This window comes from Chiloscyllium plagiosum, unplaced genomic scaffold (assembly GCF_037043375.1).
Source record: "Chiloscyllium plagiosum isolate Xiang-an unplaced genomic scaffold, Cpla_swu_hap1 HiC_scaffold_2, whole genome shotgun sequence".
Taxonomy (NCBI): domain Eukaryota; kingdom Metazoa; phylum Chordata; class Chondrichthyes; order Orectolobiformes; family Hemiscylliidae; genus Chiloscyllium; species Chiloscyllium plagiosum.
Window position 1 is genome coordinate 151809406 of NW_028270140.1, and position 72089 is coordinate 151881494.

At 44.8% G+C, this 72089-nt stretch overlaps 1 protein-coding gene and 1 long non-coding RNA gene across 2 annotated transcripts in view; both read right to left on the reverse strand.

Moving 5' to 3' along the window:
• The window catches only part of LOC122545126 (uncharacterized), a 17661-nt gene extending 10307 nt beyond the window's left edge, over nt 1–7354 (reverse strand). Inside the window, exons 1-2 of the long non-coding RNA XR_015751513.1 lie at nt 7299–7354; nt 7170–7205 (exon numbers count right to left, since the gene is read on the reverse strand). This is a non-coding gene — a long non-coding RNA (uncharacterized LOC122545126). The remainder of the gene's footprint in view (nt 1–7169; nt 7206–7298) is intronic.
• An 11230-nt stretch (nt 7355–18584) lies between these two features.
• Nucleotides 18585–54466, reverse strand: LOC122547977 (uncharacterized). The gene is made up of 5 exons (XM_087974853.1): nt 54343–54466; nt 38323–38709; nt 32344–32691; nt 21103–21219; nt 18585–18628 (listed from the first exon to the last, which is right to left on the reverse strand). The coding sequence occupies exons 1-5, from the start codon at nt 54404–54406 to the stop codon at nt 18585–18587; spliced, it is 960 nt and encodes a 319-aa protein (XP_087830979.1). The 5' UTR covers nt 54407–54466.
• Nucleotides 54467–72089: the final 17623 nt, after the last annotated feature.

The window sequence follows — 72089 nt, forward strand, 5'->3', positions numbered from 1 at the left end:
ATAAAGAGAGTGAGTGGCTTGGAAGGGAATTTGCAGGTGGTGGTGATCCCATGTAACTGCAGTAACGAACAGGAATGCAGTGACTGCATCCTCACGGTCAGGAACCTGAACAGTGTTTGGACACATTCCCTGTTCTTCCAAAGACACAAACTTCAAAAGCTTTTGCCTCTGTATTTTTGAAATATTTCATTGTTTGTGTGTGTTTGGGACTTCTTCAATTCATTAACCAACTACTGCAGCTTGTGAACATTTGGCCATCGTGCAGGATGTTTTATAATATTTCAATTCACAAATACCTTGTTAGATAAATATGGTTCTGAGACTCAGAACTCATTAATTAACTGTTCCAGTCTCTGACAGGTATGATCACAGTTAACTCTCTCATATCACACATGTCTGTTGTGGAATGTCACTCCAGAGTGGCAGCAAAATAGGAAATATTAGCTTCCTGTTGTATCGTATCATATATAAGAGGAGGAGACCACTCAGCCCCCTGTGTCTGAGCTGGCCCTTTGAAAAAGCTATTGAAATTAGTCACACACCCCATGTCCTTTCCTGGGTCTGGATTTAATCTGTCATGTGACCTCTGGTTCTTTCATCAACACCTTTACCTGGATCCATTTACTAACTGACTGTCCTGCCTTTGGAAACAGTTTCTCAGACTTACTTTCGAAAGACTGGTCTTGAATTGGCACAGCCCAATCAAATCTCCCCTGAATCTTCTCTGTTGTAAAGACAACACCAGTTCCTCCAAACAACTGAAGTCTCTCTTCTCTGGAACCATTCAAATCATCTGCTTTGTACAAAAACATCTTTCTTCAAGGATAGTGCACAGAATTGGTCATGTGTCTGCAGCTGGGCTCAAGCTGATGTTTTGGAAATGTCCATCCTTGCTTTTCTACTTCATGTGCCATTCAATAAAAACAAACATTTCTTTTGCATTTTTAATCCATTTCAACTAAACCTCCAAGCTTCAAAGACTTCTCAATGTGCATTTCTGCTATCTTTCTGTTCCTGTAACCGTTGTAAAATTGCACCATTTATCGCACCTCTCTTTGTTCTTCCTATCATGATGTGTCACTTCACTCTTCCGAGTGTTAACTTTCATTTGGCTGGCCATTTCACCAGCCTATATGCCCCAGAGCCTGTGAGCACTTTCCTTACTCTTCACTGTGTTTTTCAATTTTGTATCATCTGCAAACGTTGGAGTTTGTCCTGTATCCCTGAGTGCAGATCATTCACAAAGATCAAGAAGAGAATTATATCACCAGCGCTGCACACTTCCCTCCCGTCTGAAATAAAACCACAGACCACAGCGCTCTGCTTCCTGGCCCAAAGCCAATTTCCAAACCACACAGCCAGTAACTTTGAACCCCATCTGCTTCAATTTAAAGAAGATATGTACATCGTACTTCACAGCAGGGGTAAGCCCTATGGCCCATTGAGTTTTCTCCACAATTCATTAAGACCATAACTGATCTGGTTCTTGCTCAGCTCCACTCTCCTACCTTGTCCCCACTACTCTCGATAAGGCCAAAGGCGGGTAGTCAGACAGCATGTGTTAGCACCGAGGCTATATGGATGAGAGGGATTGATGGGACGGGATGGGGTCATTAGTTGATACAAACAGTGAATGAGTTTCATCCTTTGTGTTTTGAATCCACCCAGGATCACAGCTGTCTCCATGATGTCCATCACTCCTCAGATAGCTGCTCTCACCACATCCTGAAACCCACACTCAGTGCTATGTGCCATCATATACACACTCTTGACCTCTCTCTCCATCAGCACCCCTTCACATTGTCTCGAAGCTGTCCTGAGCCCCAGTTCGACTTAATTCTCCGGCTGATTCACCCGATACCATTTACCCCCACCCCTCTGGAACCTTCCTCCACCCACTGTCCCACTTGTCTCTCCCCATTCTCCTCCCTCCACCTCTTGTTGGACATTCACTATCCCTTCTCCGATGCTGAACGTTCTGTACTCAGCAAAGGTCTCTGTTTTAATCACTTTGCACTCCGTCGTCACCGAAGTTCAGACACGACATGATGTTGATCTCTTCTTCTGTTGCCTTTGCCTCTGTGCCCATTTCTTTGGACAGGAGTCCTCTGTCCATCCCACGGGCCCCTTCACCCACCTCCAACTCTCTTCCTCCACCTGGACCCCTCCCTCTGGCCTTTAAGCCACACTTGACCTGTTCATTGAGAACTGACACTGGTCTTTGTATTTCTCTGCCCTCCTCCATTCATTCCTATCTCCCACTGAACTGAATACTCTCAGGCTGTTCTGTCCACAACAGTCACTCATCTCATCTCAGATCTAGACAAAAGCTCAAAACCATCAAGGTGCAGCCATTTCCCTGTTCTGTTGCTATCAATCTTGGCACAGAAGCTGGAACTGTCCTGATCTGTAACACAAACAGGAATGATAAGGGGATATTTATTGGTTGGTGTGTTGTCAGGTATCAGCAACAGCTCAGTGGAAACCACATACCCCTCGGAGTTAGAAGGCTGTGGGTTCAATTCTCCATTCCAGTGGCTACAACGTAAGATCAATGCTGAGACTTCGGAGCAGTTCGAGTGGAGTGCTGCAATGTCTAAAGTGTTATCTTGTGGCTGAGATGTTAACGGTTGCACTGGCCTGCTCTCTCAGGTGGGTGTGAACAATTCCACATGCATTACTTCAATGAAGAACAGAGGAGCTCTCTACTGTGTCCTTGTCACTCATCCCTCAACCCAGATCATTGTGTCCTCACCATCACTCATCCCTCAGTCTGCATCATGAAAATACACAGGCTAACTGATTGAACACAGTGCTGTTTGTGGGACATTACTCTTCACAAATTGGTTGTTGCATTTCTCATTACAAGAATGAAAATAAATGCATTTATGCCTAACTTTTCATGATCTCAGGGCACTGAATAACCCCTTACAGCAGATGAAGCTCTATTTTTATATTTGCAGTCAACTAATTTCTTACTGCAAGCTGCCCCAAACCCCAATGTGATCATGATGTCATAATCTGGTTAAAGCACTTAACAGGAGAGTTGGATTAGCTTGTATTGATCACAGAGTACAGACATTGGGCAGGGCAGAAACACTAATCACAGGGACAAAGTAGAGAAACATGTGAATGGAGAACCACTGCAGTATTCTAACATGCGTTGGGAAACGGGTCACAAAGGTAGGTATACTCTTACACCATGGAATCAGGAAGGTTAATAAAATGCTATCCTTGAATAAAAGAGAAATTGGATCTAAATGTAAACATGTTATTTTAGATATATACAAGGCAGTTCTGAGATCACATCTCAAATGCTGTACATAATGAAGGATATTGGTGCTGGCTCAAAGGAGGTTTCTGAGATTGAGAAGCAGGTTGTCTCATGAGGAGAGGGAGGACAGGCTGGGTTTGTTCCCCTGGAGTTTAGAACAATGACTTTTTTCTTAAATATAGTGTTACTGAGATGAAAGGGACAAGGAGAAACTGTTATCAAAGAATTAAAAGCAACATGTTAATTAGCCATCCCTGAGAAGAAGGAGTCAACGCAACATCAAGGATCTGTTCCTGGGAGACAGGAGAGAGTTAACACTGAGTGTAACAAGGAACAAGGGAGCTACTCCTGATAAGACGGCAAACTACAGCCTTAATGACTCAAGAAGAGTAATCAATGTTGTGGTTGAACGGATTGAAATGATCATCAATAATCTCACACCAGAGATTTTACCTGTCCATCAAGAACTGCTAACATTACATGGGTCATTTTAATTTCTCTGCCCTCCTCCATTCACCCCTATGTCCCCCAAACTGACTGCTCTCAGGCTGCTGTGTCCACAACAGTCACAAAGTTCATCTGATCCAGGCTCTCCCCACCACCCCCACAGCCTCCAAGCTCACATTCCCACAATCCTGACTTGCCCACTTCCACCTTCTTCCCAAAATCTATAGCTGGATTCCCGGGCAGACCCAGTGTTCCTGCTTCTTCCTGCCTGAGGGAACTTATCTCTGCTGACCTTGGCTGAATTTTTCCTCCCCTTGTCCATCCCTTCCCAACTACATCTGTGATTCCTTTGCCACTTTAAGTCAGTGTCAGAATTACTGGTTAGTGAGCTCCAGCCACCTCCTCTTCACTGGTGTGGCCACCAGTACCCACCTGGGCCCCAGTTATGCCTCTCTCATTGTGGGGCAAGTGGAACATTCCTCATTCCAGGCCTCCTCAGGCCACTCCACAACACTTTCTCCTGTATGTCAATGACATCATCAGTGCTGCTTCCCTCTCTCGTCCAGAATTGGAAAAATTGATCAATCTCCTGTATGTCAATGACATCATCAGTGCTGCTTCCCTCTCTCGTCCAGAATTGGAAAAATTGATCAATTTCAGTTCAATATCCACCCTGTTCCCACCTTCACCTGATCTCTGACTCCTCCCTTCCCTTCCTTGACATCTCTGTTTCTATTTCTGGGGATAGGCTGGCCACCAATATTCATTCCAAACTCACTGACTCCCACAGTTACCTTGACTCCCCATCCTCACACCCTGCTTCCTGTAAAGACTCTGTTCCATTCTCCCAGTTTCTCCAAGCACACCACATCTGTCTGATGGGGCCACATTCTGCACAGGGGACCTCCGAAATGTCATGCTTTATCCTCAACCAGGGATTCTCCATCACCACGGTTGACAAGGTCCTCAGCCATGTCCCACCCATCTCCTGCATTTCTGCCCTCATCACTTCTCTTCCCTTGCCTTGCCCTCATCTATCATCGCACCAGCATCCACATCCAGAGCATCATTAACCACCATTTCCACAGCACTCCAGTGGTGCTCAGTGGAAGTTGGAAGAACAGCATCTCATTCTCCACATGGGCACCCTGCAGCTTCCTGGCCTCAGTATTGATTAGATTAGATTAGATTCCTTACAGTGTGGAAACAGGCCCTTCGGCCTAACAAGTCCACACCGCCCCGCCGAAGCGCAACCCACCCATACCCCTACATTTACGCCTTACCTAACACTACGGACAATTTAGCATGACCAATTCACCTGGTCTGCACATCTTTGGACTGTGGGAGGAAACCGGAGCACCCGGAGGAAACCCACGCAAACACGGGGAGAATGTGCAAACTCCACACAGTCAGTCGCCTGAGGCAGGAATTGAACCTGGGTATCTGGTGCTGTGAGGCAGCAGTGCTAACCACTGTGCCACCGTGCCTTTTACAGCCAGGACACACCATTCCATGTGCTTTATCCATCCTCACACCTCAGACCCTGTCATGACATGAGTTGTTTTCAGCACAGCCAAACCATTTTCACCAACTTATTATCCCTGCTATTAGCATTTCATTCTCCCTGGTATCCTTTTGATGATCTGACTTCCATTCACTCTCTCTGGGCTCCATCTCAGCCTATCTGCTCACCCCTTTTCCCCTCCCCCACCACCTGTCTTTACCATAGATACCACTTTTCCCCAGCTACAGACAGTTCTGAACAAGGATCACTGGATTTGAAATTTTAACTCTGGTTTCTCTCCACAGATGCTGCCAGACCTGCTGAGTTTCTCCAGCAATTTCTATTGATTTATATTGGAAGATTTCCCGAACAAGAGGAGGAGGCTATTCAGCCCATTGTATATGTGTTGATTGATAAAGAGCTCTCTAGAACATCCCACTGCCCAGCTCCTGGTCCATAGCCCTGGAGACTCATGTTCTTCAAATCCTTATCCAAATGAGTTTTAAATGTCGGAGTCAAAATGGGTGGTGCTGGAAAAGCACAGCCGGTCAGGCAGCATCCAAGGAGCAGAAGAGTCATTCCTGATGAAGGGTTTATATGTGAAATATCAACTGTCCTGCCTCTCAGATGCTGCCGAAGTGGCTGTGCTTTTCCAGCACCACATATTTTGACTCTGATTTCCAGCATCTGCAGTCCACACTTTCTCCTGGGTTTTAGATGTGTTGATGGTTCCTGTCTCTCTAAACATAGAATACAGACCATGGAACAGTACAGTGCAGGAACATGGCCTTTGGTCCACTCTGTCAGTGCAAACTATGATGCCATTCTAAACTAATCCCATTTCCCAGCACATGGTCCATCCCTCTCTGTTCCTGTTGTTCATGGGCCTGTCTAAATGGCTCTTAAATGTTGCTAACATATCTGCTTCTATCACCTCCCCTGGTTGCCTGTTCCAGACGTCTACCATTCTCTTTGTTAAAAGCTATCCTCACAAATCACCCTCAAATTTTTCCTCATTCACCTTAAATTTATGCCGCTTGTATATGACATCTCCACTCTTTGAAAAAAAACTGACTGTCCCCCATATCCCTGCCTCTCATAAATTGATGTATTTCTGTCAGGTCTCCCCTCACCCTCCAATACACTCGCAAAAATAAATCCAGGTTTGACCAAGTTCTCCTGATAGTTAACGCACACCAAATCAGGGAACATCCTGCTAAATCTCTTCTGCACCTTTGTTTTGTGCACATGTACCCCTAAGTCCTTTCATGTTGTAGCTTTCTTCCATTTCTTTTCTCCAGACCTGCTGAGTTTGTCTGTTTGTTTCTCAATCATGACACCTACATACATGCCCAAACCTTGATAGAACCTGAACACTGAGGGAACTAGTTCTGAGTGGCACTCGGAACAGCATCGCAGTCACAAAACTACCCACTCACAATAACTCAATGTCTCCTGCTTTGGATCAATCTGGACACTTTCCCCTGGATCCCATGAACCTGTGATTTTGTGACCAGTCTGCCTTGTGGAACTTCACCAAACACCTTGCTAACATCCGCATTGATGGTCAATATCAAACACCCAATCAACCATCCTTCAATACTCCTTAAAAATTCAATCACGTTTATCAGACCCGACCACCCTTCAACAATCGTCTTCTGAGGGAATGGTACTGGGTCAGATTGGCATCATGAAGACCTCATCAGGGGAGAATTCAAGGTCAGTTAAAACTGAACTGGGATTCTCATTTGGGATGATTCTCTGACGGTGGCCAGGCACGAATTCTATGACTTGACCAGTTTCCCAGTGCAGCTTCAAACATCAACACTGCAACTCCTCCTCAGGAAACCAGACCCACAGTGAAATCAGCTCTTAAAGATATGGGGGAGTGGGAGTGATCTCAAACGATATATTTTCTCAATATAGAAACAAACGTTGACTCACGGCCTTCTGACAGACTGTTTGTGAATCTCTTGCCACCTTTAACAAAGACAAAATGTTCTCTTAGTTTGATTATAGAATCTGAATATCAATGAGACAATTGCTCAAAACCTTTAAGGTGCAGCCATTTACCTGTTCTGTTGCTGTCAATCTCGGCATAGAGGATGAAACTGTCCTGATCTGGAACACAAACAGGAATGATAAGGGGCCATGCATCGACAGGCTTGTCCTTAAATATCAGCAACAGCTTAGTGGACACCACATAATTCTCTGAATTAGACATGTGATTGGTGCAGGTGAAATATTGGACTTGCAGCATTGGTTGGTACCTGGGACTTCAATGTTTTAGCCATTTTGGAGATATAGGTAGAATAGGGACAGGGATGGTTGTTGCAGTTCCATGATTTAGATGCTTCAGTAAGAACAGGGAAGATGGTAAGGTGGAGGGAGGGGGTGTGCGGTGGCATTGTTAGTCAAGGACAGTATTATGATTGCTGAGAGGGCATTTTAGGATTCTCTACTGAGGTAGTAGGGGCTGAGGTTAGAAACAGGAAAGGAGATGTCACCCTGTCGGGAGTTGTCTATAGGCCTCCAAGTAGTTCCAGAGATGTAGAGGAAAGGATCGCAAAGATGATTCTGGACAGGAGCAAGAGTGACAAAGTAGTTGTTATGGGAGTCTTTAACTTTCCAAATATTGACTAGGAATACTATAGTTCAACTACTTTAGATGGGTCAGTTGTTGTCCAATGTGTGCAGGAGGGTTTCCTGACACAGTACACAGACAGGCCAACAAGGGACGAGGCCACGTCAGATTTGGTACTGGATAATGAACCTGACCAGGTGTACAATTTGGAGGTAGGTGAGCACTTTCGTGATAGTGACCACAAATTGGTTAAGTTTATTTTAGCAATGGAAAGGGATGGGTATACATTACAGGACAAGAGTTATGAGCTGGAGGAAAGGCAACTACGATGTGATTAGGCAAGATTTAGGATGCATGAGATGGGCAAGGAAACTGGACGGGATGGGCACAATTGAAATGTGCAGCTTATACAAGGAACAGTTACTGTGGGTCCTTGATACATCTGTACCTGTCAGACAGGGAGGAGGTTGCTGAGTGCGGGAGCCGTGGTTTACTCAGGCAGTTGAATTTCTTGTCAAGAGGAAGAAGAAGGCTTATGTTAGGATGAGATGTGAAGGCTCAGTTAGGGCGCTTGAGAGTGACAAGTTAGCCAGGAAAGACCTAAAGAGAGAGCTAAGAAGAGCCAGGAGGGGACATAAGACATCATTGTCAGATAGGATCAAGGAAACCCTCAGGCTTTCCATAGGGATATCAGGAATAAAAGAATGACAAGAGTAAGACGAGGGCCAATCAAGGATAGTAGTGGGAAGTTGTACATCGAGTCAGAGGAGATAGGGGAAGCGGTAAATGAATATTTTTCCTCAGTATTCACACAAGATAAAGGTAATGTTGTCGAGGGTAATACTGAGATACAGGTCACTAGATGAGATGGGATTGATGGTCACAAGGAGGAGATGTTAGCAATTTGGGAAAGTGTGAAAATAGATAAATCGGATGGGATTTACCATGGGTTCTCTGGAAAGCCAGGGAGGAGATTGATGAGCCTTTCCCTTTGATCTTTACGTTGTCATTGTCGACAGGAATGGTGCCAGAAGACTGGAGGAGGGAAAATGTTGTTCCTTTGTTCAAGAAGGGGAGTAGAGACAACCCTGGTAATTATAGACCAGTGAGTAATGAGGGTAACGTGTTGCAAAAGGTAAGAGGTAAGATTTATAATCATCTGGAAAGGAATAAGTTGATTAGGGATAGTCAACACGGTTTTGTGAAGGGTAGGTCGTGCCTCACAACTTATTGAGTTCTTTGAGAAGGTGAACAAACAGGTGGATGGGGGGGGGAAGCTGTTGATTTGGTGTATATGGATTTCAATAAGGCATTTGATAAGGTTGCCCATGGTAGACTACTGCACAAAATACGAAGGCATGGGATTGAGGGTGATTTAGTTGTTTGGATCAGAAATTGGCTATCTGAAAGGAGACAGAGAGTGGTAGTTGCTGGGAGATGTTTATCCAGGAGTTCAATTACTAATGGCGTATGCAAGGATCTGTTTTGGGTCATGTTTGTGGATGACCAGGGTGAGGGTGTTGATGGATGGGTTAGTAAATTTGCAGATGACACTAAGGTTGGTGGAGTTGTGGATCATGTTGAAGGATGTTGTAGGTTAAAGAGAGACATAGATAAACTGCAGAGCTGGGCTGAGAGGTGGCAAATGGAGATAAATGTGGAAAAGTGTGAGGCGATTCACTTTGGAAGGAGTAACAGGAGTACAGAGTACTGGGCTAATGGTAAGATTCTTGGTAGTGTAGATGAGCAGAGAGTTCTCGGTATCCATGCACATAGATCTCTGAAAGTTGCTATCCAGATTGATAGAGTTGCTAAGAAGGCATACGATGTGTTAGCTTGTATTAGTGAAGGCATTGAGTTTTGGAACCATGAGATCATGCTGCAGCTGTACAAAACTCTGGTGTGGCTGCAATTGGAGTATTGAATGCAGATCTGGTCACCGTATTACAGGAAGGATGTGGAAGCTTTGGAAAGGGTGCAGAGGAGATTTACGAGGATGTTGCCTGGTATGGAGGGAAGGTCTTACAAGGAAAGGCTGAGGGACGTGAGGCTGTTTTCATCAGAGAGAAGAAGGGTGGGAGCTGACTTAATTGAAACATATAAAACAATCAGAGGGTTAAATAGGGTGGACAGTGAGAGCCTTATTCCTCAGATGGTGATGGCTAGCATGAAGGGGCATAGCTTTAAATTGAGGGGGGATCAATATCGGACAGATGTCAGAGGTAGCTTATTTACTTAGAGAGTCGTATAAGCGTGGAACACTGCCTGCAACAGCAGTCGACTCGCCAACTTGAAGGGCATTTAATGGTCATTGGATAAACATATGGATGAAAATGTAATAGTGTTTGATGGGCTTCAGATTGGTTTCACAGGTCGGCACAACATTGAGGGCCAAAGGGCCTGTGCTGCACTGGAATGTTCTATGTTCAATGTTGGACACTGGTGGAGAGTTGAGGTGAGGCAGGGGGGAATATTGGAGGATGCAGGGATTGAGAAGAGAGTGAGAACAGATTTGGTTGGTTTCATATCCTTGCAAGACACGTGGGTCTCACTGGCAAGGCCAGCGTTTGTTGCCCATCCCTGAAAACCCTTGAAGTGAGTGGCTTGCTTGGCCATTTCAGAGGGCAGCAGGTCAGAGTCAGGCACATTGCATTCAATCGCTCCTAAAAAGACACACTGAGGTTTGAAATGGGGATCTGAAGTCACCTGTCGGGCAGATTGGGTAAAGATGGTACGTTTGCTTCCCTGAAGGAGACTGGTGAACCAGAACTTTTTTTAAGACAACAACTAATGTTAATTCAGAGGGCCACCATCACAGAGTTGAGTTTACAATTCCAGATTTAATAATTAAATGTAAATTCTACAAGTTGCCATGGTGAAAATTGAACCTCTCTCCCCAGAGCATGAACCTGATCCTCAGGTTCCCCAGAGCAGCCCAGCTACTGGGAGTCATTTGAGATGTGTGACACCCAACTTGACTGTTTTCCTTGACCCATACCGAAGCAGCAGACAGACTGGCCGTGAACAGCTCGAGGCAGCAAGGACCGGGCCGAGCCAGTTACTCAGCCAGATGATTCAGGGAATCGGAAATGGTTATTGTCCAAGAATCCATCCAGGGTCAGTGACTGAGGAGAAGATTTCCATCTCCATTGCCCGGACAATAATCCAGAGTCTGGTCAGCTCCCTTAATGGAAACCCATAGCTTTTCACTCATTTACATTGAATGGTCTGAAAGTTAAAAGGTTCATCTATCAAAGACATCAATCTGTGCAATAAGTGTGAAGGGTTAAGGAGGGGGGTAGGGATAGTTTTCAACTGATGCAGACTCAATGGGCCGAAGGGCTTTATTCTGTGCTGGAGAACTGTTTAACTCAATGTAACAGTCTGCCCCTGAATATCTTTCCAGGATTCGCACTCTCTCCATTTGAGTCTCTGAAATGGACAATGATCGGTTAGTTAGAGTACAGACAGTACCTGGAGCAGTGAGCTGCTGAGCCTGACCAGTCCCGGGAATGCTGGATGAACCTGGATCATTCCTGAAAAATACACAAGGAAGATGAATATTCCGAGGAATCTAAATGCATTCTGCCAGGTCACAGAAAGGAGCATTCTGACTGTACATCAATCTCTTGCTTTGGTTACACAGAGAACAGATTCCAAAGAGTGATAAACACAGTTAATAGAATGAACTTTGCTCGAAATCACAGATACTCAGATGCAGACACAATCAGAAAAGCCACCCTTGAATAAATTGTCATGAGAAACAGTTTTGCCTTGGCATCAGAATATGGCTGGTACCCAGGGAACCCAAGGTGTAGTCAGCAGCTGTAACACAGGGAGGGCTGTGCAGACACTGTCAGGAATCACAGTGACAGTCCATTCCAGGCAGCTTTGGCTCAGCTTGGAGCAACTAGTCACAGGGCAGGGAGTGAGGGTGTTGGAGATGAGGGGACAGTGCTTGCAGGGGCTTCCCATCTGCTGTAACTTTGGAGGATATTACAGGGCATGGAAGTCTTGGAAAGTGGGGAATGATCAGGAAATCACATTCCCATCCAATGGAAATTCAGCTGCTTGGAGAGCAAGGGAGAAAATAGTAGGATTCACAAAAACATCCTTTTTATCCTCAGCACTCACTGCAAGTGATAACAGTTTGATCTTTCCCTCCATAAAACATTCGTTACAACTCAAAGTATCCACTGTGATAAAAATAAGCAACATTTCAGTTTTGCATAAGGATAAATTGCAGGTTAATTTGGGGACGGTGAATCTGGAGCTTGAGATTTACAAACAGCTGGAAATTGACAAATCCTGCTCAGAAATTATTAACTTGTCATTTACCTCAGTCTATTGATTACTTTCCAACTCTGAGTGTTCGAGCAGCTTCTTAATATTAGAAATGATAGTAAAAGTTTCTTTCAATACATAAGAAACAAACAACAGGCAAAAGTAGACATTGGGCCACTTCAAATGGATGCTGGAAACCTAGTGATGGGAGATAAGGAAATAGCTGGAGAACTTAATAAGTACTTTGCGTCAGTCTTCACAGTAGAAGACTTGAGGAATATCCCAACAATTAAAAGGAGTCAGGGTGCTGAGTTGAGTATGGTTGCCATTACAAAAGAGAAAGTGCTAGAAAAGCTAAAAGGTCTTAAAATTGATAAATCTCCTGGCCCCGATGGGCGACATCCTAGAGTTCTCAGGAAGGTGGCTGAGGAAATAGCAGAGGTGTTGGTTGAGATCTTTCAAAAGTCACTGGAGTCAGGGAAAGTCCCGGATGATTGGAAGATCGCTGTTGTAACCCCCTTGTTCAAGAAAGGATCAAGACAAAAGATGGAAAATTATAGGCCAATTAGCCTAACCTCGGTTGTTGGTAAAATTCTAGAATCCATCATTAAGGATGAGGTTTCTAAATTCTTGGAAGAGCAGGGTTGGATTAGAACAAGTCAACATGGATTTAGTCAGGGGAGGTCGTGCCTGACAAACCTGTTGGAATTCTTTGAAGAGGTGACAAGTAGGTTAGACCAGGGAAACCCAGTGGATGTGGTCTATCTCGACTTCCAAAAGGCCTTTGATAAGGTGCCACACAGGAGGCTGCTGAGCAAGGTGAGGGCCTATGGTGTTCGAGGTGAGTTACTGGTATGGATTGAGGATTGGCTGTCTGACAGAAGGCAGAGAGTTGGGATAAAAGGTTCTTTTTCGGAATGGCAGCTGGTGACAAGTGGTGTCCTGCAAGGTTCAATGTTGGGGCAGCAGCTGTTCACTTTATATATTAATGATCTGGATGAAGGGACTGGGGGCATTCTAGCGAAGTTTGCCGATGATACGAAGTTAGGTGGACAGGCAGATAGTACTGAGGAGGTGAGGAGGCCGCAGAAGGATCTAGACAGTTTGAAAGAGTGGTCCAGGAAATGGCTGATGGAATTCACCGTGAGCAAATGTGAGGTCTTGCACTTTGGAAAAAAGAATACCAGCATGGACTACTTTCTAAACGGTGAGAAAATTCATAAAGCCAAAGTACAAAGGGATCTGGGAGTGCCAGTCGAGGATTCTCTAAAGGTAAACATGCAGGTTGAATCCGTGATTTAGAAAGTAAATGCAATGTTGTCAGTTATCTCAAGAGTGTTGGAATATAAAAGCACCGTTGTGCTACTGAGACTTTATAAAGCTCTGCTTAGGTCCTATTTGGAGTACTGTGTCCAGTTTTGGTCCCCACACCTCAGGAAGGACATACTGGCACTGGAGCGTGTCCAGCAGAGATTCACACGGATGATCCCTGGAATGGTAGGTCTAACATACGAGGAACGGCTGAGGATCCTGGGATTGTATTCATTGGAGTTTAGAAGATTAAGGGGAGATCTAATAGAAACTTACAAGATAATACATGGCTTGGAAAGGGTGGATGCTAGGAAACTGTTTCCGTTAGGCGAGGAGACTAGGACCTGTGGACGCAGCCTTAGAATTAGAGGGGGTAAATTCAGAACAGAAATACGGAGACATTTCTTCAGCTAGAGAGTGGTGGGCCTGTGGAATTCATTGCCGCAGAGTGCAGTGGAGGCCGGGACGCTAATTGTCTTCAAGGCAGAGATTGATAAATTCTTGATGTCACAAGGAATTAAGGGCTATGTGGAGTTGAAATGCCCATCAGCCATGATTGAATGGCAGAGTGGACTCAATGGGCCGAATGGCCTTACTTCCACTCCGATGTCTTATGGTCTTATGGTCTTAAAAGGACAAACCACATTAGCAGCTCATCAGCAGGGACCTGCATTCTGTCTGTGAGCAAGAGATATTCAGGATTCTGGGTAATCCAAGATGGAGGAAGGGAATAATTTCTGGCTGTAAGAGCTGCTCCTTTTTTGAGGTATTTTAGGTGTTGGAGGTGATTTCCTCAAATTCCAAGAGCAGCAATTACTGTTTTATATGCTGTTGCATTGTTTTGGAACTTTGGGAAAAAAAGTCAAAAAAGTCAAAGGGAGAAGAACAGACAAAGGAAGATCATGGTGAGGACAGTGCAGGAGAGAGAGAGAGAGAGAGAGAGAGAGAAAACCTGCACAGTTACTGCCTTTGCTGCTTTTGAATTCATGTGTCGCTGGACATTGGAGTGCATTTGGGAAGATTAACAAACCGTGAATTTCACAACTAATCTTGGAGGAACCAGTTTGGGCGAAGTTCACAGCAGAGAATCAGATAAGTTAATTGTTGTTTTATGTCTGTCCAAGAGAAAGGCTGTATTAGTGAGTACAATAGGTTCTTTCTTGATTGTATGTTTTTGGAGATAAGTCTCTTGATTAAACTTAAAATATAAGCCGTAGCTATTAATTTAACCTGGGGCAGTGTTTTGTAGAGGAATAAGAAGGTGTTATTTTCTGGGTCTGTAGATTGTGAAGGAGCAAAAATGGCCTTTGCAGTGATATGTACTTCTTGTCAGATGTGGGAGTTTAAAGAGAATTTTAGGGTTACTGCGGATGATATCTGCCATAAATGCTGTTGGACGCGAATCTTATCAGATCGAATGGATCAGTTGGAGAGACAGATAGAAGCGATGAGGAATTTGCAACAGCAACACTATGTGATGGATGGCAGTTATCGGAAAGGGGGAAAGTCTCAGATACAGTCACATAGATGAGTTAACTCCAGGAAGGGTAAGAAAGATAGGCACCTAGGGCTGGAGTCTTTTGTGGATATACCCATTTCAAACAGGTATGCTGTTTTGGAAAATGTAGGGGTGTGATGGATTCTCAGGGGAACGTAGCACGAACAGCCAAGTTTCTGGTATTGAGACTGGCTCTAATGCAACGGGGGTGGGGGGTATGTCAGCTTCCAAGAGATCAATTGTGTTTGGGGATTCTGTAGTCCAAGGTACAGACAGACGTTTCTGTGGCCAGCAGAGAAAAAGCAGAATGGTTTGTTGTTTCCCTGGTGCCAGGATCAAGGATGTCTCTGAGGGGGTGCAGAATGTTCTCACGGGGGAGAGGGGCCAGCAGGAAGTCATTGTCCACATTGGAACCAACGATATAGGAAGGGAAAAGGTTGAGATTCTGAAGGGAGATTCCAGAGAGTTAGGCAGAAATTTAAAAAGGAGATCCTCAAGGTAGTAATATCTGGATTACTCCCAGTGCTACGAGCTAGAGAGGGCAGGAATAGGAGGATAGAGCAGATGAATGCATGGCTGAGGAGTTGGTGTATGGGAGAAGGATACACATTTTTGGATCATTGGAATCTCTTTTGGGGTAGAAGTGACCTGTACAAGATGGATGGATTGCACCTAAAGTGGAAGGGGACTAATATACTGGCAGGGAAATTTGCTAGAACTGCTTGGGAGGATTAAACTAGTAAGGTGGGGGGGTGGAACCCAGGGAGATAGTGAGGAAAGAGATCAATCTGAGACTGGTACAGTTGAGAACAGAAGTGAGTCAAACAGTCAGGACAGGCAGGGACACGGTAGGACTAATAAATTAAACTGCATTTATTTCATTGCAAGTAGCCTAACAGGGAAGGCAGATGAAATCAGAACATGGTACTGGAATATCATAGCAATTACAGAAACATGACTCAGGGATGGGCAGGACTGGCAGCTTAATGTTCCAGGATACAAATGCTACAGGAAGGATAGAAAGGGAGGCAGAGGAGGGGAGTGGCATTTTTGATAAGGGATAGCATTACAGCTGTGCTGAGGGAGGATATTCCTGGAAATACATCCAGGGAAGTTGTTTGAGTGGAACTGAGAAATAAGAAAGGGATGATCCTTATTGGGATTGAGGGAAATTGAGAAACATACTTGTAAGGAGATCTCAGCTATCTGTAAGAATAATAAGGTAGTTATGGGAGGGGATTTTAACTTTTCAAACATCGACTGGGACTGCCATAGTGTTAAAGGTTTCGATGGAGAGGAATTTCTTAAGTGTGTACAAGATAATTTTCTGATTCAGTATGTGGATGTACCTGCTCGATAAGGTGCAAAACTTGACCTACTCTTGGGAAATAAGGCAGGGCAGGTGTCTGAGGTGTCAGTGGGGGAGCACTTTGGGGCCAGCGACCATAATTCTATTCATTTTAAAATAGTGACGGAAAAGGATAGACCAGATCTAAAAGTTGAAGTTATAAATTGGAGAAAGGCCAATTTTGACGGTATTAGGCAAGAACTTTCAAAAGCTGATTGGAGGCAAATGTTCGCAGGTAAAGGGACAGCTGGAAAATGGGAAGCCATCAGAAATGAGATAACAAGAATTCAGGGAAGGAAGATTCCTGTCAGGGTGAAAGGGAAGGCTAGTAGGTATAGAGAATGCTGGATGACTCAAGACATTGAGGGTTTGGTTAAGAAAAAGAAGGAAGCATATGTCAGGTACAGACAGGATAGTTCGAGTGAATCCCAAGAGTGAAATCAGGAGGGCAAAAAGGGGACATGAGATAGCTTTGGCAAATAGAATTAAGGAGAATCCAAAGGGCTTTTTCAAATATATTAAGGACAAAAGGGTAACTAGGGAGAGAATCGGGCCCCTCAAAGATCAGCAGGGCGGCCTTTGTGTAGGGCCACAGAAAATGGGGGAGATACTAAATGAATATTTTGCATCAGTATTTACTGTGGAAAAGGATATGGAAGATATCGACTGTCGGGAAATAAATGGTGACATCTTGCAAAATGTCCAGATTACAGAGGAGGAATTGCTGAATGTCTTGAAACAGTTATAGGTGGATAAATTCCCAGGACCTGATCAGGTATACCCAAGAACTGTGTGGGAAGCTGGAGAAGTGATTGCTGGGCCTCTTGCTGAGATATTTGTATCTTCGATAGTCACAGGTGAGGTGCCGGAAGACTGGAGGTTGTCAAACGTAGTGCCACTATTTAAGAAAGGCAGTAAGGACAAGCCAGGAAACTATAGACCAGTGAGCTTGACCTCAGTGGTGGGCAAGTTGTTGGAGGGAATCCTGAGGGACAGGATGTACATGTATTTGGAAAGGCAAGGACTGATTAGGGATAGTCGACATGGCTTTATGCGTGGGAAACCATGTCTCACAAACTTGATTGAGTTTTTTGAAGAAGTAACAAAGAAAATTGATGAGGGCAGAGCAGTAGATATGATCTATATGGACTTCAGTAAGGCGGTCGACAAGGTTCCCCATGGGAGCCTGGTTAGCAAGGTTAGATCTCATGGAATACAGGGAGAACTAGCCATTTGGATGCAAAACTAGCTCAAAGGTAGAAGACAGAGGGTGCTGGAGGACCGTTGTTTTTCAGACTGGAGGCCTGTGACCAGTGGAGAGCCACAGGGATCGGTGCTGGGTCCTCTACTTTTTGTCATTTATACAAATGAAATGATGTGAGCATAAGAGGTACAGTTATCAAGTTTGCAGATGACATCAAAATTGGAGGTGTAGTAAACAGCTAAGAGAGTTACCTCAGATTACAACATGATCTGGACCAGATGGCACAATGGGCTGAGAAGTGGCAGATGGAATTTAATTCAGATTAATGCGAGGTGCTGCATTTTGGGAAAGTAAATCTTAGCAGGACTTATACACTTAATGGAAAGGTCCTAGGGCGTATTGCTGATCAAAAGACCTTGGAGTGCAGGTTCATTGCTCCTTGAAAGTGGAGTCGCAGGTAGATAGGATAGTGAAGAAGGCGTTTGGTATGCTTTCCTTTATTGGTCAGAGTATTGAGTACAAGATTTGGGAGGTCATGTTGTGGCTGTCCAGGACATTGGTTAGGCCAATGTTGGAATATTGCGTGCAATTCTGATCTCCTTCCTATCGGAAAGATGTTGTGAAACTTGAAAGGATTCAGAAAAGATATACAAGGATGTTGCCAGGGTTGGAGGATTTGAGCTATAGGGAGAGGCTGAATAGGTTGGGGCTGTTTTCCCTGGAGCGTCGGAGGATTATAGAGGTTTACAAAATTATGAGGGGCATGGATAGGATAAATAGACGAAGTCTTTTCCCTGGGGTCGGGGAGTCCAGAACTAGAGGGCATAGGTTTAGGGTGAGAGGGGAAAGGTATAAAAGACAACGTTTTCACACAGAGGGTGGTAAATGTATGGAATGAGCTGCCAGAGGATGTGGTGGAGGATGGTACAATTGCAACATTTAAGAGGCATTTGGATGGGCATATGAATAGGAAGTGTTTGGAGGGATATGGGCCAGGTGCTGGCAGGTGGGACTAGATTGGGTTGGGATATCTGGTTGGCATGGACAGGTTGGACCGGAGGGTCTGTTTCCATGCTGTACATCTCTATGATCCTATGACCCAACCACGTTTATATCAGTCACTGATGACCTTACCTTTTCAAAGCTGTGGTCGGATCCATTTGCTGTGAACCCCCTAAAGAGATAAAAATGATTCGTAAATATTTTGTAAAATTATGAACAAATTTGCCACATTGTCTCCACAGTTGGATGAGTCTCAAGCAAAACCATCCCTGACCAATAATATATACATTTTGCACGGTTAGATACAGTGATCTCTCGAATCTTATCTGATTGCGAAAGCTTTACTCAGGAGTGTCCTCCTTAGCCCAGTCCAATATCAATAATGGAACAACAACAAAAACAGAAGTTGCTGGAAAAGCTCAGCAGGTCTGGCAGCATCTCTGAAGAGAAATCAGAGTTAATGTTTCAGTCAGGTCCGGTGACCTTTCCTCAGAACTGTATGGTGGCTCGGAAAATATTGGCTTAAATGCAGAAGATACAATGAGGGGATGTGTTAAGATGTAAATGATAGTTGACCAAGTCAGATGAGAGTGTTTTACAATAATCAGTGGGAACAAGGGATCAGATGCAGGAAGATGTGTTCAGTCAAAGAGCAGGAACAAGAGAGAAAGGTATTAATATTTTTCTGATCCCAGTTGATGTTATTACTGGACAAGTCAGGTCCCAGACTGAAACAGGTTTGCTCGAGCATATTTTGAGTTGTTTTTGTGTTTGATGAAATGGTCTCTCTCTGAAAGATAAGCGCACTATCCTGCAGAGTTTGCGGCATACTATAGCAGAAGCTCATTCCCAAAAAAATTTAAGACAAAACATGTGTCTACTTAAGACATAAGTTCAAAAAAGTTTAAAAATAGAGCCAAACTTTACCATATTAATGCCAAAATACTGCTTTATAAATCAAAAATAATAAAAGTTCTGTATCAACCCCAGCACTCATCCCTAGTACAGTACTCAAAAACACATCTTGTTTTATACCCAGAAAGACTACTTGGGCAAGACTAACCCCAGGGTCCCTGTTTCTAACACACTGGGAGATTTAATTTTGATCATAAGGGGTCAATCAGCTAAAGTTCACTTATAAATTATGTGAAGGGAATGGTGAAGAGATACAGTTACAGATATCTCACGAGGAGTAATAGTTAACTGTAAAAAAATTAATGGCATTGTCAAACTGAAAGAAAACACAAATATTTACACAAAATAAAGGAACAAGTGAGACGATTGGACAGGATATAAAAATCATCAAACAAAGGCAACAAAATTAATAAGGAGGGAAAACTTACTGTACAGAGAAAGTTAGCCAGTCATGTAAGAATGGATAGTTAGAGTTTCGTGAGACATTTTGCAGGTATGTTGGTGAGACAGCTGGATTGTAATGTAAAGCATGGATTCAATTACCACATTAGCTGATCTTACCGCAAAGGTCCCACTTTTTCAACTTCACCTCTTACTTGAGATAAGATGATTATCAGGTTAAGCACACCACCAGTCATCTGTCTCTCTCTCTCTCTCTCTGATCAGAGAACACCACTGTCATCCTCTGGGAATATGGCAACGTTACATTTAGATGGTTTAAAAACAACAGGAGTTTATAGAATTAGTCATGGAAATGGCTGATGAATTAAACAGGTATTTTGCATTAGTCTTCAGGATAAGGGATACAAAAAACATTCCAGAACATTATAAATCCGGAAATGAAAAGGAACGAGGAACTCAAGAAAATTCCAAACACCAGAGAAGTGGTCCTGAGTAAATCATTGATGCTGTGGACTGACAGTTCCCTGAGTCCCTGATGGACTTCATCCCAGGGTCTTTAAAGAGGAGCTGCTGGGAAAATTGAACAATTGCTTTACATTTCCCACAATTCCCAAGGTTCTGGGCTGGTCCCACTGCCTTCAACAATAGCGAATCTAACTCCTGTATTCAAAAAGAGACTATGTTTTTAATTTGATCAACCAGTGCAAAGGTAGGTCACGAGGTCAGCCCCAAAACAGATCAGTGCCTGAACATTACCCCCACTGCACAGGCCCAAACAGGAGCCCATGTTACCATTCCACCCCGAGATGTCTGTTACTCAGACTATCTGAGGCATCATGTTGTCCTTTTGCAGCAAATCAATTTTAACAATAAAACACAAAAAGGAATTGTTTCAAATTGCAGCTTCCGTTATGTTCTATCGAGATTCTGTTCTGAGTGGGAATGAATGGAAAAGGTGTGGTCTGTTGGGATTGTGTCAAATGGAAGTGAATGAGAAGACATTTTGGTGCATTGAGAGTTGACAGTAATGGGGAGAAGAATGGGGATTAATCCATCAGAGTTTAATAGAATGGATTGGAATGGCCTTGGTTGTGAAACAGCCTCAATCTTCAATCACCCATGAGTCAGACATCAGACAGTGGGCGATGCTATTGAACACGCCACCTTCACCCACTCTCCACCACCCACCAAAGACAAAGCCAGTGTTTTCAGAGAATGTACTGAAGAGGAGAGAGTCGGTGAGGGAAAATTAATCCAGGGTCATTGTTTATTGCTGTTTCAAAAACAGGACCATCTTGTTTTATTAACCTCATTCTCTACAGAACCCACCTCCTTTCTTCCTGAAGGTGATGAAGATGATGACAATGATGATGATGAGGAGGAGGAGGATGAGCAGTGGAATGGCCAGCGAATATACTGAGACATATTGAGCAGGCTGAGTCTTCACTGTAAAACAGCAAGAACAACATTGGTTAGTAATATCTCAATGTTGCTGCAGTGAAACCTGTAGCAGGGTTATAGAGTGTGAGATTAAATGTACACACTGGGCATTCTTTGACAGAGCAATCCAGTTCATCCCCCTCCCTCGTCCATCCCTATAACCCTGTAAAGTGCTCCTTTCCGAATACTTATCCCTTGTTTCTGAAAGATGCCCCTGTTGAATCTGTTTCCATCGCCCTGTCAGGCAGTGCTTTCCAGATCAGGAAAATTCTTGAAGGAGGCAGCTGCTTAATTCTGTGACACAGAATAGAAGTTTAGATGGATATTTTACATCGTTCCACAGGGCAGTTGTTGGATCCGGTGCTGACTTGCCCGGTCTCAGCTGGATAATGGGAAGGACAGATTTAGCTCCAGATCCCCCGGACTGAGGGAGAGAAGAATTGGTAATAGTGACTGTCCTCGGAATTCCGGCACACCAGATGTTGTCATGAAGGAATCAATAACAAATATTGCTGGAGAGGAATGTTTTCTGTAAGAGGGTAGTGAACCTCTGGACTACTTTACCACAGACAGCAGTTAATGTTGGGTCATTAAGTATAGCCAAGGCTGAGATAGACAAATGTTTAATCATTCACGGAATCGAGGATTGTGAAGATAAAGCAAGAATGGGGTATTGACATTTATCATCTCAGTCATGATCTCATTGAATGTGGAACAGACTCAATGGGCTGAATGGCCTTCTTCTGTTCCTATGTCTTATGGGCTCCCTGCCTCAGTTCTCAACACTTCCATTTCTGAAATCTGTAAATCCCATTTGCTTTTCCATCCACATTCTTAATATGTCCTGACATCTTCAAAAACCGATGCACTCTGACCACCGACTTCCTTTACCCAGATCCATCCTTGAGATCCCTGTCATTGAATCCATATTGCCCATAGGGAACATGGAACCAGGTGGATCTTGGAGCTTGCATCCTTGGTGATGTTTTCTCTGGTCCCTACCTCAGAACACTGAAGCCAGTTTGAGCACAACAAATTAGGGAGTTGATGGGAGACTGTGGGAAGTTTCAGACACAGTGATGGAATGGTCCATAAATCCCAGCCTCATCTCTCTCTTTCCTTCTCACTGTCTCCTGCCTGAGACCAATTGAAAGAGCCCAAGAGAAGGAGCCAACCCGAGAGCTCCCAGTCGAGGAGCCTGTTCTCATTGAGCTACCGGGGCAGTGACACCATCCAAACATTGTTCCTTACCTTCAACTTCCAGCTTTGTTGAGACTTTGTTTGAAAACTATCAATATTGAGCTCCACACGATAGGGACCAGCATCCTCCCGGCTCAGTCCCCCCATCATTATTGAGACATCGTTGTTTGTGAGGTTCCCCATGAATCTGAAGTGATTCCCACCATCCCGTTGTATCACATTCTCACAAAGCTCACCCTGGGAATGGTCTGGATCAGAATATGTACACTTAAAGATAGCACCTGTGCCAGATTTAATCCATATCACGGAGCCGGTGAGTGTGGGGTGAGTGTCAGGGTGGGTGAAGCTGCAGGATAAGACAGTGGAGCCCACTTCCTCAGCCCTCACTCCATCCGCGACTGTCATTGACCAACCATTAAGAGAAACCACTGTGAGGGGGGAGAGAGCGAGGGAGATAGAGTATGAACACAGCCCGGGGACAGATATCAGTGTGTGAAACTGAAACTTGGAGAGTCTATTCTGAGTGTATTATTTAGTGAGAACAGGGTTTCGCAGCTATAATGAGAGGTAGTGAACAAATAGTAATGTAAATTCATGAGCAAACCAATACACTGGGGACAGAGTTTCAGTTCCCACCATGACAGCTGCTGGAAATTCAATTCAGTTATTACATCAGGAATTATACATCAGTCTAATGGGAACCATGAAACCATGATCAATTGTTGGAAAAAATCCATCTGGTTCACTGATGTTCTTTAGAAAAAGGAAATACCATCCTTACCCAGTTTGACCTGCATGTGACTCTAGTCCCATAGCAACAGATTTGACTCTAAAACTCCCACATCAATGGCAAAGGGAGACACTGAGTTGGACAAAACCCAGTACAAAATGTACAAAGAAAGTTACAGAGATGTACAGCATAGAAACAGACCCTTCAGTCCAACCTGCCCATGCCCATCAGATTTCCTGAATAAAATCTTGTCCCATTTGCCATATTTGCCAATGCCCCTCAGATCCCTTCCTATTAGTATACCATTCAGATGCCTTTTAAATGTTATAATTATATCAGCCTCTACCACATCACCTGGCGGTTCATTCCATTCGCACACCACACTCTGTATGAAAACGTTTTCCCTCAGGTCCCTTTTAAATCTTGCCCCTTCCACCTTAAACCTGTGGCCTCTAGTTTTGGACGCCCGTACCCTGGAGAAAAGACCTTGACTATTTATCCTGTCTGAATCCATGATTGTATAAACATCTATAAGGTCACCCATCAGCCACCAACACTCCACGGAATCTTGCCCCAGCTTATTCAGCTTCGCCCACAACTCAAGCCCTCCAGCCCTGGTATCACTCTCCTCAATCTTTTCTGAACCCTTTTGAGTTTCTCAGCATCTTTCCTACAGCAGGGAGGCCAGAAATGAATGCAATATTCCAAAAGTGGTCTAACCAGCATCCTGTGCAGCCATGACAAGACCTCCTAACTCCTGTACTCAATGCATTGATCAATAAAGGTGAGTTTACCAAATGCTCCCTTCATTAACCAGTCTACCCTTTGACTCCACTTTCAAAGAACAATGAACCTGCACATCAAGTTCTCTTGGTTTGGCAACACTCCCCAGTACCTTACCAGTCAGTGTATAAGTCCTGCCCTGATTTGCGTTAACAAAATGTAACAGCTCAAATTTATCTAAGTTAAACTCCATCTGCCACTCCTCAGCCCATTGGCCAATCTGATCAAAGTCCCGTTGTCCTCTGTGATAACCTTCTTTGCTGTCAACTACACCTCCAATTTTGGTGTCATCTGGAAACTTACTGACCATTTCTCTGATATTCACATCCAAGCCATTTATATAAATGACAATAAGCAGTGGATCTAGCACCGATCCTTGCAGCACACTGCTGGGTAGAGGCCTCCAGTCTAAAAAGCAATCCTGCGCCACCACACTCTGTGTCCTATCTTCAAGCCAGTTATGTATCTAAATGGCTAGTTCCCCCTGTATTCCATGTGATCTAACCTTGTTAACGAGTCTATCATGCAGAACCTTGTCAAATACCTTGCTGAAGTCCATTTAGGCCATGTCCACCACTCTCCATTCATCAATCATCTTCATCACTCCTTCATAAAACTCAATGAGTCATGCTCTGTCTGAACATGTCCTACTGATCCACACATTGTCAGGAGCTATACAAATGTACAAGAATCCCAATAGGATGACCCCGACACCCAAAGTGCCTGACAGACTGCTACTCAGGACAGAAGTGAGCAACACCAGGATTCTTCAGTAACAGTTAAATAATTCCATTAATGAATAATTCCACTAATAAGAGCAGTGAAAGAAATGGATACCTAATTAATGCTCCTAAACAGCATCCCTTCAAAGCCACATATGCACACACACGCACAGACACATACACATACACACACACACATGCATACAAACGCACAGATACATACACATACATGCACATACATGCACACACACGCACACAAACGCACAGACACATACACACACACAATCACAGTTAAGACAGAGAAAAGATAGATGACTTATATTTCTACCATGAGTGACAAAAGAATGTAGACAGGGTAACAGAGTAAACAAGACTCTGAAAATAAAAGTCCTGACCACAAGATGGAAGGATCGCTCTCTCTCACAGTCCTTGTGTTGTTTCGCAGCAATGAGATGCTGTGTTCTGGACAGTGATGGGCATACTTCAAATCCAACGGCCAATCAGGTGAACTCAGAACTTTTCACATGTGACTCCAGATTACTTGTGTTTTCTCTGCTTTTCTCTACAGTGATGGGGGAGAGGCAGAGCTGACTGCTTTCTCTCTGTAGACTCTAGATACTTTACACTTTCAGACACTCCAGGAACGTCCAGCTTTGTAACAGCACAGTTCAACCAATCAGACAGCAGTTGCTAAGCAGAACTTTCTTAACTCAAAACATTATCATGAAGTCCGATGGCATCAGGTCAAACATGAGCAAGGAAATCTCTGGATGACTATCCCCTGCCACAATCCCCCCACTCCCAGGCTTCTGATCATGTTTATCACCACTTGGAGGAAGCACTGAGGTCAACACTGGCACAGAATGTACTCTGGGTGGGAGACATCACTGTCCAACACCAAGACAGACTCAGCAGCTTCACGACTGCCTGAGCTGGTGGAATCTGAAATGACATAGCTCTTGGACTGGGTCTGTGGCGGGTGGTGAGGGAACCAACAAGAGAAAAAAGCTTGACCTTGTCCTCAGCCGTCTATCTGTCTATTATAGGATTGGGAGGAGTAACTACCACACAGTCCTGTGGAGACAAAGTCCCATCATCACATTGAGGTATATCCCCATCATGTATCGCACTAGCCCTGTGTTAAATGGGATAGTCTTTGAACAGATCGAGCAAGTCAACACTGGGATCCCTGAGACACTGTGGGCCATCAGTACAGCAGAATTGGGCTGTAACACAATCGGTAAATGCATGGCCTGTAAATGAACAATGCAGGAGGTGATGCCAGGAACAGCACCAGCAAACCTGAAAATGAGATGTCAGCTATAAAACCACTTCTGTGTCAAACAGCATAAACCACAATTGATGCTCTGGGGTAAGTGTCAGTGCATCAGATATAAGCTCAACAGACCTGTCACATGCAGTTATGAATGGTTGAGGACAATTAAGCAACTAACAGGAATATGAGTCTCCACAAATATCCCCATCCTCAATGAGGGGGAGCCCTGCTCATCAGTGCAAATAATAGGGCTGAAGCATTCCCAAATAACTTGACCCATAAGACGTCCCCAGCATCATAGATGATTCCTTACCCAGCCGGCAAATACAATTCAGTGGGTTAGCATTGACGTGTAGGTAGGGCTAGGGACAGAAATCATGGGACCTAGTGCTGTTCCTCACACAGCCCCTGACCCAACCTCCAGGACCCACACTCGCTTCCACTGACCTGACACAGTGAACACCCTTCTTCAATCCTGATGTACTGTCAACCCCTGTCCTGGAGACCTGACCAAGTAAGGATGGCAGAGACAAAAACAGAAATTGCGGGAAAAACTCAGCTGGTATGGTGGCATCTGTGGAGAGAAAGTAGAGTTAATGTTTTGGGTCCAGTGACACTTCTTCAGAAATAAAATGATCAAAAACAGTGGGCTGAGAGGAGTGTGGATCTCGCAGCTGCTCCTGAGATTCAGATTTATTTCCAGATTTACTTCTAGCTTTCTTACATTTATTAAATTTCAGTCAGAAAACCTTTTTGTTTGATTCACTTTTAGTTATTTTATATTCAAAAACACAAAAAAATTCCCAAAACAGACAGGCCCAATTTTTTTTATCAAACAGAGTCCTATGCATGGCCTTTTTGGATCTGCACACACGTGGACTGTGGGAAGTTTTGCTGACGGAAAATAATTGCTGAGGGATGTTTTGTTTCAAACCAAGTTGTGTTTACAGAGCTCTTGGACAGGCTGACACCTGGTTGGCTCTGGAGTGGGATTTTATTTTTAATCAGAACATTGAAAGCAGTCTGCTGGACCACTTGTGCTTAATATTAACTCTTTGGATAAAGAAATGTAGTTTACTTTAGAGTTAAGATGTTAGTGTAAGTTGCTTCTTTTTCGACTTAATGACATTGAGGACATACAAGAGACACAGAGTTAGATGGCCAGTAGATCGAGAGGTGATATCACAGCAGGATCAGTCAGATAGAAGGATGACTGTCAGGAAAGGTAAGAAGGTAGTTCAGAAATCTCTCATACGGTTGAAAGGATAATCTCTCAGAGGAAATTAGAAGGGACAGTCAGATCTTGGGCGCTAAAAATGAACCTTATGTTTGGAGGGGTTTGACAAAATTTAAAAGAATAATTGTTGCAGTTGATTCTCCTGTCAAGGGCACAGACAGGAGGTTCTGCAGCAGTGAGCATGAATCTAGGATATTATACTGTTTTCTTGGTGCTAGGATTAAGGATATTGCAAAATGTTTGACACATACTGTTAAAGGGAACAATGAGAAACCAGAAGATTTTGTACACAGTGATGGGAATGACATAGTTGGGGAAAGGATTAAGGCTTTACAAAATAATATCAAACGTTAGGTCGAAGATTAAAAAACAGACCCTCAAAAGTAGTAATCTCTGGTTTAATCCCAAAGCCAAGCTCAGATGAGGGAACAAAAGGATAAAGGAGGCAAATCAATGGCTGAAGAGGTGGTGTAATGTTCAGGGATTCAGATTCTTGGATCACTGCGATCTCTTCTGAGACAGAAAAGACCGTTCACAAAGGATGGTTTTAACTGTACTGCTTTCAGGAACAATGGGTGATTAAAGAGATGGAGGTTCCAGTCAGGGATAGGAGAGAATCATATACTAAATATAAACAACTGGATCCAAATGGATCTCTTGCACTGTATAATGAGTGTCAGGCCATTCATAAGAGGGAGATCAGGAAGTCAAAGAAAGGATATGGGATAGCCTCGGCAAATAAGGTTAAAGGTAATCCAAAGGGATTCTATAAGTACATTAAGACCAAGACAGCAACAAGAAATAGAGTATAGGGCAAAGAGATTGCCTTTGTGTTCAACCTCAGGAGATGGGAAAGATCTTAAGTGAGTATTTTGTGTCAGTTTTTACTGTGGAGAGAGAAGTGGAGGTGAGAGAACGCTGAGAAATAAATATTGATGTTTTGAAAAACGTTTGCATTACAGAAGAGGAAGGGCTAGAGGTCTTTGAAAATATAAATCTCTGGGACCTGATCTCGTGAATCCCAGGACTTTGTCAGAAGTTAAGAGGAAATCGCTGGCATTTGTATCATCTATAAATACGAGTGAGGTGCTGAATGACTGGAAAGTGGCTAATGTTCAAGAATGGATGTCAGGAGAAGCCTGGGAACTTCAGACCTGTGAGTCTGACTTCGGTGGTGGGTAAGTTGTTGAAAATAATTCTGAAATTTGGGATTTATGTGCATTTGGAGAGGCAAGGAATGATTAGGGATAGTCAACATGGGAGACTGATCAGCAAGATTAGATCTCATGGAATACAGGGAGAACTAGCCATTTGGATACAGAAATGGCTCAAAGGTAGAAGACAGTGGGTGGTGATGGAGGGTTGTTTTTCAGACTGGAGGCCTGTGACCAGTGGAGTGCCACAAGGATCGGTGCTGGGTCCTCTACGTTTTGTCATTTACATAAATGATCTGGATGCGAGCATAAGAGGTACAGTTAGTAAGTTTGCAGATGTCACCAAAGTCAAAGGTGTAGTGGACAGCGAAGAAGGTTACCTCAGATTACAAACGGATCTGGATCAAATGGGGCAATGGGCTGAGAAGTGGCAGATGGAGTTTAATTCAGATAAATGCGAGGTGCTGCATTTTGGGAAAGCAAATCTTAACAGGACTTATACACTTATTGGTAAGGTCCTAGGGAGTGTTGCTGAACAAAGAGACCTTGGAGTGCAGGTTCATAGCTCCTTGAAAGTGGAGTCGCAGTTAGATAGGATAGTGAGGTAGGCGTTTGGTATGCTTTCCTTTATTGGTCAGAGTATTGAGTACAGGAGCCGGGGGGGGGGGGGGGGGGGGGTCATGTTGCAACTGTACAGGACATTGGTCAGACCACTGTTGGAATATTGCATGCAATTCTGGTCTCCTTCCTATCGGAAAGATGTTGTGAAACTTGAAAGGGTTCAGAAAAGACTTACAAGAATGTTGCCAGGGTTGGAGGATTTGAGCTATAAGGAGAGGCTGAACAGGCTGGGGCTGTTGTCCCTGGAGCATCAGAGGCTGAGGGGTGACCTTATAGAAGTTTACAAAATTATGAGGGATATGGATTGGGTAAATATGCAAAGTCTTTTCCTTGGGGTCGGGGAGTCCAGAACGAGAGGGCATAGGTTTAGGGTTAGGGGGAAAGATATAAAAAAGACCTAAGGGGCAACGTTTTCACGCAGAGGGTGGTACGTGTATGGAATGAGCTGCCAGAGGAAGTGGTGGAGGCTGGTACAATTGCAACATTTAAGAGGCATTTGGATGGGTATATGAATAGGAAGGGTTTGGAGGGATATGGGCCGGGTGCTGGCAGGTGGGACTAGATTGGGTTGGGATATCTGGTCGGCATGGATAGGTTGGACCGAAGGATCTGTTTCCATGCTGTACATCTCCATGGCTCTATGACTCTAGTGATAGTCAGCATGGTTTTGTGCGAGGGATATTGTATCTCACAAACTTGATGGAGTTTTTTGAAGAAGTAAACAAGAAAATTGATGAGGGCAGAGGGGTTAACATTGTTTACTTAGACTTTGATAAATCCTTTGACAAGGTTCCGCATGGTAGACTAATTAGTGAAGTTAGATCCCATGGGATTCAGGGTGAGCTTGGCAAGTGGATGCACAATTGGCTGAAAGGCAGAAGACAGAGAGTGACGGTGGAGGGAGGGTTTTGTTCTGGAGGCCTGTGACCAGCAGGATCCCACGGGGATCAGGGCTGGGCCCACTTTTGTCATCATTTATTTTCAAAATTTAGATAAGAACTCAGAAAGAATGTTTTGCAAGTTTGCGGTTGATACCAACATTGATGGTACATTGAATAATGAAAGAAGGTTATCTTAGAATACAAAGAGATCATAATCAAATGGGTCAATGGGCTGAAGAGTGACAGATGGAGTTTAAGTGTGAGGTATTGCACTTCGGGAAAACAATCAAAGGGAAGACTTACACAATTAAAAGTAGGGCTTTGGGTAATGCTGTAGAACAGAGACCTAGGGATTCAGGTACATAATTCTTCCAAATTAGCATCATCTATATATACGGTGGTTCAGCACACTTGCCTTCATTGCTCAGACCTTTGATAATCGGAGTTGGGATGTTATGTTCAGGTTAGACAGGATGCTGGTGAGGCCTCTATTGTGTCCAGTTCTGGTCACCCTGTTATTGCAAGGATATCATTTAGCTGGAGAGTGTTCAGAAGAGATTTACCAGGATGTTGCCGAGAAAGTAGGCCTTGAGTTACTGGAAGAGGCTGGAGCGACTAGGACATTTCTCACTGGATGCACAAAGTTGAGAGGTGACCTTATCAAGATCGATAAAAGCATGAGGAAGAAAGATAAAGTGAATGGCAGGTGTCAAGTCTGGGGACATATCTTCAAGGTGAGAGGAGAAAGATTTTAAAAAGACATAAGGGGCAGTTTTTATTTTACACAGAGAGTGGTTCATGTGGAATGAGCTTCCAGAGGAAATGGTGGATGTGGGTACAGTTACAATGCTTAAAAGACATTTAGATAATGTCATGAATAAGAAATGTTTGGAGGGATATGGGCCAAGCGCAGGCAAGTGTGATTGTGATCAGTGTGGACTCATTGAACTGAAGGGTCTGCTCCTGTGCTGTATGATTCTATAACTGATTATAGCTGGGGAAAGGTTGGTATAGATGCTGAAGATGGGGAGGGGGGTGAGGGGGCAGGAGTAAACACTCAGTGGAAACAGACCCCAGACAGAGAGAAAAACAATTGGACAGACAAACGAAAGGGGAAAGGTCAGCCTGGGAGAATGAACAGCTGCTGATGGGGACCATTGATGGGGACTGACAATGGATTGTTTTGGTAGTAGCCCATGTGATGACAAAGCCTGGTGTGTGGGGGTTGTGGGAAGGAGATAGGAGAAGGTGCTGAGGCCCTAAAATTATTGACCCAAATATTGAGTCCAGAAGGTCACTGGGTCCCCAAAAGCTGGTGTGTCGATCTGGCAGGCAACTGGATGCTCAGCATCATTTTTGTGGACGAACATTTCTGTTCTGCAAAGTGGTCACCCAGTCTGCGTTTTGTTTTCCCAATACAGAGTTAGAAGTGGACTGTGCAGAGTTGGTGAATTATGAGCAGCCCTGAGCCTATGTGAGGTGGTGCTGATGGAGAGAGAGGGCTCAAGATTGTGCATATGGCAACACATGACACTGAGTGTGAATGGCAGATTTCATTCTCTAAATCAAGTCACCATATTCCTACCAGACCATGGGCTGCTTTCTCTTGAGAGAGAGAGAGAGAGAGAACTGGTGGTGGTTTAACCTGAGGGCCACCACACCTCAGTGAGGAGAGAGTTGAGAAGGAGGGTTCTTCATGGTCACCTGAGCCAATGTGAGGATTGAACCCACACTGTTGGCATCACACTGCTTTGCAAACCAACCGTCCAGCTAACTGAACCAAACTCCAGATTCCCTGAAGTGTTCAACTGAATCAGATCAGAATTTCCAAATCTCAGCCATTAGGTTAGCTTTTCTTTCAAATTCCAGATTTTAAAAACATTTATTCACATTTCACCTTCTGCTGTGATGGGATTTGAACCCATAGCCACAGACTTGCGTGTTTGGATTGGTCGCCCAGTGACAGTAACAGTATACCACCACCCTCCTTTATAACCCATGTGTGAATGCAGGGTGAGGATAAGTCCCACATGGCTGTGATGCCTCACACAGTCAGATGGACACTGTGGGAATGTAGTTGCACTAATGGAACTATTCCTGATGAAGATTGTAACCAAGAGGGACACATCAGACTGTTGCACCTTCCTGTTCGAGGAGATGATCTCAATGTCAGTGTAACTTTGGGGCATTTAGAGATAGAACTGAATGTTCTGAGTGTGTCAATGTCTTTCAATATTGACATCAGAATGCACCTAAAAATATCAGCACATCATCGTACATTAAATATGGACTAAAATTAAATTTGAAACTCAAAGCTAAAACTCTGCAGATGGTGGAAATTTTAAATAAACATCAAAATGCTGCAAATACTCAGCAGGGCAGACAATACCAATGGAGAGAAACAGGGTTAATGTTTTAGTTCCATGTCCTTTCACCAGAAAATTAAATCACAAAACATTCACAGAATCTGTTCCACACTCATTGTGCACCTTCTACAGGCTGAAGAATGTGTGAACGGTTTCTTACCATGTACCTGCAACCGAGTCTCTTTCTGGATCAGATACTGAGAATCAGGTTCTGACATGTATTCCAACAGACACAGGTAAGTGTGATTGTCCCTCACACTCAGCTGGTTTATCCTGATCGAGGCATTTCTCTCCTTTGGGTTCCCGATGAGCTCGTACCGATTTCCATTGTGTACAGTTGTCCAAGTTCCCTGTGATTGGGCTGTAAATGTAACGATGTGTTGGTAGGGCTCCTTCCTCATCCAGGTAACAGTGGTCAGGGTGTGGGAGTCCCAGCCCCTGAAGATACAGGGTAAAGTAACTGAATCTCCCTCTGTCCCACTCACCACTGAGACATTTCCCTGAGCAGCTGAGGAAAGGACAAACATCAGAATGGATGAGGTCAGTGTGCAGAAGTTCTTATTTCAATATGTTATATTCCTTTCAATTTCACAATAAAATGAACAATTAAAGACTCCACTCACATCTCTAACAGGTCTGCCCTAGACATTCCCCAACAAGAGTCACCCTGATCAAAATGTTTCCTCACCACTCAATTTGAAAACCTTGATTACAAGATATTTCCATGATGTGGAGTTGCCAGTGTTGCACTGAGGTGGACAAAGTCAGAAGTCACACTACACCAGGACTTCACCTGATTCAGGAGCAGTGCTCTGAACCTTGTTATTTCAAATAAACCAGTTGGACGATAACATGGTGCTGTGTGACCACTGAAGATACTTACAGATCGGATCCATTGAACCCTCCTGAATTCATTCATGCAGAACCCTCCACCCGTTGCTCAATATTAATATTCTTTAAACAAGATCAAGGATTTTACAGCCTCCCCCCTCACTCTGTTGCTCAAATACATTGAGGAGAAAGTGAGGTCTGCAGATGCTGGAGATCAGAGCTGAAAATGTGTTGCTGGAAAAGCGCAGTAGGTCAGGCAGCATCCAGGGAACAGGAGAATCGACGTTTCGGGCATAAGCCCTTCTTCATTCCCGAAACGTCGATTCTCCTGTTCCCTGGATGCTGCCTGACCTGCTGCGCTTTTCCAGCAACACATTTTCTGCTCAAACATATTCAAATTATTGACCACACTCTGTGTGAAGGAGAACCCCCTGGTGTCATTCCTAATGTAACCATTCACCAGCTCCAACCTGTGACTTTTGAAATGAGCACAGGTTAATTTAAACTCAGAATCCAGATTACATTTTCCTACACTGAGTAAATTATTTGGGTGCAGGAGGAGGGGGATAACCAGCCATGTGCCTCTTTGCTGCATGAACTTAAAAGAGGAGCTATGAGATTAAATGTTCCCTCATTCTTATTTAAATCGGTAATCTGTTATTTTGCAATTGTTCCCCTGTTTGACTTCTGTTGACAAGAGCAAATATCCTCTCAGAATCTGCATTGTCAAGCTCCTCAGGATCTTGATGAAGGGTCACTCTGCCTGAAACATTAACTCTGATTTCTCTCCACAGGTGCTGACAGACATGCTGAGCTTTTCCAACAGTTTCCATTTTTGTTTCTGATTTGCAGCATCTGCAGTTTTTTGTTTGTTTTTTCCTCAGGATGTTCGCTGTTTCATTAATTTCTACTTTTGTTTTATTTGGTCATGGGTGTCACTGGCTCAGATCATGTGCATTTATTGTCCATCCTGATCGCCCAGGAGAAGCTGCCTTCTTCAACTGCTGCAGCCCTGAGGTGTCAGGGTTATCCAGAGTAATTTAAGGGATTGAGTTTCAGGACTTTGACCCAGCAACAGTGAAGGAATGCCAAAAGAGTACAATTAGACTCAGACTACTCTGCATTGACCAAGGCCCCAATAACAGTGAGTGCAGTTCCAGCCCTGTCAACCCTGCAAAGTCCTCCTCAGTAACATCTAGGAGCTAGTGCACAGACGGGTCGACTAACAACCTCACATGGTCGAACTCACAGAACCATAACTTACAATATCACAGACACCACGATCATTGTCCCTGGACACAGCCTGACCCACCACCAGGACAGAGCCAGCAGAGGTGGAGGCACAGTGGTGTACAGTCAGGAGGGAGTTGCCCAGGGACTCCCCAGTATGAAGTCACCAAGTTAAAGACTACATTGTAAGCCCATTGAACTACAATCTGTAACCTCACAATCCACATTAACACCCCCCGCACCAACATTCCCATCAGGCTGGGAGATCAATGAAGAGACATGTGATTTTGCTGCATGCAACCAGGCAAAAGTGAGGATTGCAGATGCTGGAGATCAGAGTCAAGATTAGAGCGGTGCTGGAAAAGCATAGGAGGTCAGGCAGCATCCGAGGAGCAGGAAAATCATCTTTTCGGGCAGGAGACCTTCATCAGCCACATTCCTGATGAAGGGCTCCTGCCCGAAACGTTGATTTTCCGGCTCCTCAGATCCTGCCTGACCTGCTGTGCTTTTCCAGCACCACTCCAAACTTGACTGTGTGCAACACCAGGCAAACTGAAATGTGTGAGGCCAACACACTGAACCTACAACATCCCCAGGACTACTTGCTCATCAAACAGTAGAAACAGCACACAACAGAGCCACCCCATAACCAATGGATCAGATGGCTCTGCAGTCCTGCTACAGACAGTCCTGAATGGTGGGGGACAATTGCTGCACCAGATGTTCCAGTACAGAAAGCGGTTGATGTTGTCTACATGGACTTCGGTCAAGCCTTTGACAAGTTCCCTCACTGCAGACTGGTAAAAATGCGAAGTCACATGGTATCATGGGTGAGCTGGCAAGGTGGGTACCGAACTCACTTAGTCATAGGAGACAGAGGGTAACAATGGAATGGAGGGTTGTAACAAGTGATGTTCCACAGGGATCAGTGCTGGGATGTCTGCTGTTCATGGTCTATCCAATGATTTGGAGGAAAACGTGTCTGGTCTAATTTGTAATTTTGCAGGCGATGCAAAGATTGGTGGAGTTAAGGATAGTGAGAAGGATTGTCAGAAGATTCAGCAGGATACAGATCAGTTCGATAGCGGATGGCGTTTCATCCAGACAAATGTGAACGATGTATTTTGGAATGGCAAGTGCAGGTGGAAATTAAACACTGAATGGCAGAACCCTGAGGAGGATTAATATGCAGAGGGATCTGGATGTGCAGGTCTACAGCTCACTGGAGGTGGCAGCGCAGACAGATAAGGGAGTGAAAAAGGCTCACAGCATCATTGCCTTCATTGGAAGGAGCATTGAGTATAACGACAGACAAAGGTATGCTGCAGCTTTAAAGAACTTTAGTTCGGCCACACTTGGAATATTAGGTGCACTTTTAGTCACCACATTCCCAGAAGAATATGGATGCTTTGGAGCGAGTACAGAAATGGTTTACCAGGATATTGTCTTGAATGGGGGATTTTAGCTGTGAAGAACGGGTGGATAGACTGGGTTTGTTTTCACTGGAACACAGGAGGTTGAGGGGGGACCTAATAGAAGTTTATAAGATTGTGAATGGCAGGGATAAAGTGGAATATATGAGGTTTTTCCCCCGAGTAGATGGGTCAATTACTAGAGGACATGGGTTTAAGGAATGGGGCTGGGGTTTGGAGGGGGTGAGGGGGAGGGTGGTGCTGGTGGTATTAAGAGATGTACAAGGCAGGTTTCTCACACAAAGGGTGGGTGAGTGGCTGGAACGCACTGCCAGTGGAGGTGGTGGAAGCAGACACTATCGCAGCATTCCAGAAGCATCTGGATGAATACATGAATAGGAAAGGATGCTGATCCTGTAAGTGAAGACAGTTTTAGTATGGAAAGGCAAAATGTGTCAGCACTGGTTTGGGGGATGGAAGGGCATGTTCCTGTGCTGTATTGTTATTTGTTCTTGTTCTAATTACGGCACTGGCATCTACCCAACAATGTCCAGGTATACCCTGTCCACAAAAAGCAAGGTGGGTCTGACCAGGCCAATTAAACTGAAGGAAGGTGTCAGTGACTGCCTTAAACATCAAGGCTGTATTTGAGCGAGTGTAGCATCAAGGAACCTGAGCCAGTGGGAAGCCGAGGGGAGAAACCTCCATGGGTTTCAGTCAGACCTGGCACAGAGGAAGATGTTTCATAGAATCCTTTCATTGTGGAAGCAGGCCATTTGGCCCTACAAGTCCTGAAGAAGGGCTTATGCCCGAAACATCGATTCTCCTGTTCCCTGGATGCTGTCTGACCTGCTGCGCTTTTCCAACAACACATTTTCAGCTCTGATATCCAGCATCTGCAGACCTCACTTTCTCCTACAAGTCCACACCAACCCTCTGAAGAGTGACCCACCCAGGCCCATTCCCCTACTCGAACCTATTACTCGACATTTACCCTGAACTAATACACCTAACCTACATATCCATGAACACTATGAGCAATTTAGCATGGCTAATTCACCTGACCTGTACATCTTTGGATTGTGAGAGAAAACCAGAGCACCCAGAAGAAATCCACACAGACACAGGGAGAATGTGTAATCTCCACACAGACTGTTACCTCAGACTAGAATCAAACCCAGATTGTTGTGGTTGTTGGTCAGTCATCTCAGCTCCAGAACATCCCTGCAGGAGTTTCTCAGGATAGTGTCCTCGGCCTAACCATCTCCTGCTGTATCATCAATGACTTTCCTTCCACTATATACATGAGAACATCACCACCTACAAGCTTCCCTCCAATGCACTCATCATCTTGATTTGGGAATATTTCATAATTCCTTCAGTATGACTGGGACAAAGCCCTTGGAATCCTTAACCAACCTTATCGCTAATGTCCCTGCAGCTGAGGGAACGCACCAGATCAAGAAGGCAGCTCACCATTCCCTTCTCCATGGCAATTAGGGATGGCCAATATAGGCTGACCGAGCATGTGACACCCACGTCCCCTTGAACAATGAAAAGATAACTGTACTTCCCAGTCAGGATGGTCTGTATCTGATGCCATTTTTTACACTGACATCATAGAGGTCATTACTTTGGAAGGTGCTGGTGGAGGAAGTGTTGCTGCCTTGCTGCAGTGTATTTTATTGTTATTTTTATTGTTACAATACTGTTGGGTGGGAGTTCCAGGATTTTGACCCAGTAACAGTGTCAGGGCAGCAATATATTTTCCTGCACTCTTCCAGACAAGTGGGGAGTATTCCATCACGCTTCTAACTGGTCAATATGCTTTGGAGTCAGGTGTGTTAATTTACAGGACCTCCAGCCTATAACCTACTCTTGAAGCCACAACTCCATTTGCACTCCTGGGTTCACTCCTTGTCTACAACAGAGTGAGTCATTCAGGGGGCAGTTACGAGTCAACCTCACGACAGTGGGTATGGATTCACATGTAGGTCAGACCATTAAGGATAGCAAATTTCCCTCCCGAAAGGAACATGAGTGAACCAGGTTTTTTTTGTCAGAGGTGCCTACATGGTCGTTATTATACTGGCTTTTCAGTCTAGATTGCTTTCAAATTCAAATTTCACAAATCTGCCATGAATTGGAAAGTATTCCCCAGGACATTAGCTTCTGCAGAGTATTAGTCCCCCCCATCCATCTATTTTCTGCTCAGCCAATAGAAAGCGAAGATAGAAACAGTGAGGTTTTCAGCCAATGCGAGCTGAGGGTTCCCTCACTCTGCGACGTGCTCATCCAATGAGGGCTTGGAATTTATGGATCTCTTTTTCTCACCCAATATCGATAGAGCAGGATTGTCATTGGTCGGGGGTCTTGGAGCTTGAATCCTTGACGATTTGTGTCTGTTCCCTGCCCCAAAAAACTGAAGCCAGTCTGAACACAGCAAATGAGTGACTGTGGGAGGTTTCAGAGTTGGAAATGGATTGGTCTGTAAATCCCAGCCAGGTCTCTCTCTCACACACACACACTCTCCTTCTCACTGCCTCCTGTCTGGGACCAACTGGAAGAGACCAGGAGAAGAACCCAACCCGAGAGCTCCCGGACCTGGTGGAGCCTGTCCCCATTGAGCTGTCAGGGCAGTGACACATCAAAACATTGTTCCTCACCTTCCATTTTCAGACGTGTTCGATACTGTGTATGAAACTTGCCGATATTGAGCTCCACACGACACCGATAGAAACCAGCATCCCTCAGGCTCAGTCCCTCCATCATTATTGAGACATCTTTGTTGCTGAGGTTCCCCATGAATCTGAATCGATTCCCACCGTCCCGCTGTCTCACATTCTCACACAGCTCACCCTGGGAATGGTCTGGACCAGGATATATACACTTAAAGATTAAAGCCTGTGATTTCCCCTTGTACCATAAGATGGAGCCGGTGAGTGTGAGGTGAGTGTCAGGGTGGGTGAAGCTGCAGGGTAAGACAGCGGAGCCTCCTTCCTCAGCCCTCACTCCATCCACGATTGTCATTGACCAACCCTGAGCAGAAAAAGCTGTGAGGGGAGAGAGAGAGAGGATATGAACACAGCACAGACACCAAACAGTGAGGTAAAACACTGAATCTGTTGTATGATGAGAAAATATATCACATTCTTCAGTCATGGCTTATAAACTAACCTGGGACAGTGTGGAATGAGCTATAGGCTGGAGCACAACAGAAGGCTTCAGGTGGTTTGTGTTTCGACTGTGGGTGTTTATTGCTGTTGGTTGATGAGAGTTTTTGGTGCCTGAGAGTTTCCAGGAGACCCAGAGTGATCTGAAGAGCAGGACTCAGGGCCCTCCCTGCAGAATCTTTTCTATTTCCCATCACTTTTTACTCTATTACCGAGCCAGCCTTCAGCAACCTGGCTCATTCATCAGTCATAGCAGAGGGATGGGGGATGCAGTGGAAGTTTTGCAGAGGGTGAAGGCGATACACAGAGACATGAAGAAGGAGAACTGAAGTAAAAAAATAAATAAGTCATAATCCCAGAGAACTGCTGTCTCATTAGAGAGAGTTGACTGATGGTGATTTAACCTGAGGGCCACTCTGCCTCAGACAAGGGGCACAGTTGAGAACCTGAGACCTTCATGGGCCCCTCAGACAGTATTGGAATTAAATGCGCATTGTTGGCAGTACTCCACATCGCAAACAAACTGCCCAGCCAACTGAGCTAACTGACCCAAGAAGACAATCCAAAGAAATCCAGAGGCAGTGTGAATATCGTCAAGTGAGGGCATAAGGGAGTGTGGCATGGCTGGATGGCATTTACTTGTGAGTAAGGCAGACGAGCTGAGGGTGTAGATTAACACATTGGTATGTGATTTATTTGTTATTGCAGAGACGTAGTTGAGGGTGGGTAAAAACAGGTAAAAACAAGGACTGCAGATGCTGGAAACCAGAGTCGAGATTAGAGTGGTGCTGGAAAAGCGCAGCAGGTTAGGCAGCATCTGAGGAGCAGGAAAATCGACATTTCGGGCAAAAGCCCTTCATCAGGAATAGAGGCAGGGTGCCTGCAGCGTGGAGAGATAAATGAGAGGGGGTGGGGGTGGGGAGAAGGTAGCAAAGAGTACAATAGGTGAATGGGAGTGGGGATGGAGGTGATAGGTCAGAGAGGAGGGTGGAGTGGATTGGTGGAAAGGAGGATAGGCAGGTAGGACAACTTATGAGGGTGGTGCTGAGCTGGAAGGTTGGAGCTGGGATGAGGTGGGGGAAGGGGAAATGAGGAAATTGGTGAAGTCCATTTTGATGCCATGGGGTTGAAGTGTTCTGAGGCAGAAGATGAGGCATCCTTCCTCCAGGCGCCGGGTAGTGAATGTGCGGCGGTGGAGGAGGCCCAGGACATGCATGTCCTTGGCAGAGTGGGAGGGGGAGTTGAAATTTTGGGCCACAGGGCGGGGTTGATTGGTGCGGGTATCCGGGAGATGTTTCTTAAAGCGCTTTGCTAGGAGGTGTCCAGTCTCAATGTAGAGGAGACTGCATCGGGAGCAACGGATCCAATAAATGATATTGGTGGATGTGCAGGTAAAACTGTGATGGATGTGGAAGGCTCCTTTGAGGGTGGGGCAACATTGACAGCACAACGTTCTGGGTATAGAACCGTCAGATGAGACATGTGGGGGAAGGGGAATGTGAAAGAGGAGGGGGTGTTGCAACACTGATCAAGGAGTCAATTGCTGTAATACGATGGATGATATCTTAGAATATTCCTCAAATGTGGCCACATGGTACAATGTAAAAACAAAATCCCATCACCACCCTCTGTCTCCTACCATCACATCAATTTTGTATCCACTTCACATCCTTCCCCTGAATCCCATGTGATCTGACTTTACTAACTGGTCTACCATGCGGAACCTTGTCAAAGGCTTTGCAAAATGACCAAGTCAATAACATCTCCCATCTTGCCCTCATCAATCTTTCTGGTTACATCATCAAAAAATTTAATCAAGTTTGTGAGACATGATTTCCCCTGCACACAGCAGTGCTGACTATCCCTTAGGAGGAGAAAGTGAGGTCTGCAGACGCTGGAGATCAAAGCTGAAACTTTATTGCTGGAACAGCACAGCAGGTCAGGCAGCATCTAGGGAACAGAAGATTCGACGTTTCGGACACATGCCCTTCTTCAGGAATGAGCAGAGAGTGTTCAGCAGGAGAAGATAAAAGGTAGGGAGGAGGGACTTGGAGGAGGGGCGTTGGAAATGTGATAGGTGGAAAGAGGTCAAGGTGAAGGTGATAGGTCGGAGTAGGGTGGAGGCGGAGAGGTCAAGAAGAAGACTGCAGGTCAGGAAGGCGGTGCCGGGCTGGAGGGATTCGGCTGAGACAAGGTGGGGGGAGGGGGGATGAAGAAACTGGTGAAGTCCAAGTTCATCCCCTGTGGTTGGAGGGTTCCCAGTCGGAAGATAAGACGCTCCTCCTCCGACCGTCGCGTTGTTGTGGTTTGGCGGTGGATGAGTCCAATGACCTGCATATCCTCGGTGGAGTGGGAGGGGGAGTTGAAATGCTGTGCTACAGGGTGATTGGGTTGGTTCGTCCGGGTGGCCCAGAGGTGCTCTCTGAATCGCTCCGCAAGTAGGCGGCCTGTCTCCCCAATATAGAGGAGACCACACCGGCTGCAGCGGATGCAGTAGATAATGTGGGTGGAGGTGCAGGTGAATCTGTGGCGGATATGGAAGTTTCCTTTGGGGCCTTGGAGAGACGTGAGGGGGGAGGTGTGGGCGCAAGTGTTGCACCTCCTGCGGTTGCAAGGGAAGGTGCCGGGAGTGGAGGTTGGGTTGGTGGGGGGTATGGATCTGACAAGGGAGTCGCGGAGGGAGTGGTCTCTACGGAAAGCTGATAGAGGAGGGGAGGGAAATATATCTTGGTGGTGGGGTCCGTTTGGAGGTGGCGGAAGTGACGGCGGATGATGCGCTGTACATGGAGATTGGTGGGGTGGTAGGTGAGGACCAGTGGGGTTCTGTCCTGGTGGCGGTTGGAGGGGCGGGGCTCAAGGGCGGAGGAGCGGGAAGTGGAGGAGATGCGTTGGAGGGCATCGTCAATCACGTCGGGGGGGAAATTGCGGTCCTTGAAGAAGGAGGCCGTCTGTGTTGTGCGTATTTTGAACTGGTCCTCCTGGGAGCAGATGCGGCGGAGACGAAGGAATTGGGAGAATGGGATGGCGTTTTTACAGGGGGCGGGGTGGGAGGAGGTGTAGTCCAGGTAGCTGTGGGAGTCGGTCGGTTTGTAGTAGATGTCCGTGTTGATTCGGTCGTCTGAGATAGAAACAGAAAGGTCTAGGAAGGGGAGGGAGGAATCCGAGACTGTCCAGGTGAATTTGAGGTCGGGGTGGAAGGTGTTAGTGTAGTGGATGAACTGTTCAACCTCCTCGTGGGAGCACGAGGTAGCGCCGATACAGTCATCAATGTAGCGGAGGAAAAGATGGGGGGTGGGGCCAGTGTAGTTGCGGAAGATGGATTGTTCCACATACCCTACGAAGAGGCAGGCATAGCTGGGGCCCATGCGGGTGCCCATGGCTACTCCTTTTGTTTGGAGAAAGTGGGAGGATTGGAAAGAAAAGTTGTTCAGGGTGAGGACCAGTTCAGTCAGTCGAAGGAGGGTGTCGGTGGAAGGGTACTGGGTGGTACGGCGGGAAAGGAAGAAGCGGAGTGCTTTGAGTCCTTCGTGATGGGGGATGGAGGTGTACAGGGACTGGATGTCCATGGTGAAGATGAGGCGTTGGGGACCGGGGAAGCGGAAATCCTGGAGGAGGTGGAGGGCGTGGGTTGTGTCACGGACGTAGGTGGGGAGTTCTTGGACTAATGGGGACAGGACCGTGTCGAGGTAGGAGGAGATGAGTTCGGTTGGGCAGGAGCAGGCTGAGACGATGGGTCGTCCGGGGCAGTCAGGTTTGTGGATTTTGGGCAGGAGGTAGAAGCGGGCGGTGCGGGGTTGTGGTACTATGAGGTTGGAGGCGGTGGATGGGAGGTCCCCTGAGGTGATGAGGTTATGGACGGTCTGGGAGATGATGGTTTGGTGGTGGGGGGTGGGGTCATGGTCAAGGGGGCAGTAGGAGGAGGTATCTGCGAGCTGGCGTTTGGCCTCAGCGGTGTAGAGGTCGGTGCGCCAAACTACTACTGCGCCTCCCTTGTCAGCTGGTTTGATGGTGAGGTTGGGGTTGGAACGGAGGGAGTGGAGGGCTGTGCGTTCCGAGGGTGAGAGGTTGGAGTGGGTGGGAGTTCAGGTAGCGGTTAATATCGCGGCGGCAGTTTGCAATAAAGAGGTCGAGGGCAGGTAGGAGGCCAGCACGGGGTGTCCAGGTGGACGGGGTGTGTTGGAGGTTGGAGAAGGGGTCGTCAGAGGGTGGGTGAGGGTCTTGATTGAAAAAGAAGGCACGGAGGCGAAGGCGGCGGAAGAATCGTTCAATGTCACTCCGTGTATTGAATTCATTGACCCGAGAACGTGTGGGAACAAAGGTGAGACCCCTCCTGAGGACTGATCTCTCATCCTCAGAGAGGGGCAGGTCCGGAGGGATGGTGAACACACGGCAGGGCGGGGAGCTAGGATCTGGTGTGGGACTGGAGCTGGATGTGGGGGCGGGGTTAGGCCTGGGGGCGGGGACAGAGGTCGGCGGGGGGGGCGGGGTTAGGCGCGGTGACGGAACTCGGCCGGGGGGCGGGGTTAGGCGCGGTGACGGAACTCGGCCGGGGGGCGGGGTTAGGCGCAGTGACGGAATTCGGCCGGGGGGCGGGGTTAGGCGTGGTGACGGAACGCATCCGGGGGGCGGGGTTAGGCGTGGTGACGGAACGCGGCGGGGGGGCGGAGACACATGCGGCGATGTCCGAATGCAGGTCGCTGACGTCACTGGGGGCGGAAGTAGCTGCGGCGACCACGGAGACAGAGTTTTTCCCCATACTCGCGGAGGTTTCCAATCTGTTGGCGATTGTCTTCATGACGATCGCAGAGCAGGTTGTCTGTGCGGCGATCCCGGAGGCGGTTGTTTGGGCCGCGATCATGAACGTTGCGAGGTCGGTGGGGGCGGAAGTGACGTCATCGTCTGCGGCGTCTGCGGCTATAGCCGCGGGCGCTGTAGCGGCCGCGTGTGTAATGGCGCCGGACTGGAGGCCGATGGAAGGTTCTGGAACAGTTGAGGAATCCAGAGTTTGGGGGTAAGTGCATGAAAGTTTTTGGTACTTACTGCCTTTAATTTCTGATATGGCTAGAAAGAACTGTTTGTTCAGTCTATGGATTCTTCTGTAAATGAAGAACAGTAGAGGTCCTTTACAGGTCTGTGAGAGAGTTGTCCTGAGCTGGGGTAGGTCGAGCTGCAGGGAGTGTAGGTACCGGCGCATGGCTGCATGCGGGGAGTGGAGGATCCGGAGGGAGGTCCGTTGCTGGAGGCTGCGGATTTGTTGCAGGTACTGGTAGTCCTGGTTGGGTCCAAATTGTGTTGGTCGGAAGGTGATCTGGAGTCCATGGGGGATCAGTCGGTTCCGTAGGCAGGTGCTGAGAAAGGAGATATGGCTGTGGTAACGAGTCTGCTTCAGAATATGGCTGAAGAGCTTATGTGCAGAGGAGATGACCTGGGGTGTGCAGTGAGAGAGGGACTCACTGAAATCTTTATAGAGAGAGGCAGAGAGCTTCTTCAAGGAAGGCATCCTTGTAAGAGGATTCGCAGTAGGTTGAAATCTTCGAGGAGAAAGTGAGGTCTGCAGACGCTGGAGATCAAAGCTGAAACTTTATTGCTGGAACAGCACAGCAGGTCAGGCAGCATCTAGGGAACAGAAGATTCGACGTTTCGGGCACATGCCCTTCTTCAGGAATGAGCAGAGAGTGTTCAGCAGGAGAAGATAAAAGGTAGGGAGGAGGGACTTGGAGGAGAAGCGTTGGAAATGTGATAGGTGGAAAGAGGTCAAGGTGAAGGTGATAGGTCGGAGTAGGGTGGAGGCGGAGACTATCCCTTATCCCTGGTGTTGGGAGAGTTTTTTAAACTTTGTCCACCCCAGTCCAACACCGGCACCTCCACATTATATTCCTTAACAGTCCTTACTTCTTCACATGCCTGTAAATCCTATTTCTCAGAACCTCCTCCAAGACCCTACCCACCAGTGATGTCAGACTCACAGGTTTATAGTTCCCAGGCATCTCCCTGCAGCCTTTCTACAATAAAGGCATAATGTTAGACAATGTCCAGTCCTCCAGCACTTTACCTTTGGATGCAGATGATACAAATATCTTTGCTAGAGGCCCCATAATTTCTTCCCTAACGTCCCATAATGCCCTGGGATACACATGACCATGTCCTGATGATTTATTCACCTTTATGTTTTCAGGAACTCCAGCATTTCCTCTTCTGAAATGCAGACTGTTTTAAGTCATCAATATTTATTTTCCCAAGTTCCCTCGCCTTCATTTCTTTCTCCACAATAAACACAAATGCAAAGTGTTCATTTAGCACCCCTCCCATCTCCTGTGGTTCCACACAGTGATGACCTCATTGACTTTAAGGGGCCCTGTTCTCTCCCCAGTTGCTCTTTGGATTATCTGTATTTAACAGTTTCTGCCATGCTATCTCATATGCGCTTTCCTCCTTCCTGATATCCCTCTTTAGAATTCCCCTACACTCTGTAATAACTCCACAGAGACCAGTATCCCATCACCAAGTCACCCCTTATTTACACAGGGAGAGTCCTGACCCTGATCCAGCTCCCTCGCAACAAGCTCTCAGAGTGAACAGAATCTCTGACATTCCTGTTCTTAAACTAACAACCCCAATCAGGGAACTCATATCCTATGAGGTCCACCTGGCTGACATCTTCATTTTGGAAACCCCTGGATGACCGTGACTTGGGGCAGACACTCTTGCTCCACATAATAATCTGCCATCCTCTACTGCGGTTGAGAAAGGCTTCACTTCTGGTTGTGATGACCCTTTGGTTTCCCCCATCACACCAGCTATTTCAGGTTGGCCAGGATCGGATCTGTCTCCATCCAAAGTCTGATATTGTCAGCTGTGACTGGAAGTGTGTCCAGAAAATTTAAAACCATTATGGACTTTTCCAGTGGTGGTACCATCGGTGGTGTATCTGCCAGTGGGAGGTGGCTCAATGTATCCACATTTGCTACTTGGGCTCCCGGACAGTGTCCAAACTGTAATTAAACCACTTCATATTCAAGCCCATTGCTGAATCCGGCCTGAAGGTATGGGCAGCACTGCCTTATCCTCTTTAAGAAGATGTAACAGGGGTTTGTGATCTGTGATTATTAGGAATTTGCATTCATATAGGTATTAACAGAATGTGTTGACTCTAAATATATGACCATCCAATTGACCTTCCCTCTCTGGGCATATTTACGTTCTGCATAAGCCAAAGTCCCAGATACATCTCTAATTGGTTTTGCCTCTCTACTGGGCCACCTATCAGCTCACACTACTCTGATGTGTGTACAAGCAGGCATCATAAGCAGGTTGATACGAAGGTGCCAGGATGGACGTCACGTTATGTATGAACTTCCTGTAATAGATCACCAGCCCCTGGAATGACCCAAGCTGTGGTACTGATGTGGGAATTAGGGCCACCTCTGCCTGCCCTCTTCCAATGGGTGTTACCCAGTCTTATCGACTCTGTCGTTTAAGTAGGACACTCAGGGTGCATGGACTTTACATTCACCCCTGACTAATTCTCCTTACCTGCACATCTTTTGGATTGTGGGAGGAAACCTGAGCACTCAGAGGAAACCAACGCAGACACAGGGAGAATGTGCAAACTCCGCACAGACAGTCGCCCAAGGCTGGAAGTGAATGCAGGCCCATGGTGCTGTGAGGCAGCAGTGCTAAACACTGAGCCAAAGTGTCGCTCTAAACCTTTCTGATTCATGTCCCTATACAAATTTCCTATAAATATTCTAACTGTACCTGCATCTAACATTTTTGCTGGCAGTTCATTTCACATACAAACCACCCTCTGTGTGAATACTTGCCCATCATGTCCCTCTTCATTCTTTCTCCACTCACCTTAAAAATATGCCCCTTGCTTTGAACTTTCCCACCCTGAGACAAAGACCTTTGTTATTCACTGTCTGTATTCCCCTCACAACGTTATTAACCTCGGGGATGATCACCTTGATGGGATTGCTCTATCTGCCCTCAATAGACAGATGGAAATTGAGGAGCAAAAATGTAGAGAGATCTCAGCTATATGTAAGGATAATAGGGTTGAAATAAAAGGCAATTTTAACTTTCCAGATAGAGACTGGGACTGCCATAGTGTTCAGTGCTTGGACAGTGAGGAAATTGTTAAATGTGTTCAAGGACATTTTCTGTCTCAATCTGTAGCTGTCCCGATCAGAGAAGGAGCAAAATGTGACATTCTCTTGGAAAGTAAGGCAAGCAACTGAAACGTTTGGGAGCAGTGATCATAATTTTGTTAGTTTTAGATTAGTTATGAAAAAGTATAGGCATTGTAAAGTAGTATATAATTAGAGTCAGGCAAATTTTGATGGCATGGGACAGGAACTTTCAAACTTGATTGGAGTAGACTGTCCACAGGTAAAGGGACGACTGGCAATTGGAGTTTGCAAATCTGAGATAATGAGAGTTCAGAGACATGATGTTCCTGTTACAGTGAAGAGTAAGGCTGGTCGGAGTCTGGGACAATGGATGAACAAAGATATCAAGGCTATGCTCAAGAATAATAAGGAGTCTTTTATGAGGTAAAGCCAACAGGGATCAAATGAATCTCTTGAAAAGTATCAGGAGTGCGTAATGATTGTAACAAGGTCAGCCAGGTGGACCTCACAGAATTTGAGTTCCCTAATTGGGGCAGTTAATCTGGTCCAATCAGGGAGTCCTGGCTGACAGATAAGAACAGGAGTTATCACCGCAGGGAGTGGAGTGCATCATTTCTCCTCCAACTCTATTTTGATTTAGTCCCTCCCCTCCCCTTCACTGTTTGGATCACACAGCACTGCCCTTTGATGTGAAGGGCAGTGTTTGTCACTGGCCACCCGGGTGTTTTCCTATCTTCCTGGTGGTGGAACAAAAAAAAAAGAACAGGAGTTATCGCCGCAGGGAGTGGAGTGCATCATTTCTCCTCCAACTCTATTTTGATTTAGTCCCTCCCCTCCCCTTCACTGTTTGGATCACACAGCACTGCCCTTTGATGTGAAGGGCAGTGTTTGTCACTGGCCACCCGGGTGTTTTCCTATCTTCCTGGTGGTGGAAATTGAATAAAGATTCATGCACTTGTGTCTTTCACTGTGTCTCACACCTGCACACACACACCATGGGTGCTGGGGAAATAATAAGCACTACCGCACTTAGGCGGTAGTGTGGGGGTTTAAAAAAAAAAGAACAGGAGTTATCACCGCAGGGAGTGGAGTGCATCATTTCTCCCTCCAACTCTATTTTGATTTAGTCCCTCCCCTCCCCTTCACTGTTTGGATCACACAGCACTGCCCTTTGATGTGAAGGGCAGTGTTTGTCACTGGCCACCCGGGTATTTTCCTATCTTCCTGGTGGTGGAAATTGAATAAAGATTCATGCACTTGTGTCTTTCACTGTGTCTCACACCTGCACACACACACCATGGGTGCTGGGGAAATAATAAGCACTACCGCACTTAGGCGGTAGTGTGGGGGTTAAAAAAAAAGAAAAGAAAAAAATAGAAACAGGATTCTTCCCTTAAAAAAAACAGGAGTGGCGGTGTCGACCAACACCCTGGAGTTGTTCAGGGAGAGGTGGGCGCCGCAGGGAGTGGAGTGCATCATTTCTCCCTCCAACTCTATTTTGATTTAGTCCCTACCCTCCCCTTCACTGTTTGGAACACACAGCACTGCCCTTTGATGTGAAGGGCAGTGTTTGTCACTGGCCACCCGGGTGTTTTCCTATCTTCCTGGTGGTGGAATTGAATAAAGATTCGTGCACTTTGTGTCTTTCACTGTCTCTCACACCTGCACACACACACCATGGGTGCTGGGGAAAAAAATAAGCACTACCGCAGTTAGGCGGTAGTGTGGGGGTTAAAATTTAAAAAAAAGAACACGAGTGTTGGCCTATAGTCATGGCTGAGTGGTTAAGGCAATGGATTAGAAATCCATTGGGGTTTCCCCACATAGGTTTGAATCCTGCTGACTACGTTATGAATGACTTCCTGCTGGAACAATTTTCGCTCAAAGTTCAGAAAACCTAATTTCCTTTCGTTCTGGTGGTGGAAATTGAATAAAGATTCATACACCTTGTGTCTCTCACTGTGTCTCACACCTGCACATACACAACATGGGTGCTGGGGAAAAACTAAGCACTACCGCAGTTAGGCAGGAGTGTAAAAAAAAGAAAAAAAAAGAAGAGGAATGTTAGATATTCTGTTCACTCTGAGGGAGCTGGATCAATGCCAAGGACTCTCCACATGTAAATAAGGGTTGACTTGGTGATAAGATACCAACTTTTGTGGAATTATTTCACTAGCAACAGGGGTGGGATTAATAACGTGACCATGCAAAAGTGCCTACTAGCTTCAAGCAAGCAGTACAACGGGCTTTACCATTGGAAAATGCAGCAAGTAAAGCATATGAGTAGCAGGGTTTTCCACTGGAAGTGGGCATCCGCATCAGCTTAGGGAAGCACCACTTGAGTGAAGGCAATTGCACAGCCTCACTCAGGACATATCCTGAACAAAGGGCCTCCAGGTCAGCCCAGAGCAAAACCCCAAAACAAAGCCTAGCTTCAACCAAATAGTGAAAACTTTCTTCAGGATCCGGGCTGGCACAGCATTGTAATTGCTGCAGGAATGAGGACTCGAGACAGTAAAAGAGTCTCACTCAACCTAAACTGAGTAAGAGAACTCATCAGTCAGTGTCCAGGAGAGTCCATCTGCACCTGGTGTAGAATAATTAAATTGCTTAACAACACCAAAATCAGAACCAAACATAATTGGAGTCTGGTTGAATGATGACCTATTCTAGTTGAGCTCAATACCAGAATGGCCATTGCAGTGATCATTGAACCAGTCTTTAAGAAAATTTGCTCTGGACTCCAACCCTTAAATTTGCACAAGACCTCAGCGAGATTGAGAACCTATACCGGGAAACCTTTCCAAATTAAGGATACAACTTCGGTTCCAGTCTCTTATGAGAAGCAGTTGGTTCAGTTATCACTGATTGTAGTAAAGGGTTTGGACCCAAGCTTGATCAGGTGAGGTTGGTTGAGAAAGATTCACTTGCTTCATCAATGTTTTTGAATAGAAAATGGCTGCCTGAATGAATACTCAATGAGTATTTATATGGTTAACCATTTGCTTAAAATCTCCACAAAGGTGAACCAACTCATTGGGTTTCATAACTGGTACGATAGGATCAAAAAACAGGAAATGTGGAGGACCCTGAAACTATGAACCATAAATACAATAGTCAGCACCAAATCACCAAGGGATTCAGAAAACGCTTCTCTGCACGAGTGGTTAGAATGTGGAACCTGCTCATACACCAAGTGGTTAACACAGTGACCATTGTTGTACTGAAGGGAAGCTTGATTGACACTTGAGGGAGGAAGCAACAGAGGGAAGTGCTGTCAAAGTGAGAAAAAGAAGGGTGGTGGGGTGGGGGGGAGCTTGTGCAGAACATGATCACTGGCAAACACCAACTGCACAGATAGCTTGGTTCTGTAAGTCCCAAAAGCATGGGCCTCCATTTGCTGTTCAGACGACTTCACAGTCACTGCTGATGTTTTTAGTCATTCCTGGGATGAGGGTGTCACGAGTGAGGCCAGCGTTTCTTGTCTGTTCCTAACTGCCTTTGAGAAAGTACTGGTGAGCTGTCTCCTTGAAATGTTGCATCCAATGATGTTAGAATCCTTGGTGACTTTTAATGAATTTTATTTTGTTTTATCAATCTTTGCTTAGGTTAATGAACTGAGGACTGTTACTGAGAAAGACAAACAAATTTGGTTTCATTTATGAGGCCAGACGTGAACTGGGTTTTGGGGAGGAGTCTGGCTGTTGAAGTGACAACATGAAGAACTGAAAGCTCCTTTCCGAACCGTCCATTGACAGCCAACGAAATGAGAGAGAGGTCCTTTGGCATTTGGATCTAATATTAGGAAAGCAGCCACACCCTTAACTAATTTGGTCCAAAAAAAATGAAAATGGAATGGGCTACAGAATGATGCCAGGCAGCCTTTGCAAAACTGAAAGTAATTTTAACAAATAAATGCGTATTAACTGCACCGAACTTTAATAAAACATTTCAATTAGCAGGAAATGTTTGCGATTTGGGGATTGGAGCAGGACAATGAGGCTTGAATGGAGAAACTTGTGGCTTATTTTTCAAAAAAGGTTGGACCAACATCAGAAAACCTACTTGACGATAGAAAAGGAAGTTATCAGCTTTTCAACACTTTGGATTATATACTCAACATGGAGACAATGAGACTGTCTTTTTTACTGATTATAATCCACTGACGCTTGGAGATGGAGTTTCGATCTACAGCTGGAGAAATGTGAGTGGATTGGAGGAAAGCTAATGTGGCACCTTGATTTAAAAACTGAGCAAGAGATAAACCAGGTAGCTCCAGGCCAGTGAGTCTGAGCTCAGTGGTGGGGATACCATTGGAAGCAATTTAAAGGGACAGAATTAATCAGAAACAGGCAGCATGACTCTGTTAAGGAGAGGGAGGCAGAAGATGGGAAATTATCTGCTGTTAGTCTGGCCTCGGTTGTTTGTAAGATTTTAGTGAACATTATTAAGAATGAGATTGCAGAGAACTTGGCAGTGCAGGGTAAAATACAGCTGAGTCAGTATGGCTTCATCAAAGGCAGGTCATGCCTGAAATAAATCTGTTAGAATTCTCTGAAGAGGAAACTGGCAAGTTAGATAAAGGAGAACAAAGTTGGTCATTAATGAGGACATGACCTCCTTGGATTTCCAGATGATCTTTGACAAGGTGCTTCAGTGGAAGCTGCTAAATAAGATAAAAGCCCATGGTGTTAGGGATTGGCGTGGTGTGAGAATACTCAGGCTTTCCGAGGTATATTTTCATGAAGAGAGGTTGAGACAGAGGTATTGAAAAGTCTGTTTGAAACCATTAAAGTGAACAGCTTGTGAGCCCTGGGTTTTTTTTTTACAAGTTGAAACAATAGAAGCACCCTGAACGAGTGGAGTTAAGCTCCAACATAACCAGGATTTCAGTTTAACTTTGAGAAGCTGCTGGGGTTTGGAAGCTGCCATACATTGCTCCCTAAAGGCAAATGGAATATTATCCTTCATTGTAAGAGAGATGGAGTTTAAAAAGATGGAGGTTATGCTGCAGCTGTATAGGGTGCTGGTGAGACCATACCTGCAGTATTGTTGCCTTAATTCATAAAGGATGCATTGGCTCTGGAGATAGTGCAGAGGAGGTTCACTTGGTTGATTCCAGAATTGAGGGGAATGGCTTATGAGGAAAGATTGAGTAGGCTGAGGCGACATTAATTGAAATTGAGAAGAACGATGGGAGAATATTACAAAAATATGTAAAATTATGAAGGAAATGGATAAGATAGAAGCAGGGAGGTTGTTTCTCCTGGTGGGTGAAACTAGATCTAGGGGGCATCAGCCTTTTGTTATAAAGCCTCAAATTATCTTGAGAATGTGACTTAAATAAAGATCTGGGATTTACACATTAATGAATCAAAACCAGCAAATCCATTCTAAAAGATGAAAGACTGGATAATCAAGGTTTGTTCAATGTATCATTGTATCACTGTAATCTATTGCCAGAAATTCTGTGTCTTATGGTCCTGTTACACACCCACCTGATGAAGGAGCAGCGCTCCGAAAGCTAGTGCTTCCAAATAAACCTGTTGGACTATAACCTGGTGTTGTGTGATTTTTAACTTTGTCCACCCCAGTCCAACACCGGCTCCTCCAAATCTTGTAAATAAACTCCGTTTTGTTTAAAACTAAGTGGTTGTACCAACCAATTCTCTCTTGCAATATCCACTTTACACCTGTTTAAAATAAGGAGCAAAGTTAAGGTCTGGGCTACCTTCTTAAAGGTTTTGAGGGATCTGGCCTGGTCCATAACAGAATGGGGACTCTTTGCAGGATTTGTTGTTTAGTTGCAAACTGGGATTAGAGATGTTGAACTTGAAGGCAGTGAGTTGTAAGTGTTAGTGTCTGTTGTTCCGGATGTTGGTTTTGGTTGGTGTTGCTTGGTGTAGTCAGGACTCGTTCAGTCAGCAAGAGATTTCTGGGGGTGGAGGAAGTGACCTTGGGGGTTTTACAAAAAGGTGGTTAAAGCCAAGCTGCGGGAATTAGCAGACAAGCTGGAGTTGGAGCTGCCTCCTTCTGTGAGGAAAGGACAGATAATTACAGCAGTAGCTCAACATTTAAATTTGTTGGAAACACCATCAGAATCTTTAGATATGGCTAAAGTTCAGTTGAAAATGAAGCAGCTTGGGTTAGAGGCAAAAGAAAAAAAAACAAGGACAACCTAATCTTGTTAAAGGAGCAGCTTCTTCACAAAAGGAATTTCGGGTTATGGTCAGCAAGTGGATAAGGACAGTGGAGTCCATGGAAAGGTCACCCATGGTCTTATTGAATGGTGGAGCAGGCTCAATGGGAAAACAGATTCAAGGTAAGAAATAAAGGGTGAGAGGAGAGTTGAGGAGAGATACGTTTTCATACAGAGGGTGATAAGCGTTTGGCACTCACTGTCTGAAAGAGTGTTTGAGTTAGAAACGTGAGTAACATTTAAGCAGTATTTTGGGATTTAGTAGACTTCCCATTTGCCTCTTCAGTAGCCTGCATCTCTGCTGTCTTACTTCTTTTTGATATTTTAAACTTCTGTCCAATTGACTTCCACCTCCCACCTCTACCCATCCCCCATTAATTAGTTTAAAACCCTCAAAACAGTTGGTAAGAAGGGCATACGGATCAAGAGCTGTATTTTGGGGGAAGTAGAGTCAGATTTTTGTTAACTCACACACAAGCGATGGCCCAAATGGCCTCTTTCTATGCAGTAAATGAATCGATAATGAAACCTGAGAGCAATGAATCTTCACACAAGGAATAGTTAATTGTCACTGGTCGACAGTAATTAACACTCATCATATTGACAGAAGAGCATTGAGGCTGAAACAGACAAGATGGAACGTTCTACGCTGAGTTTAGTTTGTATCTACCAGAGAAAGGTTGTCACTGCACATCATTCAGGAAACCTCAATGGTTGGCTAACTATAGGGATTGGTGACAGCAAGTGGAAAGTTTTGACTTTCTGGGTTCTGTATTTGTAGTATTATTTGTAAGAAATTAAGGCAAACACTTTTGTCTCATTATTGTCACTTCTCAATCAGTTCTGTCCCAGTATCTCTCTGAAACCTGGGTGTGCCTGCAGGATTCTGTACCTCCCCTCACTCTCTGGAAGGTCCCATGAGTTTCTGTGGGCTCTGTCCCACACGGAGCTCAGATGGGAATGTTTTGGTAGCTTCAGGTAAGCGATGCTATCCTGCCTTCATTTTTTTCTGAAGGTAATGATTTCTCCCTGATGAAGAAACCACGGTGAAGGAAAAGGCACATTGTGCTGAACCGCAACAGGTTTGGGAACTAAATGCCAGACAGCAGATGGGTTATCAGGAAGAGGCAATTGTATGATGAACAAAATGGATTTGAAAAGTCAGTGTTAGAAAGTACTTACTGCGAGCCTGCACTGAGACTGACAGGAGGACTGCAGAAAGACAAACATAGAGAGACTTCATCATCAATTCTTCACTCGCTCACTCTTCTCCTTCTCCTGAAAAGTATGAAGTTACTTGATGTCCTGTGCAGCAATGAAGAAATGTTGATCAGTATAAACGATCTGAAGCAGGAGGAGGAAGTCTGTATGTGGTCAGTAAGAGCCGAGAGGATGACAAAACTGTTGTAAAACTGAGGCACCAACCACAGCAACTGTTGAGAAAACAGGATGTTGCATCAGCTTCCAATACATTCCTCAAAATCCTCAAAGTCAACCTCAAAAAGTCTGAGAGCTTGGGCTGCACAGTGTTACAGACAAAGTAAAGCTCCCACCTCCATGAAAAAAAACAAACCCCCAGGACAGGGACAGTTAGGGAAAGAGTGAAATTTTCTCAACTCTTTTAAACCGAAATTAATGTTCCCTCAACAACATCTCCACCAAACACTCATCGGGCACAAACAGCACAAGGTAGGACACTCAGGACACTCAGTAAAGACCGCTCTACGCTGTCTCCATCAAATACTGCCAGGACACAAACAGTTCAATTTTAACTACAGAGTAAAGCTCTCTCTACACCGTCCCTATCAATCACTCCCAGTACAGTGACAGTCTGGGGTTGAATATGGAGTAAAGCTCTCTCTAAACATTCCTCTCAAAGACATCCAGGGCAGGGAAACCACACGGCCAGATACAGAGTAAAGCTGTTCTGAGACAGTAACAGCACAGGATCAGATAAAGAGCTTAGCTCCTTCTCTCTGGTAACCCAGATCCCCCTGTATCACTGAAGGGAGAGGGACTGTAGCCACAGATTCAGCTGCTGTCCTGGCCCTTCCGTCCTGAACACACATCTTGGGGATAAGGGGTGAGCCAGGATCACAGATCACTGGCTAGTTAAACACTAATCCATGTGTAGACAGATGCAGATTCAGTGAGACTGATTTGAATTGACATAGCTGAAAATGTGTGGCTGGAAAAGTGCAGCAGGTCAGGCAGCATATGCCCGAAACATTGATTCTCCTGTTCCTTGGATGCTGCCTGACCTGCTGCGCTCTTCCAGCAACACATTTTCAGCTCTGATCTCCAGCATCTGCAGCCCTCACTTTCTCCTTGAATTGACATAGCAGACTCACACAAACAATTATTTTTAGTGCCATTAAAACCAACCACAGGATTTAACAGTACAACAAATTCTGTTGTGGCTGCTGAAGCCAGAGCATGGTTTGAATGTTATTTCTGCAGTTCCCACAATTTCTTTCTCTGAACCCTGACGCTTTTGGCTGGACTTTCATTTGTTTTTGTCCAAGATGCACCAAGTTTTTTTGAGCATTTTTACCTTACTCATTCTGACTGCATTACAAAAAGGCAAGGCTCACTGGGAGCATCCAGGGATATTGTTCGGGTGAGAATTGCAGGGGTTTGACCGAGTTACACGAAAGGAATGACAGTATGTTTCCAAGCCAGAACAGTGGGTGGCTTGGAGGGTAACGGTCATCCAATGTATGCCCTGCCCTTATCCTTCCAGATGGTCATGGGTTTGGAAGGTTCTGTCTCAAATTCTTTGGTAACTTTCTGCAGTGCATCTTGTCGATAATACACACTGCCGCATTTGAGTGTCGGTGGTGGTTGGAGTGGATGCTTGTGGATGTGGTGACATATAAGTGGGCTGATCTGTCCTGGACGGCATCCTGTATCTTGAGTGCTGGTAAAGCTGCACCCATCCAGGCAAGTGGGCAGTATTCCAACATACTCCTGACTTCTGCCTTGTAGATGGTGGACAGGCTTTTGGGAGTCAGGAAATGAGTTACCCATTGCAGTTTTCTGAGACTCAGATCTGCTCTTGTACCATTGTGTTTATGTGGCAAGTTCAGCTGAGTCTTTGGTCAATGCTAATCCCAAGGATGTTGACAGTGGGAGATTCAATGATGGTAACACCATTAAATGTCAAGTGGCAGTCTCTTATTGGAGATACTCATTGCCTGGTATTTGTGTGGCACAACTATTACTTGTCAATGCAAGCCTGATATTGACACATTCTTGTTGCATTTAAAGTATCAGAGAAGTTGCGAATGGTGCTGAACATTATGCAATCATTGGCAAACATCCTCACTTCTGACCTTCTGATGGAGGGAAGGTCATTGATGAAGCAGCTGAAGATGGTTAGGCCAAGGAGACTACACCACACTAATGTCCTGAAGCTCAGATGATTGACCTCCAAAAACCAGAAACATTTTTTTGTGCGAGGATGACTCCAAACAGTGGAAGGTGGCCCCAATACTCAAACACTCTCATTTTGCTCAGGCTCCTTGATGACACACTCAAAAAAATGTGGACTTGATATCAAGGGCAGTCATTCTCACCCACCTCATGGAAGTCAGATCTTTTGTCCATATTGTCCAGTAGATGCCAGTGTTTTAACTGGATGGGCTTGACTCAGGAAGTGGCAAACAGAGGGGCACAACCTTTTAGCACGATTACTAGAAAGTTCTCAGGGCCTTAGCACTGTCCAGTGCCTCTAGCCATTTTTTGTGGAGTTTTCATGTGGAATAAATCAAATTGGCTGAAGTCTAGTATCAGTATTGCTGTGAACCACTGGAGGAGGCCAGGATGGTTCACTCACTTGGCACTTTGAAGATTGCTGCAAATGCTTCATCCTTATCTTTTGCACTGATATATTGGGCTCTTCCATCATTGAAGACGGGGATAGTTCTGGAGTCACCTCTTCCATGACTGAGTGTGGCAGGACTGCAGAAATTAGATCTGATCGTTAGTTGTGGAAACTCTTAGCTTTCATTTGCTCCTCATGCTCTTTGGCACGCAAGTACACCTGTTTGATTGCTTCTCCAGACTAACACCTCAGTTATAGGTGTGCCTGTTGTTGCTCCTGGCATGCCGTCCTGCACACTCTATTGAACCTGGAGTAATCCCCTGGCTGAATATTAATCCTTGAGTGAGGGAAATGTCAGACTCTGAGGTTACAGATGTGCGGGAGTCCAATTTTGCTGCTGTTGATGCCCCACAGTGTCTCATGGATGTGCAGTCAGGAGTTGCTAGATCTGTTCAAACTCTATCCCATTTGACATGGTGATAGTGCCCCACAAGATGGTGGAGGAGACCTTTTGTCAGGAAACAAACACGCACACACACACACGCTCATACACACTCTCTCATAAAATAAACATTGGTCTTTGGGTGGGGGGATGCCACATAAAACAGTTCAATGGTCCCCTGTACACAAGACCTGCTGAGATGCTGCTCCTTGCTGCTGAGCAGAATGCTGCTCCTTGGTCTTCCTGTTCCTAGTCGGTTGTATCTGCAATAAAAAATATTTAAAATGTCTGCAATAAACAGAAATCAGAGCAGCTCAGAATTATATTTTTTGTTTGAGGGGAATTACATGAAAGAGGAACATTTCCCCCAACAATTGTACATTTATTTTATTCATTGATAGGATGGGTGTATTACTGGGAGAAAGTGAGGACTGCAGATGCTGGAGATCAGAGCTGAAAAATGTGTTGCTGGAAAAGCGCAGCAGGTCAGGCAGCATCCAAGGAGCAAGAGAATCGACGTTTCGGGCATAAGCCCTTCTACTGGCCAGGCCAGCATTTATTGCCCATCCCTAGTTGCCCAGAGAGCAACCAAAACCCAACCATACCGCGGTGGGTCTGGGGTCAGGTATAGGCCGGTCCCTGTAATGATGGTATTTTCTGTCCATAAGGACATTACTGAACCAGATGGATATTTCCAGACAAGCAGTGATGGGATTGTAGTCACTAATAGACTCTTAATTCCAAAATGTTTTGTATTTAAATTCCACCATCCCCTGTGGTGTAATTCAAATCCAGGGCCCCAGAACATTACCTGGTTCGCTGCATTAACTGTCCAGCAATTTACCATGATGCTCTCACATCCCCTTTTCCCTCATTCTCTTCCTGACCGGGATAAACACACTGGGAGAGACAAACTGTTGACTGACGGTCAGGTACCACCCAATAGGATAGTGGAGAATCTGTTTGTTTTCTGGTTGGTGCATAAAAACAACACCCAATGAATTTGGGCAGGTTGGCAGACCAATGGTAGAGCATTGGAGGGAAGAGGTGGGGCTTAAAAGTCGTAGGATCAAAGCCCCCATGATCTGACTGGACAGCATTAGAGATACCAGGAACAAGGAAATGGATTACACAGCCCAAATTGGTTCTGTCCAGTACATGGGAGAGTGGGATTCTGGAGCAGTGGAGCAGATAGAGGGTCAGGGAGAAATGGAGAGGAAATTAGGATTGGAGTTGAAAGGAAAGACTGATTCACTCGCATCTGAATAAGTAACTCAGAGAGTCTTGCTGCTTGAACTGAAGGAGAATTGTCTGTTATTGAGGAGGATTACTTTTAAACATTCAGATTCATCACAAAATGGAATAGTATATAAAATATGCTGAAGAACAATTATAGTCACTTCCCGTTTTCTGATCCTGTGCCTTCCCTTTTCAGCCTGTTGAGTGTGAGGGGAGTTGCAGGAAAGGGAAACATTTACCCCAACATCCTTCCATTCAGTGTGAGGGTAATTACTGTGAGGGGAGCATTTACCCCAATATCCTTGCCTTCAGTGTGAGGATAATTACAGTGAGGGGAGCATTTACCCCAATATCCTTGCCTTCAGTGTGAGGGTAATTACAGTGAGGGGAGCATTTCCCCGAATATCCTTGCCTTCAGTGTGAGGATAATTACAGTGAGGGGAGCATTTACCCCAACATCCTTCCCTTCAGTGTGAGGGTAATTACTGTGAGGGAAACATTTACCCCAATATTCTTGCCTTCAGTGTGAGGATAATTACAGTGAGGGGAGCATTTACCCCAACATCCTTCCCTTCAGTGTGAGGGTAATTACTGTGAGGGGAGCATTTACCCCAACATCCTTCCCTTCAGTGTGAGGGTAATTACTGTGAGGGGAGCATTTACCCCAACATCCTTCCCTTCAGTGTGAGGATAATTACTGTGAGGGGAGTATTTACCCCAACATCCTTCCCTTCAGTGTGAGGGTAATTACGATGAGGGGAGCATTGACCCCAATATACTTCCCTTCAGTGTGAGGGTAATTAATGTGAGGAGAGCATTTACCCCAACATCCTTCCCTTCAGTGTGAGGGTAATTACTGTGATGGGAGCATTTACCCCAACATCCTTCCCTTTCACTGTGAGGATAATTATGGAAAAGAGGAACATTAAAAGGCAATGTTCTGGGACCAAGTTAATTGACACTTAGTGTCGCAGAGTCACACAGCACAGAAACAGGCCCATTGGCCTAACATGTCCATTCCAGCAAGGTTTCCTAAACTGAACCAGCCCCATTTTCCTGTGTTTGACCCATATCTCTCTCACCCTTTCCGAACCATGTACCTGTCCAAAATGTCTTTTAAATGCCTTTCCTCTGCCAACTTGTTTCATACATGCGCCATACACTGTATGAAAACGTTGCCCCCTCAGGTCCATTTTGAATTCTTTCCCCTCTCATCTCTACCTCTGCTCTCGAGTTTTGGATTCCCCTTTTCTGGGGAGAAGACATTGGTTATTCACCCTCAGCATGCCCCTCAAGATTTTATAAACCTCTGTCGAATGTTATGGTCCAGACCCGACCCCCTCAAAATATTTCAAGAAGGTACCCTAGATCCGAACTCTTTCTTTTTTAAAAAGTAGATGAGAAGTGGGTGTTCCAGATGTGATGCGACTCAAAGTAAAGCAAACCACAATTTATTTAATCACTACAGTTAAAATATGAACAAAACAAAGAGGAATTTAGAATAACTTAACGAGTGGAAAACTTAATTGAACAATAGATACAGTACCAATGCTAATTAACTCTTCCAATATCGTAACATCCGATAAACATCGCCCTTGCCAAAATGGTAAATTCAAACACAGATGTTTACATGTCATTCAACATCAAGAGAGATTTCAGAGAAAATCACGGTTAAAATCATTTACTGAAGCTAACAACACTTCAGGAACACAAACAGATTTTACTGCTCCAGCTAAAAAAAACTAGAAACCCTGCTCTGGCAGAACTGGCCACTCCCCTTCCATTGTTACAAATGCTTTAAAAAAAGTTCAGTACCTCTACATTAATGAGGCTGGTACCAGTAGGGACTTCAGCATCTCTGCCTTTACAACCTCCCTTCATAAAAACCCAGGGCAAAATACCCTTTATAAAGTGACAACATTGTCACATCTCCACCCTTTATAAATACGAACCATCAATATACAAAAATGGCTTCATTTTAAAGCCTTTAGTCTTTCTCTATTAGTACACTACAATACATATACATTACATTAACTCAGACCGCAAACATTCACTACTACATTCTATTTCAGTTCATTTACTCCGGCCACTGAACAACTCCATTTTTCTTCATCTGAGTCATAGAGTCATAGAGATGTACAGCATGGAAACAAACCCTTCGCCACCATATCCCAACCCAATCTAGTCCCACCTACCAGCACCCGGCCCATATCCCTCCAAACCCTTCCTATTCATATACCCATCCAAATGTCTCTTAAATGTTGCAATTGTACCAGCCTCCACCACATCCTCTGGCAACTCATTCCATACATGTTCCACCCTCTGTATGAAAAGGTTGCCCCTGAGGTCTCTTTTATATTTTTCCCCTATCACCCTGAAACCTATGCCCTCTAGTTCTGGACTCCCCGACACTAGGGAAAAGACTTTGTCTATTTATCCTATCCATGCCCCTCATAATTTTGTAATTCTCTGTAAGGTCACCCCTCAGCCTCCGACGCTCCAGGGAAAACAGCCCCAGCCTGTTCAGCCTCTCCCTGTAGCTCAGATCCTCCAACCCTGGCAACAACCTTGTAAATCTTTTCTGAACTCTTTCAAGTTTCACAACATCTTTCCGATAGGAAGGAGACCAGAATTGCACACAATATTCCAACAGTAGCCTAACCAATGTCCTGGACAGCCGCAACATGACCTCCCAACTCCTGTACTCAATACTCTCACCAATAAAGGAAAGCAAACCAAACGCCTACTTCACTATCGCATCAGCAATTACATTTTCTCATCCTGCCATGTGTATAATTTTCAAACTGAATAGCTGCAATAATAAGCTCCATCTCAAGTGTCAGGAATTTCTGTCCTTAAATTTCTCCAGACGCTTTAATGAGTTGTGATCAGTATATACAATGGTCTCAGACACATTACTGGAAATATAAATGTTGAAATGTTGGAATGCCAATGCCAAGCTCAAGGTCTCCTTTACAATCATGGGATATTTTTATTGATGAATACTCAACTTTCTGGGAAAGTACCTGATGGATCTTTCTATCTTTCGTCATCTTCTTGTAAGAGTACAACAGCAATAGCAATGCAACGAGCAGCTGGAACCAGCAGGCAGAAGCAACAGGAATGAACCCAAATACATTCCAACCGACACAGTACAGCAGCACTTCACAGGAGGCTCCACAGCACTGCGGATGTCACTGAGAAAGTAGATGAAACAGCTGCAAACCAACTTCCCAGCTCAGCGAACAAACCCACAATAACACCAATGGTGTTCTGCAGGAATCTGTTCTGGGACTTTTGCCATTTGTGATTTTTATAAATGACTTGGAAGAGGTAATGCAAGGGTGGGTTAGTAAGTTTGCTTATTCTCTCACAGGTCATGGATCTGGCTGGCTGCTCCTACTTGTCCATGAGAAGGGGTGGGGAACTGTTGCTGGATCAAAACCCTTTAATTTCCTCCCTAAGGACTCTGTGGCTCGACCTATAACACACGGACTGCAGTGATTCATAAAGGCAGCTGACCATCAACTTCTCAAGGTCAACTAAGGACAAGTAATAAATGCTGACCCAACAAAAGATGCTCACATCTAGGAATTAAATTTACAAGATTTTCAAATCACCCATGTCAGCCTTGAAAAAGTGGTCACCATGAACAGCCTTGCCTTGCCTACCCAGATGTAGTCAGCAGCTGTAACACAGGGAGGGCTGTGCAGACACTGTCAGGAATCACAGTGACAGATCATTCCAGGCAGCTCTGGATCAGCTTTGAGCAACTAGTCACAGGGCAGGGAGGGAGGGTGTTGGAGATGAGAGGAAAGTTCCTGCAGGGGCTTCCCATCTGCTGCAAATTTGTAGGAAGTTACAAGGCTTGGAAATCTTGGAAAGTGGAGGGTGATGAGCAAATCACATCCACACCCAATGGAAATTCAGCTGCTTGGAGAGCAAAAGTGGAAGTAACAGGTTTCACAAAAACTTCCATTTTATACTCAGCACTTACTGCAAGTGATAACATTTCAATCATTCCCTTCATAAAACATTAATTACAATTCAAAGTATGCATGGTAATAAAAATGAGCAATAGTTTGGTTTTCCACGGAGGTGAATTGCAGGTTAATTTGGGGAAGGGAGATCACAGGTGAATCTGGAGCTAGAGATTTGCATACAGCTGGAAATTAACAAATTCTGTTGAGAATTTATTAACCTGTCATGGTTTATGGTGATCACTTTCCCACTCTGAGTGTTTGAGCAGTTTCCTAAAAGGACAAACCACATTAGCAGCTCATCAGCAGGTGGCTGCATTCAGTAAGAGATATTCAATTCATCTCTGAACCAGAGCCTCTCTACCACTACCCTTGTATCAATCACTAATTGATAGTGCTTTCTGTGAGGAAATGAATTTCTCCTTCATCTCTGTCCTAAATGACCTACCCCATATCCTTATCCAGTGACCCCCTTGGTTCTTGACTCCTCAAAATAAAATAAACAAAACTGTCTACTTCTGACACAAACCCAAAGATTTTTAAAAAGTATGCGACAAGTATAATTCAATTTATGCCAAAACACTCTTTTACAAATTAAATTCAATGAAAAGCTTTTTCATCGTACCCAAAGCTTTTCACTGGTACAGTGACTAAAATCACACGTCATATAGTCACCAGAAACACTACTTGTGCAATACTTACACCAGAATCCCTGTTTCTATCACTTCAGTCGAAAGAAGCCACTTGTAATTTTAACTTATTGGTTAACATGTAGGTTTTTACTGGAACTAGGATACAGTTGAGTTCAAATGCACTGAGTTTCAAGTAACCTCTTCAGGGTTTTGTCCCAACATTTCTGGACTGTGATTAACATTAACTCTTCACTTGAAGGTAAAGTAAATTACTATGTTCTTCCCTTCACAGGTGCCATATTCATCCAAGCATTTCATAAGATTGCACAAACCAAGAGTAAAACTAAGGATAAAGACTCTTCCTCCAAATTATAGCTGTATCCCTGAAGCTTACAAAAACAAGTTCTAGAAAGTTCTAACAAACCTTGAGGACCCATTTTTTATCTTCCTGGGCCACAGAACATTCTAAGATAAACAAAAATCCATCAATTCTAAAGCTTGTCCCCAAAAACTCTCCTCTGAAGAAATCACCATGGCTACAGCAATACTAAGTCAATTATCAATCTGAGAGACACAGAAAATCCACATGTTACTCACTTAAAAAACAAAATTGCAAACTGGGAATGAATAATATTAAATACTCCGAGTTGGGCGAGAGGGTAAACTATGAAGAGGATACAGATACTTTAGTGCAATTTGGATCAGTTCAGTGAGTGTGCAACTATATTGTAGTTGAGGTATAATGTGGTTAAGTATGAGATCATCCATTTTGGTAGCAAAAACAGGAACAAGACAAAATGCAACCGCAAAACAAGTCCTCCACAGCCATTCATGCACAAGATATTTTCAACCAACTTGAAGGCAGCTCTTGTGTGAAGGGATACAATTCTTTTAAAATACCGATAAAAAAGAGGAAGTATGGAAAAGGAACCAGAAAAAGGAATACCAGTGACCCCATGGCCAAGGATAAATTCCAAAAGTGTGGAAGGACTAGCGGTTGCAGGATTATGCTCATCAGCCACACAATGACCCACAAAACCCACAAGCAATAACATGGAATTTCCAAATGCAGAAACCCAGGTAAATGTAGATGGGTAAAGGTAGTCTAGATGAGGAGCACTTCGAATATGTTTGGAATCATTTTTTACAAACAGCACATTCTGGAGCCAAAAGTATATCAGACCCTTCAAGGCTTGTTATTCTGCAATAAGATAAGATTAATTAATAAAATGAAAACAAAGATACCCCGAGGTAGCAATGATACTAATATGACTGAATTTTACAGTTTTTGGGAGGAAACCATGGATCCAAGATTACGTTAAACTAAAATAAGGATAATTATGAGAGTATGAAAACAGAACTAGTTGAATTGAACTGATGAATGAGGTGAAGGGAATGATCAATGGATATAGTGGCAGATATTAAACGGGATAAATATTCCAATGAGAAAAAGAAATTGCAAGGGGCAGGACCCAGCATTTGGAGGGAAACGCAAAAAGAAATGAAGTATTGAAATGAAAGCAAAAGGAAATAATTAAACAAAGCAAAGAAACAGGTCTGAAGATTGAACAGAATATAAAAGGCACAGGAAACAATGGCTCAAAGATGTACAAAGAGGGAAAAATTAATGTACCAGAGAAAATCATGTCGAAATATGTATTTCTATGAAGACTTTAGAAACAAATACAATATGAGTCAGTCTGCAGAATTAATAATGGAAATGGCAGATGAATTCAAATAATATTTGCATCTGCAAGAAAATTACAATCCCCAGAGAAATGACACTGAGTTAATCACTGAAGCTGTGGGCTGGCAACTTCCCGGGTCCCTGTTGGAGGGTAACTTGAGTCTTTAAGGTGTCGCTGCTGGGAAAGTTGACCAATTGCTTTAAATTCCCAAAGTTCTCGAGGTTCAGGGGATGTCCCATTCCTTTCAAAAATAGTGAATGTAAGTCATTTATTCAAAAAGGGAAGAAGGCAGAAAGTAGAAAACAACAGGTCAGTTTGTTTATCTATCAGAGTGTTTGAAAATGCTAGAAATTAATATTGAAGACGTTATAGCAGGTCACTTTGTGAAAATGAAATGGACTGCAGATAAAGGACAACATGTGGATACATTGAGCTTATATTTCCAGAAGGCATTTGTTAACACAGAAAATAGGAGCTGGAGGAGGCCATTCGGCCCTTTAAGCATGTTTCACCTGTCATTCTGATCGTTACTGATTGTCCAACTCAGGATCTTGTTCTGGTTTTCTTACTATACTCTTTGACACCTTTAGTCTGAAGAACTCTATCGAACTCCTTCTTAAAGTATTCAATGTTTTGGCCTCGACTGTTTTCTGTTTAGATTCCTTACAGTGTGGAAACAGGCCCTTCAACCCAACAAGTCCATACTGACCCTCCGAAGAACATTCCACCCAAACCCAGTACCCTACATTTACCCCTGACTAATGCACCTAACACTATGGGCAATTTAGCATGGCCAATTCACCTGACCTTCACATCTTTGGACTGTGGGAGGAAATCGGGTCACCTGGAGGAAACCCACGCCGACACGGGGAGAATGTGCAAACTCCACACAGATAGTTGCCCAAGATGGGAATTGAACCCGGGTCCCTGGCCCTATGAGGCAGCAGTGCTAACCACTGAGCTACTGTGCCACCTGTAGTAATGTATTCCTTATGCTTTCTGTGAGGAAATGAATTTCTCCTTCATCTCTGTCCTAAATGACCTACCCCATATCCTGATCCAGTGACCCCTTGGTTCTTGATTCCTCAGTCATCGGGAACATCTTTCTTGCATTTACTGTGTCTAGTCTTTGCTAAAATTTCATATGTTTTCCTGAGATCCCTCATACTTAATCACAAGTTTCACTTTCCCGTACTAAGCAAAGAGGCTTTGATCTAATGACATTTCATGTGTTCATCCAAATACTTTATAAAGCCTGTGAGGCTTCCTGCATCTAGTAAAGTTGCAGGCAATGCATTCCAGAATCCCACCACCCTCAGAGCGAAAACATTTTGCCTGAAACTCCCTCTGAACCTCCTACATTTCATATTAAAGTTATGCCATTTTGTTATTGTGACGTTTGTAATTCACTGGGACGGGAACCAGAAATTCCACATTTGGGAGGCACAGGTAAAATTCTGGACAGGAACACTTCATTGATGATGCTCACACCTCCACAACTGTCTCCTTACTGAGCCCCTGGCACCACACCCCGCATAGTAAAAACAATGACTGCAGATGCTGGAAACCAGATTCTGGAATAGAGTGGTGCTGGAAAAGCACAGCAGTTCAGGCAGCATCCGATGAGCAGGAAAATTGACCTTTCGGGCAAAAGCCCTTCATCAGGAATACAGGCAGAGTGCCTGAAGGTTGGAGAGATAAATGAGAGGAGGGTGGGGGTGGGGAGAAAGTAGCATAGAGTACAGTAGGTGAATGGGGGTGGGATGAAGGTGATAGGTCAGAGTGCAGGGTGGAGTGGATAGGTGGAAAAGAAGATAGGCAGGTAGGACAGGTCATGGGGACGGTGTTGAGCTGGAAGTTTGGAACTGGGGTGAGGTGGGGGAAGGGGAAATGACACCCTGCAAGTCACCTAACCAGCTTTCTTGAAGGGGCAGCATCCAACCAGATACATAACACCCCTCCCCCTTTGTTTTAAACAAACCCCACCAAGGCTGGATTCAAACGAGTGTGGCAGGAAGGATCTCTGAAAAAAAATGGAATCAAGGGGAGTCATGGGTCAAACTCTCCAGAGGTTAGAGTTACACCTGCTCCAAAGGAAGATGGTCGTGGTTATGGGACATCAGTTCTCTCATCTCTGCAGGAGTTCCTCAGGGCATTCCCCCAGGCCCAAACATCCCCAGCTGTTTCATCAATGACCTTCCCTCCATCATAAGGTCAGAAGTGGGGAGCTTACCCGATGATTATACAATGTTTAGCATCATTTACAAATCCTCAAATACTGAAGCAGTTCATGTTCAAATCCAACAAGATCTGGAGAATATCTGGGCTTGGGATGACAAGTGGCAAGTAACATTCCAGCAGAATCCGCTGTGAGGGGAGAGGGAGAGAGAGAGAGCATCCACAGTTGTTTCAGTTTGTATTTAACATCAGAGTCGAAAAGTGTGGTGCTGGAAAAGCACAGCCGGTCAGGCAGCATCCGAGCAGCAGGAGAATCGATGTTTCGGGCATAAGCCCTTCTTCAGGAATTTGGAGAGGGAGAGGTGGGCTGAGAGATAAATCGGGGAGTGGGGCTGGGGTCACTCAGCTGGGAAGATGATTGGTAGATGCAGGTCGGGGGTGATGGTGATCGCTCAGTGGGAGGGTGTAGCGAATAGGTGGGAAGGAGGATGGACAGGGAGGACAGTTTAAGAGGGCGATGCCGAGTTGGAGAGATGGATCTGGGATGATGCCTGAAACATCGATTATCCTGCACCTGAGATACTGCCTGACCTGCTGTGCTTTTCCAGCGCCACACTTTTCGACTCTGACCTCCAGTTTCTGCAGTCCTCACTTTGTCTTTGTATTTAGTATCGGACAATCATGGTTTAGAAACAGATCTGAGACAGTGTGGAATGAACTACAGACTGGAACACCACAGAGGGCTTCGGGTGGTTTGTAAACATCCTGAGGTGAGACTGTGGGGGGTTTGTTGCTGTTGGTTGAAGAGAGGGTTTGGTACCTGAGAGTTTTCTGAACTCTCCATTGTTCCAGGAGACCCAGAGTTATCTGAAGAGCAGGACTCAGGGCCCTCCCTGCAGAACCTTTTCTATTTCCCATCACTTTCTACTCTATTACCGAGCCAGCCTTCAGCAACCTGGCTCATTCATCAGTTGTAGCAGAAGGATGGGGTACGCACTGGAAGTATTACAGGGGCTGGAGGTGATACACAGAGACTTGAAGAAGGAGAACTGAAGTTAAAAAAAAATCGGTCATAATCCCAGAGAACTGCTGTCTTATTCGAGAGTTGACTGATGGTGATTTAACCTGAGGGTCACTCTGCCTCAGACAAAGGGCAAGGTTGAGAAGATGGGACCTTCAGGATCCCCTCAGACAGTATGGGAATTAAACCCACATTGTTAGCAACACTCTACACTGCAAACCAACTGGCCAGCCAACTGGGCTAACTGACCTGAAAAGGCAACCCAAGTATGTCCAGAAAGCAGTGTGAACATCATCAAGTGAGGGCAGAAGGGAGCATGGCATGGCTGGATGGCACTTACTTGTGAGTAAGGCAGATGAGCTGAGGGTGGAGATTAATGAGTGGGGATGTGATATAATGATCACAGAGACATGGTTGAGAGTGGGGCAGGATTGGCAGCACCATATTCCAGGGTATAGAACCATCAGATGAGATGTGTCGAGGTGGGGAGGGATGTAAAAGGGGAGATGGTGTTACAACATTGACCAATGAGTCAATTGCTACAAAAGAGGGATGAGTTATAAGGTCATAGAGCTAGGGAATTGGTTTAGCTCAGTTGGCTGCATTGTTGGTTTATAAAACAGTGTGATGTGAACTGCATGGGTTTAATTCCTATCACTGGTTTGAGGTTACCATGAAGGGCTCTCCTTCTCAATCTTTTCCCTTGCCTAAGGTCTGGTGGCCCTCAGGTTAAACCACAACCAGCTGCTTCTCTCTAATGAAAAAGCAGCCCCTCTGATCTGGTGTGATTATGGTGACACAACAACATACAGCATGGAAACAGACTATTTGGCCCAATCAGTCCACACTGACCAGGTTCTCAAACTAAACTCATTTGACTTGCTTGTACTTGGCCCAAATCTTTCCTATTTATGCAGATATCCAAATGTCTTTTAAATGTTGTAACTGTATATACGTCCACCATTTCCTCTGGCAGTTCATTCCACACAAGTACCACCCTGTGTGTGAAAACGTTTATCCTGTGTACTTTTAAACCTTTCTTCTCTCACCTTAAAAAAATGTCCCCTAGATTTGAACTCCCACGCCCGAGGGAAAAAACTCTCACGATTCTATTATGTGTGCCCCTTATGGTTTTATAAACCTCTATAAGGGCACCCTTCAACCTCCTGTGCTCCAGTGAAAAAAGACCCAATGTTTATGACTCAAACCCTCCATGCCAAGCACAATCCAACCGGACAGCCAGGTCTATACACAGTACTCCAGAAGAGAAGTCACCAACATCCTGGACAACCTCAACAGACGTCCCAACTCATACACTCAAAGATCTGAGCAATGAGAGCAAGCATGCTCAATGTCTTCTTAACCACTGTCTACCTGTGATGCAGATTCAGGGCATTATGTACCAACTTGATTAGAAAAGGGAAAAAAGGAAGCTTATGGGAGTTACTGAGCTCTGAAAACACTGGATAGCCTCAAAGGTGTACAGAGTTTACTTAATGAAGAAACTAGGAGGCAAAGTTTGGTCAGGGAAAGAAACTGTTGAATAATGATAAAGAGAGTCCAAGGGATTGTAACATATGTTAGGGGCAAGAGAATAACCAGAGAAAGAATAGTTCCTATTAGGAACCAAAATTACAATCGGTGTGTGGAGCTGCAAGTCTTAGGTGAAGTTGCAAATGAGTTTCTCACATCGGTATTCATAATAGAGAGAAGTGCAGTGTTGGTACAGAAATCAGGGACACAGACCACGCCAAATGTGAACAAAGTATCATATAGATGGAAGTGGCAATGGAGATCTTAACAGACTTGAAAGTGGCTAATTCCCCAGGCCCACATGGTATCCCAGGTGGAGAATGCAAGGGCTCTGATATCACTTTCCAAATCCTCTCTGGTCACAGGAGGGGTGCCAGAGGATTGAAGGACAGGTGTCATTATTCAAGAAGGGTGGTAGCGATAAACTAGGAAACTACAGGCCAGTGAGTACAACATTAATGCTGGGGAAACTATTAGAAACAATTCTGAGAGACCGAATGAATCTTTACTTGGAGAGACAAGGGTTAACCAAGGGTCATCAGCATGGCTTTGTAAAGGAATTGGATTGAATTGGACTGGATTGAATTTTTCTCGGAGGTGACGAGGTGTATAGATGAGGGTAATGTAGTTGATGTAATCTACACGGACTTCAGTCAGCTCCACTTAAGGATGTCACTGAGTTTTTACACATTCACCAGACAGGATTCTCTCTGTCCCTCCATGAAACACGTTGACATAAACTAACACAGTGTCCCTTTCCAGCCCTCCTCCTGGGTGTGTTGAAACAGATTCAGATTTATTTTCAGCACTGATGGTCTGGAGATTTCTTTCTAACTCTCAACTGGAGACTTTTATAAAATTAAGAAAGAAACGCCTTCTCCTGCCATGACTTCTATTGGTCTGAACTCAAACCGCTAGTGACATTTAATTCTGATCTTAAAACTCAACTTTGAAAATATTCAGTAATTAACTCCTGAGGTGACTGGATTAATTGACATAGTTTCTCAGAAAGGCTGTCTTTACTTCATTGTTCCAAGTGTCATTCTGGCCCCTTCATTTAAAAGAAAGACATTGTTATCACAGAACTGAAAAGTAAAATCTATTTTCCCTCTACAAATTCTGAATGAATAATAATATTTTATAAACCTTCATCATACAATGCCTCCTGGTTTTTTATCGCTTCATGAATGAGAACAGTCTCTCTCTATCCATGCTATCCTGACCTCTCATGATTTTGACCACCTCAATCAAATCTTCCCTCAGCCTTCCTTTGGCCCAGATCCAGTCTAAACTCAATGATAAGTGACCTCTCGTTATTATGATGTCTCCAACTGTGCAGTTCACAACAAGAGGAAACATTCTATCCACTCTGTCAAAAATTGTACAACTGGAACGATCTCTGCTCAATCTTTGCTCTGCTTTCCTCTTCGATGCAAAAATAACACACACAGGATCGGTCTAACAATAATGCATATTTTTATTTGAAGGGTGTATTTTGGATTACTGGGAGGCGACCTTTGTTGGAAATCGGGCTTCTATTCTGATGCTTCAGACTGTCGGACAGGTCATGGGACTGACCCATTGTATCCTGATGAAGTAGATAATAATTGACAGTATTTTAAGATGTCACAACATCTCCTAAAGTGAAGAACAGATAAAATTGACTCCTTACTTTCCTTTAAAGGGCCATCTCATGAATTAGGGTCCGTTCATGATGACAACCTCTGTGGTGCCCTGAATAGACTGAAGGGTAAACCTGATGTGACTTGAACCCTGAGCTTGTTGAAGCGGGGACACTTCCCAATGGATCACAACAATGTCCTACACATTGAACAGGAGAGAATCAAATAAAGCTCAATGTCAAAGTCATTTAACTCACCAAGACCAGAATACTGGTTCCCCATGACAACCCAATAAACCTCCCTCCCTTATGGCCCAATAAGTAACAGTGCTGAAGGAAGAGGTAGCTGAACCCAAAGACAATGGAGGAGCCGCAAAAAAAAGATTGATATGGACTTCAGTAAGGTGTTCAACAAGGTTGCTCATGGGAGTCTGGTTAGCAAGGTTAGATCTCATGGAATACAGGGAGAACAAGCCATTTGGATACAGAGCTGGCTCGAAGGTAGAAGACAGAAGGTGGTGGTGGAGGGCTGCTTTTCAGTCTGGAAGCCTGTGACCAGTGGTGTGCCACAAGGATTGGTGCTGGGTCCACTACGTTTTGTCACTTTTATAGATGATTTGGATGTGAACTTAGGAGGTATAGTCAGTAATTTTGCAGAAGTCACCAAATTTGGAGATGCAGTGGATAGCGAAGAGGGTTAGGTCAGAACACAATGGAATCTTTTACAGATGGACCAATGGGCTGAAGACTGGCAGAAGGAGTTTAATTT

Coding starts and splice junctions, on each gene's coding strand:
- LOC122547977 (XM_087974853.1), bottom strand. CDS start 54,406: ATGATGAAGTCTCTCTATGTTTGTCTTTCTGCAGTCCTCCTGTCAGTC. Junction 38,710..54,342: donor AGTCTCAGTGCAGGCTCGCA/GTAAGTACTTTC, acceptor CTCCCCTCACAG/CTTTTTCTGCTCAGGGTTGG. Junction 18,629..21,102: donor CACCTTCAGGAAGAAAGGAG/GTGGGTTCTGTA, acceptor TTATCTCTTTAG/GGGGTTCACAGCAAATGGAT.